The 72,089-nt window shown below is 39.7% G+C and overlaps 3 pseudogenes; all 3 read right to left on the reverse strand.

Annotated features, from left to right (window-relative positions):
* Positions 1-22,719: 22,719 nt before the first annotated feature.
* LOC147426602 (uncharacterized) lies at positions 22,720-24,250 on the reverse strand (annotated as a pseudogene).
* Positions 24,251-27,841: 3,591 nt separating this feature from the next.
* Positions 27,842-50,289, reverse strand: LOC147426603 (uncharacterized; annotated as a pseudogene).
* A 48-nt stretch (positions 50,290-50,337) lies between these two features.
* LOC147426604 (uncharacterized) lies at positions 50,338-51,466 on the reverse strand (annotated as a pseudogene).
* Between the last annotated feature and the right edge of the window lie 20,623 nt (positions 51,467-72,089).

Genomic DNA, 72,089 nt, shown 5'->3' on the forward strand with positions numbered 1-72,089 from the left:
CATGTTGGCATTTTTGCTCGTTGACAAGCATCACACCTTAGAACATATTCTTTGGCATCTGCAAAAAGTGTTGGCCACCATATGCCTGCCATCATGATTGCTCTTGTGGTGGTCTCACTAGAAAAGTGACCTCCAGCCAATCCAGCATGTGCTTGTTGTATAATCGGAATATACTCGTTTTCATTTACACAAAGACGCAAATGTTGATCTTTACCTCTTCGATACAATTGGTTCCCAATAAGAGCATAGTCTCTTGCTTTAGTTTCAATTGCTCTTTGACGGCGTTTACTCATATCCTCAGGAAATGTTCGGCTTGATAAGTAAGTAACCAGATAATTACTCCACTTAGGAACATGTGACATTTGAAACAATGTTACATGAGGAATGGGTGGTTTTTTTTTACATTGAGGGCAATCTTTTACAAAAGATCTAACATCTCTCCTCTTCGTCGGCCAAAATACTCCAAGTCGCAAGATTCGTTGCATAGTTTGGTCTTCCACAAAGTGAAGTCCTACTATGGTAACATGTGCTTAACTTAGGTATTGTTCTTTTTCTTCAGGGTTAATGCATAAAAGCAAGATCCTGTCTCAATTTCTTTTATATAGCCTTCCAGCTAGTAATTGATACATAGCCAATTGCTCGATTAAATCAATTGCGATAGGAAGTGGTATTTGTGAATCCACTTGATCTATTGTCATCAATGACACAATGTTTTCCGACCATCCAGGTATCATTTCCACGGAGAACAAATAGGCATCTAGTAGATCATCGTCTACACCTTTAGGTGATTCCCCTGAAACAATCCTTGACAAATGATCTGCTTGTTGATGTGTACTGCCTTTTTTTACAACCACAGTGAAATCAAATTCGAGAAGAATGATGAACCATGTTACGATTCTCCCTGTGCTGCATGGCTTGTTGACCAAATATAACAAAGCTTGGTGGTCCACAAAGAACACAAACTTCTTGGTTAATAGGTAATGTCTATAATTTTTAACGGCATAGATCATTCCTAGTCCTTCTCTTTCGGTGGTGGTGTAATTATTTTCTGCCATGTTCAATTGTCGGCTAGCATAAGAAATAGGAAATTCAATTTTCCCATCTCTTGGTTGGGCTAGTATGCAACCAATAGCAAAGTTTGAAGCATCTACATGTACATGGAATACCTTATCCCAATTTGATGCTTTCAATATTGGAGCTGAGGTGAGAGCTTGCTTTAGCTTCATGAAGGATTCTTCACATGCCTCGGTCCATTCAAAGTGTGTAATCAAGCTATACATGGGTTTTGCAATTATAGAATACATGTAGATGAACCGTCGGTAATATCCAGAATGTCCCATGAAGTCTTATACCCCCTTGACTGCTGTTGGTCTAGGCAAATCAGCAATGACATGAATCTTCTCAATATCAGTATCTATGCCATTTTTAGATACGATATGTCCAATAATTTTTCCTTGTCTTCCAATGAATGTGCACTTTTTCAAGATTTAAGCAAATCTTATAAAGTCTACATTTCTCGAATACCTTTTGAGGTGTTCAAAATGATCAGCCTGGATTGCCGAATGTACGCATAGATCATCCATGTATACTTCTAAGAATTTCCAAAGATACTAATTGAAAGCATGGCTCATCAATCTCTGAAATGTGGCTGGAGCATTAGTTAACCCAAATAGCATAACCCGGTAGGCAAATATACCCCATTCTGTTGCAAAAGCAGTTTTATGCTGATCTTTTGGATAAACCAAAAGTTGATCGTATCCCAAAAATCCGTCTAAGAAGCTATAAGCTTCTTTTCCTACCACTCGTTCTAACACATGCTCAGTTATCGGAAGAGGAAAGTTGTCTCTAATGGTAGCTGCATTCCCCCTTTTTGAGAATAACACACACTCGTATTTTTCCATTCTTCTTAGGTACTACCACAATTGGAGACACCCAATCTGTGTATTCAATTTCGTAAATGAATTCACCTTCCTTTAGTTTTTTAATCTCTTCTTTGATCTTCCTGGCAAATGTTTCGTTATAAGTGTATGGTCTCTGTCTACTTGGTTTCACATCATCTCTCATGGGTATAGTATGTTGACAGATTTTTGGATCAACGCCATTGAGATCCTTGTAAGACCAAGCGAAGATATCCCAGTATTCCTTTAACAAGCTCAGCAAAAGCTTTTCTTCTTCTTCTGTTAGGTCATTCACAATGTAAGCAGGTCTAGGCTCTTCTTCTAGTTCAGCCAAGTCTAACCTTTTAGCGTTTTCAGGCACTTCGTAAGATTTGCCTTGTTTTCGTAGTTTCCTAACAGGTTGTTCAGTTATGATTTTCCGATCTTGGAGAGTATACTTTTTGTAATGAGATGGAACATGCATTACATCCTTACCATCCTCTTCCGAGGTCCTTTAGAGCTTTTTTCAACTCTTGATATTTCTTTTTTTGCTCGACTCTGATCATGATTGGTTTCTTATTCTGTGATTTTTCTTGAGTTCCCTTCCTTGTTTTTCTCGATGTCTGAGATATTTCTGAATTTTTGTTTGAAGGATATCTGCTAGTTATTTTGTCCTTGACACAATCATTAGCATCTATCTGCATCAAGAATTGTGTTTTACTGGAGATTGATGGCATAGGTCGTGTTTTCACTATATTGGTGTCTCTGTTTCGTCTATACTATTTTTGTCTTCTTGATTTCTGGTTTGGAAAGTCAAAAAACTTTTCCTCCCCTCCCTTTAAGAGTAACTGAGCTCTCGTATGCTCTTTTTATGACCCCAAATCTTCTGAGGTAGCTAAGTGTTCATCTAACTCATCAGTTGCATCGTAATAGAGGTCATAAAAGACTTGTTGAGCTTTCATAAAGTCCTTGGGTTTCTCATCTTTGTTTTCAATGTTGAGGACTGACATCATTTGGATAGGAATTATGTCGTAGCCATCCTCATTGCAAAATTGAGTAGGCATAGACATATTCACACATACATCCATTGTCACTAAAATTTGAGTCCACTCGAATGGTTCAAATAAATGCTCTAGAAAGGGTTCAGGTATGTAGGCTTCGTCTGTACAGTCCCTTTCTATGATACAGTCCCTTTCTTTTCTGAAGCTCCGCACATCCATGTTTAACCAGGATGGGAGTTTAGTTTCCGCCGAAGAGACTGAATCAAACTCTTGGATGGGTGTTTTCAAGACATATCTATAAGTGTGATCTTTTAGATTGACTCTTGTTATCGATCCCACCTGCTTCAAGTACAAATAGTTGTTTCCCCAATCTTGGATAAGCTGTATCTGTCGCATGAAAGGTCTTCCCAATATGATTTCATAGTTGAGTTTTTTTCCAAAGTCTATTATGGCAAAAGTGTGTTGATATTCAATTCCACAAGAATTGACTATCACTTTTTCAAGTAGCCCTAGTGGTCTCTCAATGTGTCCGTTAGCCAACTGCAATTTCATTCGTGTTTGTCTAATGGCTGGCTGTCCCCAGGATTCCCATACTGCTTTAGTGGCTATGGCTATGCCAGCTCCACTATGCAGTATTGCCATGGTTTCAATGTCATTATATTTCACTGGGGCGGTGGTGTTTCCTTCTTTCCCTTCATGATATTCTCCGACCTTGTTCATAGGAACTGATCGAATCTCTTTGTTTTCCATATCATTTTTCAAATTTTCCAAATTCTTAGAGATTAACTCCGTTATTTTCACCTTCTCTAGGGTTTTCTATCAATCGTTCCATAAGTATGGTCTGAGTTTCAACAGTTCTCCCAAGGTAAGATTGCATTGGATGGGTGTAGACATGATTGAATGAATGACGTCTACTTTTAGGGTCTGTTTGGCTCTTTTTACTTGAGTGGTCTTGCAAACGATGGATTCATCTTTGTTATCTCCCAAGTAAGAAGGTAATGTTTTTAATGTCGATGGTTTAGATATTCCTGAAGTTTTCGATCCGCAATCCCTGTACAAGGATTATAAATCCATGTTCATATCAGATGGTAGGTTATCCAACCAGACTTCCTCTATAGGAGCTGACTTGAAAGTTAGGCTCCCATCATTGATCTCTTTTACCTTTTCCCATAAGTGTCCTGGCCAGTATTCCTCTACGAATGGAATTCCATCTAAGGCATCTTCGCTATCCGACACTATAAGCTCTAGTTCATTTGTTTCAAGGTGGGGTTCTGCCACCACATCGGATTTTTCTTTCATTTCTTCTACTGCAAGCTCTTTAGGTTTTGCAATACTTTCACGCTTGTTTTTTTGTTTATCCAGCATTTCTTGCGTGATTCTTACCAAGTTTTGATAAGCCTTCAGCTTCGCTGCTTCCATGTCTGGAGATGGATAGTTTTTCCATTTATTTTCCATGTTTTGGTCTGCTTTAAGTCCTGCTTGGTAAGCTTCCAAGGCAGCATTAATAGGCTCAAAAATTTTATCAACCAGAATGGATCCTCCAAATTTCATGGTTGTTTCCTTGAATTCACTGTCAGTTTCTTTCAACTTATCCTGGGCTAGCATTTTTGCCTTCTCTTCGTTTTCAACCTGTTGTTTTGGTTTTCTCATCTCATATCTTTTGCTTCTGCTCCTTTGATTCTTTGAGAAGAAACTTTCGTGTTCTCCGAATGATCAGAGGAGTTGTGTTTCTTTTTCTTTGCATGGGCTCTGATGATTACCTTGATTGGAACAATTGGTTCACTCTCTGATGAGCTACTAGGCATCACTTGGACTACGTTTACGATAGTTTTTCCCTTGTTCAAAGGATTCTTACGACAATCTTCCGGAAAGTTTCCTCCCTTTTTGCAACATTGTATGCAATAGGCTTCAATTGGTTTGAGATATTTGTCAGGCTCTGGACATTTGTTCTTCCAATGGTCATCAACACCACAATTATGACAATTTCCTGTCTAGGCTTTATCATGGGTAGGTATGATACCTTGATTAGCTACATAATACGTTGGTGCGAGCTCTGGTGCATAAGTCATGGTTTCTTCCATTGGTGGTAGATGTGGACTATACCAATCTCCTTCTACCATTACTGTAGATGGACTAGGCTCTGCATAGGGTGTAACAGGCACTAATGATTGTTCATCTATGACTCCTTCTGAGTGCATGTACTTTACAGGCACTGCATTATGTCTTGGATATGGAGGTTTTTGTCTCAACACAGGTTGAGGTCTTTCCATACCCATTGGTGGTCTTTGAGCTTGGGCCATATTAAGCTGATATCTGTACATGGGTTGTCCTTGTGGCCTCATGGGCACGTACTGAACATTTTCATCATACTTTGGTCTGAAGTAGCACTCATGGGTCTCATGGTTGGTCCATTTACCCTCGATTACACCTCATTTTTGTGGCCTAATTGGTTGTCCCTGTGGAGGTATCCCTTGTCCTGGTCTTCTCATAGGCGCTTTTTGCATATTGTTCATCATGTCGTTCATTCTTTTTAGTATATCTTCTATGGCTGAGAGTGGTGCCGCAGCAGCCCCGTTCCCACTTGTGTTGGTTTTATGGATGCTGTTTTCTCGCTTTGGTTATCCTTAGGGACATCCTCTTCATTGAAGATCTCACAATTATCTCCTAGGTCAATAGCATCAGACACACATGCTTCTAGGGTGGTATGCTTTTTACTATAGAGTATAGCATGAAGCTCTTTGTTTAGCAGTCCCTCCAAAAACAGAGATACAACTCGTTCTTGTGCAAATATCTCCATCTCTTGGCATCTGGCAATGTATTGTCTCATTCGAGTTGCACAATCCCTAACAGACTCACCATGTTTCTGTTTAAAGCTGTAAATTTGAGCTATTGTATTATGTTTAATCCCCGTTTTGGAACAAGCAGCTACAAATCCTTGAGCTAATGTGTTCAAGTCCATGATTGACCTTGGTGGAATGTTTTGGAACCATGTCAAAGCTTTTCCTTCTAATGTCATTCGAAACCCCTCGAATTGAGTATGGAAATCGAATATACGCTCTGCTCTTAGCAGTTGCTTAAAGCTTGCTAACTGGTCATATGGATCCTTTGACCCACTGTATTTTCTGACCCATTTTTTAAAATCAGCTGGTCTAACACGTCTATTTGGTTCAACTCCAGGGCTTCTGGGAGTTGGTCCTGTTCCGCGTCCTTCAAACCAGTCTATTGGAAATAGTGACTCATGTAGCCCTGGATTGGCCTTAGTGTCACCCGGTTTTCTACGTGATGAGGTGGTTTCTGTTTCTTCATATTACTCTCAGATGATATCTCACGATGTTTGTCTCTTGGAGTGGTTTCTGGTCCTTGACCCAAGATCCAATCTCGTATGGAATACCCTTGGTATTTGGTTTGTTCTACCTCCTCAGGAGTCTTCATAACAAAGTTGTTGTTATAACAATCCCTAAACAGGTAAGCTGGTAGATCTGCAGATCCCTTATCCTTGATCTTGAAGATATAGATGATCTTCATGGCCGTTAATTGTCTTGGTCTGGCATGAGAAGTCCACAAAAGATCTTTTATGTTTCTATCTTCCCAACAATAGACTCCGATCCTAGGATTATCCGTACTAAGCCATTTCAAAGGCTTCAAGTCTACTTGATCGTATCCTTCGAATTCTAAAGTTGGTGGTCCTTCTATTGCTGACATATCTGGGATTATAGTGTTTACTTCTAACCCCCATTTTTCTACCACATCAGGATTTTCGACTTGTACATATTGAGTTCTGTTTAGATCCATGTACATTTTTCCTTGTTTGTTTTCCCTGACCTCTTCTTCGAACTCAATACCATGGTCATCAATGCGAATAGCATACTCCTCGTTAGGGTCCAAGTAAGCCTAGGCTCCATGGTGGTTAGTCTTGTAAAAACAGAGTATATGCTTATAGCGCATTGTCGTTTCGGTTTCCGAGTAAGTCGAGTAAGAAGACATTTCGGATGTCGAATTTGAAAAAGTGTCTGAGACTTCTTCAAGGATTGTGTGCAAGGAATTGCCTTGATTCACGCTTTCTTCGGTGGATACTCTACTGGAGGTTTCTCCGAATAGGCCTTGATTTCCTAGTACACGACCAGATCTAAGGTTCATATTGACTTATGAAGCCCTGGATAGAGTACTTACCTTGGATTGACTTGTCGTCAATTTCGACTCGATTCAATTGCAACTTTCTGTCAAGCCATTGATTCCTCGTCTGCAACCTGATTCCTATACAAATTCGATCAAGTTAGCTACTCTTCTATAAAGACCGCAGAGTTCTTGAGAACTCTTGTGATTGGTCTCCGTGTATCACTTCAAATCGTGCTACGAAAGTCAAAATTTGACTTTCAGATTCGACTTTAGCAAAATCAAAGGTCTAATCTGCAACTTGTAAACTGAGTGTATCTGTACCAATTTTGATCCGATTGAACCCAAAATTGTCCTATGGCTTTATATTATGCTGGTCTAACGCTATATAAGCCCAAAAGTCAAAGTTGAAGTCTCTGGATAGCAGAAGTAAATTATCACGATTATTTACTTTTGTCAAGTTTTGGCACTCTTTGGATTGGTTTGGCAAGTATACAACTTGTTAAAGCCCTTGGACAAGTTTCAATAAGTTTGGACAAAATTTGATCAAGTTTACCAATTGTTCCGTGTCCGTAGACTCTGATTTCGAGAATCTGGCTTAAGTCTCACTTTTGGGGTCCAAATTTCACCAAAATTGATTTGTGAGGTCTACTTGATGTGCTTGACCTTGTGGTATACTCAAATTTGCAAAATCATCAAGTTTTGAAGCAGATGTAAATAATCACGATTATTTACTCTAGCTAAATTTTTGCAAGTTTTTGCCCCAACTTTGACACAGATCTTTTAAGCATCTAAAGTTAAGGTCACTAGCCAAGTTTCATAAAGTTTGGATAATTTTTGGTCAAATGGTCATCATATATCTGTCCGCAGACTAACTTTGCAGTTTTAGTCACAAATTTCACTCCAGTGGTCCAAATCTTACCAAATTTGGTTTGTGGGCTTATTACAACATGGTGAAGCTAGTGGTATGCAGACTTGATAAAAAAAAGTTGAAAAACAGGGTAGATGTAAATAATCGCGATTATTTACTTCTGACAAATTTTTACAAATTTTTGGTCAACTGGGCATATACACATGTTCATCACATCAACATAAGCTATGAATCAAATTTCAACAAGTTTGGATGATTTTTTTTCAAATTTATACTCAAGATTCAAAAAGTCGGTACAAACTTTAGTTTTTACCCTGTTTTTTGCCAGTTTAGTGATCCAAATCTCTTGGGCCTTTACACAAGTTGTTTGTACACATGCAATGAGTCCATGGTACAAACCTTGGTCAATTTAGAGCAGAAAGTGAATAATCACAATTATTAACTTGAGGCTTGAAATGAACACTTTTTTGCAATTGTCTCAAAGACAGTCTTTATATGAGCTATTTTAAGCCTATGAATCAAGTCAAAACTTAATTTGGCCTAAAATGTCAAGAAAAAGTAAATAATCTGAGTTTTGGTCAACTTCTTGAAATATTTACCTCGAAGTGTCTTTGAGCTTACCCACTGGTTCGGCCAACTCTTAGGCTTACTCTCCAATCGGATTGAGTGGATTCGAGTCTTTTCAAGCTATTTCTAGCCGTAGACTTGAAATTCTGCAACTTAATAGAACACTCAGAATTGATTCTTTTCAGAGAGAGCAACGTTTTGAAATCCACCTCGGGTCCTACTTACCCTACTCCTAGATTCTCATGCAATGGGGTTGTGGAAAGTGTCCACAAACACTCGTTTTCTTGTGTTTTTTATGTTTTTCAGAGTTTTGATCTTAAGACTTGTCTTGTCTACCAATCATTCTCCAAATCCTAATCTAAATCTACAATTGTACAATCCTAAAGATACTCAGTATGTACGATTACTTCCAAGCTACCTCTACACAACAAAAGACAACAATCTTAAGCTATGCGGTTTCTAAAAGAGAGTTTTGAACTCTAGGCGAACCTAGAGGAAGTTAAAGGACAACTACACAACACGCTCATGTTTTTCCCTAGTTTAGGTCTCTTCGATCCTCGGCAGCGGTGCCAAATGTGGGATGCATGTCTAACCTCACCATCCTATCTTATTGCAGTATTAGCGAGAACCACAATTAATTTGTCAAACCGTGGGACGAAGCTGACTCGACTAATGCATAGAGGCTACAAGAGGTTGTCAATCTCTTGGAAAACAAGTAACAACTCACATTTAACTCAAGCTACACTCAAGTGACTGAAATCACCAAAAGCCAATCGCTCATCGGCAAGCAAATCACATCCATTACAGCATCAAATGACATCCAAATGTAATGAAACTTCTAGGACAAGTTTATAAGACCTAAGCACACATGCCTATGGTCTCAAACCCCACTTTAGGTCAAGTTCCAAAATCGCAATTATTAACAACAGTGGATTTTTGACCTAGTCTTTTTCGACCCAGAATACATCTAAATGCTTAGCAATGATGCCCCAATACCCCGCCTATGCTTAGTTTTCGATTTAAAAGTGTAAATTCCTAGTTATGATGAAATTAGGCCGCGGGTCCCTGATGCCAAAAGCTACAAAATATTGTGAACTGCTTACGTCAATGTGTAGCGCTCTTACCTGCGGTTGCAATGCAACAAACACGTTCGCAATGTGACAACCGGGGAGGGAGTAGGAAGCGCGAGAAGGAGAGAAGTGAGCGTCGTTAGCTCACGCTATGTATTTCTTATCCAAAAAACTTACAAAAATTGGCTTTTATACCTTAGCCAAGGTTTTTGGGTGGTCAAAACTAATAATCTGGAGTTCTACCAAAGCTGGGAATTGACTGGTTGATACAATCTGGAAGCTTGTAGCCCCAGCTCATTAATTACAAGGTTTATCAGAGAAAATAGGAGTTACAATATTCCTGATTTATCAAAATAATAAATGTTTTACAAGGAGAACTTCGAAAAATGGTGTCCATGTTAGCTTGCTGCTAACATTGGGAGTGTGTGGTATGCCTGTGAGAGAGTAGAAGTGAAAAATATCTCAAAAGGCCTCCAGGCAGGAGAAAATTACAATTTTCTTCCACAAAGTGCCAAGAGCACGGTTGTTTTTGGCAAACTTTGGTTCCACCTCCTGAAGTGGGATTTGTAGAGCATTAGTGAATCTTGAGATTATTAAAATTGTGCATAAAACCTTGTAATTGGCTAAAGTTGTGTATACATCAATTGCCAGCTTGTCATGACTACTTCACTGCTCAAGTTTTTATTGAGTCTTGTACATGCAAGGAGATTGGTGCATGAGAAGAGTTGTACGGAAAAAAATTCAAGGGATCCAAAGAATACCAGGTAATAGGTGAGGTTTGAAATTCCTAAATTGTTCATGTTCTTGAAATCAGAAGCTTGGTACTGGTCGGGTGTCAACAGACTACCAAGAGATCAAGTGAGTCGAGGGTCTACTGAGGAGTCAATCAGATTAATCTAGAACACTTATCAATCATGCAGGAAGAAGTGGTCTTTGACACTCCTTCTAAACCAGCTTTCACTATCCCTATGGCCGAGAAATCCTAAAAAATGAGCCATCATAGTGAGGGAAATGGAGAGGGCATATCGCAAAAACCAAAAATTCCACCGATAGTGCAGTTGTACTACCATTACACAAATGGTAAGGGAACAAGAATTTATGTAGACATCCATCATAAGTGCTATGTTAGTGAAGACCTAGAAAACCTTGAGTTTTGGGAGCAAGTTGAGGCTATAAAAAATGGAGACCGATATATTGATGCGAGAGGGGTTGCCTATCTTAGGGCTAATAATCCTGGACTTGTAGATTTCATGGGAATGACTGGAACCAAAGATAAAGTCTACAAAGGAATCGAGAGACCTCCACTAAAGAATGACACAAGAGCTAGATTCATAGCCATTAAAGACTTAGAAAAAGTGCTTGTAGATAATCCTACAGTGGGATTGTACAAGTTGATGACCAAATAGGAGAAAATCTATTACATCATGGAAGACGTGAAACCAATGGAACTTATTGACATCAAGCCAAGATACATGTATGTCTACCAGTTTGAAACTAGAAAATGACCTTTTATGGTAGATAATAAGGGGCATGCGTATATGGCAGACATGGAAAGGCTTTCCTATTGAGAAGAACCATTTTTTGTCATCTACTTAAATCAGATGGCCCACAAAAGTCCAATTGAAAAAGAGGTAAGTTTTATAAACGGAGTCATTGAAATTCTACCCCATGTAGAGAGTACTCGTGAGATAGGATCGGGAAAATATGAAGCTCCATATCCTTGGATAAGAAGAGAGTCACTTTTCAGAGAGTACTCGTGAGATAGGATCGGGAAAATATGAAGTTCCATATCCTTGGATAAGAAGGGAGTCACCTGCCAAAACCAGAGCCTACCAGTGGTTGCTGTACAGTCATTACAAGGTCATCCATGCCACAACATATTGAATGGGTAAGGCCAGATGTGACTATGAGAGAAGGATGAAGAGCTACATTGAGAATGTCAACATATCCATATGAGGAAGCTTTGGTAGGAACTCTAGGAATGGTGAGATATGTCATTGAGCCAAGGCCCATGCATCCGTCCCAAGTTGCTAAATGCATGGCTTTGAAGTACAATGGATCAAGTGATCCCCATGCACATTTAACATCATTGAAATAGGCATTGAGACTTGATTACATCACAAATTTCCACATCCAGTTTGAAGGATTTGGATTGACACTAGAAGGTACAACCCTTACTTGGTTCCAACCTTTAAAGAAGGAAGAGTATGGGAAAATAAAAGCATTGCTACAGGATTTCATAGAAGAGTTTTCCATGAGGAATCAAACACAATACTATGTCACAGATTCATTCCCTTAAGTAGAAAGAGGGTGAAAATTTCCAAGAAGTTGCCTTGCGATTCAAGGAATACATTGAGAGATGTCCACCACGTGAGAAACCTTGGGAGGATCACCAAGTAGTGTTGTTCATTAAGGGACTAAAAAATGAGCACCTCAAGAAGGATTTGCACTTGAAAACATGTATGACAGTGGATAAGGTCACAAAAGAAGCCCTCTACTTAGTGGACAACTATCAAACTTATGGAGAAGTGTCACAAGATGCAAATATGATTTCAATAGATTCTCAATCTACAGGTAGTGGATCAAGTACGACAAAAACACCACCACAACAACAAGCACCCCAATGAATATTGAGCAGCTTATAGAGGAACTTATGGGGAGAATGGGATAGAAGTCCGGAATTCAAGACCAAAGAGTACCACTGTTGAGGTGATGCTTAACCTGTGGAGGGGACCATCAGACACAACAATGCACTATGTTGTGGCAGCCATATCCTAAGTAAATATGGTGTTTTGTTGAGAATAAGTGGACAAACCATACCACTAAGGAATGCTATTACAATCAAGGAAAAGTTAGGGAAAGGCCTTATCAACCTAACCCTTACTAATTAGCATAATGTGCCATTAAATCCTGAGTATCAACTAAATAGACCATCACCACCATCACTGAGGTACGACGCAGGTCCAATAAAACCATGGCTAGGAGTGGAGAGACCAAGATCAGTGTTAGGTCATTAACTGCCACTATCCAAAGAAGATCATGCAGCATTGAGATATGTGTATCCAAGTCGATACTAAGAAGAGAATTCTCTAGTACAGTACATGTGTATTACAAAGAGGAAAACCAAAGACACTACCACCCAAGTGATCCTTATCCATCAAGGGTCATGGAATCCTATGAGCTGGAGAGTGTCATTTCATCCTCTAGATATTCAGAGTCGATGTTGGGCAATGTAAATGAGAGTGAAGGGTTTACCCTAAATCAGAGAACACTAATAATGTTCATAGATCATCAAGGTGAGAATAACCAAAAAGAATATCCCCAAAGAACATACACTCAACAACCTAAACAACAGAGAACTATGGGACCTTGTTTCAAGTGCGAAGGAGACCATTTAGCTAGAGACTACCTTGAGGACCAATTGAATGATGTAGTCAACACTCCTCATGTGAAGAAAGGTGAGGGAGGATATTGTGGGGGTGTGGAATTGAACACTTATACCCAAGCTACCCTCAAAACATTGATAAAGGAGAAAAAGTGACGATAAACATTGTGGAGGTCTTACCATCTTCAACAAGGTCAGACTCATAGACAAAATACCATTGAAAGCAATGACAAGAGCACATGCAAAACAGAAAGTGAAAAACAAAAAAGAGGGGAGCAACTCTCACAAATCTATTAGTGCAAAATCAGTCAAAAAAGCCACATGAGATAGAGTGAGATCCCAGTATCATAAGAAGTTAAAGTTTGTTTACAAATGAATTGTCACAAGCTTGAGAGCAATCACAGCAACCAATAAAACCCATGTCTAGTGTCATACTAGAGAAAATATTAGAGATTGAACTAAAACCACGTGAAACAAAGCCAAAAGAAGCTAGTTTTGGAGGTTCGGTGCTAGTTGACAAGAAATTCAAGACATTGGAAGCAATTCTGAAGGCATATGAAGCCAATATAATCTTTAGGCAATGGAGCATAGATGGTTGACATATCCTAATGTGAAATGGGAAAAACTTCAGCTGGAGATGTGAAAAAACTTGATTGAGATAGCTCAAGCCCTCATGGAGACTCCACTGGGTATGCTTGTCCAAGATAGGATAATACCTCAACCATCTATAGACCTTAAAGAACCCAATGAAAGGAAGGAAGAGAGTGAACAAGAACAGGGTCATGAAAGTTTAGTTGCAAGTGAAAATCGATAGGAAACAACCAATGAACGAGGCAAGGAAAAAGAGTTGAAACACTTTCAAAGGGGAGAACAAGTAGACACATGTCAAAAACACTTGAAAATTCAAGTGGTAGAGAACACTATGGATAACTCTGTTTACCAGATAATGCCTAATGTGCCAGAGCTCAAAGACGATTGGCTAGAAAAACTTTGGGACATAGTCAAGAGGTCTAGAGACAAGAATCAAGAATGGGGGTCATCACCCATTGTTGAAGTCGACCTTGGCAAAGGCATGGTGGATGTTGACCTGCAATCCATGTATGGCGACCAAGTTAGAGAGAAATCAAAGGATAATAGGGAGGAAATATTTAGGGAGTTGCCTTCTTACTTGGGGCCTTATGAAGGAAATTTTGATGTTATGATCCTACCATCACAACGAGGAACCTTCAAGCCAATCATAGATTCTCAAGGGTTGCAAGAACTTATGTCAAAATAGTGAGATGTATGCTAATGGTGGATGCATTCCTAAAAGTCAGACCACACATGTGGAAAGATGTTGAAAAATGTCTTGAAAAAATGGGAATCAAAAACCCATTGGAAACTCTAAACTAAGAAATGGAAGATTGGAACCAACCCTAAAAGAATGCAAAGCTAGTTCCAATTAACAAAGTTGGTGATTACTACTACAAAGATGAAGAAGGGAACACCACATTTCCCATAGAGTACTAAGGAATATAAACCATTGCTATCCTAGATAGTGGACTGGGGGTTGCCATTTCTACTAAACTAATTTGGGAGAAATGGGAAAAACCTGCCATTTGAAGAACGCGAATGAAATTGTAGCTAGTTGATGGGTATATTGCAAAGCCTATTGGTATCCTAGACCAAGTGGTGATGACTTCTTGTGGAAATGAGTATGAACATATATTTGTGATAGTAGATTTTGGTACTAAGAATAACTATGATGTTATTCTAGGAAGGTTGTTCATGTGCCAATTAAAGACGGTTCAGTAATGGGGATATGATTATATCTACTTGCACCACATGGAGACTATTGCCCGCATCAATTTAAGTGACCACATCTATAGAGACATATGGAGAACACCAATAGAGGATCTTGATTTGGCAGCTATACAGATTCTGAAGTACCCGCGTGTTGAACTCTAAAGCTCACTTGTTGATGTGTGGAGCCTTAGATTGTGACAATTTTGTTAAATATGAGCACAAGCGAGAGAGACCTTTCAAAGATTTTGACTATATGCCTGAGCCTTTTCCTAAAGAAATACTGGAACCCTTGGAGTGGACTCAAATTTTGGCCACCTTAGGTGTGTGTGTCAATGAGATCACACCTACCAAGTTTTGCGATGAAAATGGCCTAGACTTGGTTCCTTTTTGCATGATCAGGATGCATCTGAAAAGAGCTAATCAAGAAACAATTGGGGATAATGAAGTGACTCAAGAATTAGAGACTCAAAGGCAATGCCTTCATATCCAAGGTGATATTTCTATTCAAAATCCTACCATGGAAAATGATTCAACCAACATTCTAAGGGATAATAGGGAGCCAAATAATGAATGTTACTATGACACCTTTAAACACTCAAGACTACTTAGAGCTTAGTGCAGATGATGAAAAATTAAAAGGTCGTCAAAGTGACTCCAAACAAAATTTGAGACATTCTTTGATTTTCCAAATCAAAAACCTAGGAGACAACAACATTACAAGAACAAGCGCGTAAAATGGGGGGTAACAAGCAAACAATGCCATGTATTGATGGGAAACAATCTTACTTGAGACTAGTAGGAGCCCTCAATTTCATAAAAGACAAAGTAGCTGGAAAACCCTCACACCTTCTCAGCCAAATAAAGTGAAACCAAGAAAAGGAGAAACAACAAAATCTTCCAAGGATGCATCGAAGCAAGTGGAAGCTCCTAGCAAGCCTAGATGGACAAAGGTTGAGCAAAAAAAAGACATATAGTGAGCTGAAATGGACGCTGAAAGAGGTGTGGAAAAAAAAAATGGAGAATGAAAATGAAAACGAGAAAGAGTCAGAAAAAGACAATTTAAGGGTACCATCTCATTACAAGTACACTATTCAAGATCGTAAAATAATTATTGAACATCCAATTAGAGAGAAGGATGAACCAAGAAAATCTTACGATGAATGTGAGGATGCTATAAAAATAGATCTAGCAAAGCTACAAGAAGAACCTAAGCGTGCTTATATTGCTATCAATCTATCTCCATATGAGGAGGAATTATTGATTCAAATGCTCAAAGAGTATAAATGATGTGTTCTCTTGGTCTTATCACGACTTCAAGGGGGTTGATCCTACCCTCTTCCATTTGAATTATTAATTCAGATGCTCAAAGAGTATAAGGATGTGTTTGCTTGGTCTTATAAGGACTTGAAGGGGGTTGATCCTACCAGCTGTCCATCGTAAAATTCCTTAAGGCCAGATGCTAAGCCAAGTAGACAATGCCCTTACACTTACAATAAAACTTTTGAAAAGAAAATCAAAGAGGAAATCGATAAGCTAAAAGATGGTGAATCAATTTACAAAATTGAACACACAAATTGGGTGTCCCCAATTGTGGTGGTACCTAAAAATAATGGCAAGTTAAGAGTGTGTATCAATCTCAAAAAAAGTGAATGCAGCTACCATCCGTGACAATTATCCTCTTCCTATAATTGACCATGTCTTGGAAAGAGTAGGGGGAAGCGTGCATATAGCTTTTTGGATGGATTTTTAGGTTATAATCAATTGGATATTAAATCAAAAGATCAACACAAAACAACCTTTGCTACTAAGTGGAGTATTTTTACATATTGAGTGATGTCTTTTGGATTGACAAAGGCACCGGCCACCTTCCAAAGACTCATGGCTCATGCTTTCAGAGAATAATTGAAAATCTATATGGAGGATCTATGTGTGCACTCAATGTTACGTAAACACTATATCTAGAGCATCTAAAAAATATGTTTGGAAAATGCCACACCTACCGGATTTGCTTTAATCCAAAAAAAGTGTTTTCATGATTAGACAAGGCAAAATCATAGGTCATATTGTCTCTTCCAATAGAATATCCACGCATATGGATAAAATCAAAGTGATTGTGGGCATGCCATGCCCAAAGACAGTGAGAGAGGTTCAATTATTCATGGGACATTGTGGATACTACAAAAATTTTATCTACATGTATGTTATCATTATTAACCTCTTTATGGTTTAATTGCGACCTTTAACTGGATGGATATTGTGAGCAATTATTTCAAAAATTAAAGCAAGCATTGGTATCATCCCCAATACTTAAAGTACCAAATTGCAGCGACATCTTTTATGTCCATATGGATGCCTCTGCTTTTGCCATTGGATGTATCATGTCACAATCTAACAAAGGGACTATGGACTTTCCCATTTTCTATGCTAGCCATCAACTAAACAACACTGAACGACATTACACAATTGTAAAAAGGGAAGGAATGGGAATGGTTTATGCTGTGAAGAAATTCAGGCATTATCCCCTAGCCACTCAATTTATTTTCTTTGTGGATCATCAAGCATTGTTGTATCTGGTCAACAAGCCATACAACATGGGCCGAAGAGTGAGACGGTTCATCATTTTACTTGAATTTGATTTCAAAGTTGTGGTAGAGAAGGGAACAAGCCATCAACGGACTAATCACCTTTTTAGGCTACTAAAGGGAGAGAACCCAGAAGGATTTGAAGATGACTCACTAGATGTATATCTCTTCAACTAGAAATGATACCTAGATGGAGCGAGTATAATTCCACTTTTGAATATAGGACAATTGTCAATAGACCAAGAGAGAATAGCTGACAGATGATTGATTGAGCAAAGTAGTCCTTTTGGACTGCTCAATGAACAACTATATCATAGGGTTTCAAATGGCATCCTACAATTGTGTGTCAAAGTCTCTGATATTCCTTTGTACCTAAGAGAAGCACATGTCACGATGGACTTTATCCATTGCAATCAATAATCAAAACCTACTAAAATTTGATGAGAATGGGAGTTTTCTGGCCTAGTATGAAATTTGATACACACGTGTATGTTAAGAATTGAAAATCACGCACAGTCAAAATCCCTAAGGAGTATGCTACAAAACTTCAGCTGAACATAGCACCACATTGGATTAAGTATATTGTAAATTGTTTGAACCACGTTCCTTTTCCTTTTCCTACAAACATGTCCAAAGCCAGGATAAAAGTAATCAAAATTGAATCACAATCATATGAAGTGATTGGCAACCATCTGTACAAGCATTACAAAGATAAACAACTCAAACTTTGTGAATCAAAAAGTGACTACTTGAAAGAAGCACATTCAGGGCAAGTGGGAGGTCATTTTTTTGCTGAAAAAATGGCTAAGGCTATAATGTTTGCTAGAATTTGGTGGCCAACACTCTTCATGGATGCTAAAGCATTTGTGAATCGGTGTGATGAATTCCAAAGAAAAAAATTTCCACTTAAAAAGGATGAAATGCCTATGACATCAATTATAGGAGCACGTGTGTTTGCCAAGTGGGGTCTAGATTTTGTAGGTCCCATAGCACCACTAGCTTATAGAACTCATGCACAATATATTATAGTTGCTAAAAACTATTTGACCAAGTGGATCGGGCCAAAGCTACACAAAAAATTGATGCATGTAGTACCTCACAATTCTTGAAAATGTTTGACACGGTATGGTTTGCCTATTGAGATTGTAAGTGATCGAGGGACACATTTTGTTAATGAAGTTATATGGAATTTACTTGATGAATTCATGGTCATATAGAGAAAATCAACTCTGTATCACCCATGGGCTAATGGTCAAGCTGAGAGTACCAACAAAGATGTGTGCATGGTTCTAACCAAAATTGTGAATGAGAATAGATCAGATTGGGATCAAAAGTTGCACTTTGTTGTTTGGGCATATAGAATTGCATACAAGAATGTTTTAGGGACTACACCTTATAACATGGTGTTTGGACTTAATGCAATTTCACCCATAGAGTTTTTGATTCCAACCTTGCGTATAACAAATAAACTTGAATGGACTGGACATGAATGGTTTGGCCAATTTTAAGACCTAGAGAAGTTGGATGAAATTACGTTAAAGACAGTAGTCGCAATATACACCCAAAAATGACGCATGAAAGAGTTTCATGACAAGCATGTGAAGTCCAAGGACTTTGCACCAAGAGATTATGTGCTTCTTTACACTCTTAAGCAAAAAACCAAGAAATTGAAAAGGCGAGAAATGGGGCCATTCTTGATTCATTGTATATCACCGAGTGGGGCCATTAAGCTTGCTACACTGGATGGATAGGGAATACCAAATTTGCTTAGTGGATGCACACCAGAAAAATATCATTTGCCTCTAACTCAAGAGATTCTTGAAAGGGCACATGCAGCTAGAAACAAAAAACAAAAATAGGATCTTGAAATTCCACAAGCACAACAAGAAGCGAGAGTGTGTATAACAAAGAGAAAACAGAGAAAAGGACGTTTTGATACGCATAAGACAATGCGGATTCATTAAATTACAAGCATTGAGGAATAAAAGAAAATGTGGACCCATACATTTTAGCAAAACTACAAGCCAACATATTACCTATTCACACGTTGGTCGATCCGCTGTGCATTTGAATACAATCAGTTAGGATCTGTACTAGAAGATACCAGAGTTGGTCCTACAATCATTGAAAAGAACATTTACATGATTTAATGGGACTATCAGTATTGCTACGGGTTATGTGGAGCTCATGATACACATCAATGGATACACATGTCCCCATAACTTCTTTGTACTACCAATTGATGCCTCTAAACATTAGCTAATAGTTGGTGCACCATGGCAATGGAAATCCAAAGCTTATATACATTGGTTTGACAACCAAGTGTATTTTACAACTGATCATCACGTAACATATGTTTATTTTTCTTCTATGGAAGATAACATATATCTTTTCAAGAAGCCAACATAGTCCCAACACAACAGAGACTCAACAACAAGTACCATTGATAATATCAAAAGTAGCAGCTACAAGGTATATTGATAACCTAGAAGTTGCAACTACCAGTAATCCGCTCCCTTCAGTACAAGTCATGAATGACCCATCACCTATTTTGGAAGCACAACCACCTATCACCAAGCGGGACTCAAAAATTGTCCAAACAATTTAGAACAAAAACATGAAGCAAATGTGGATACCAAAAGAGACGGGTGCTCAAGTAAAGCCAAAGCAATCCAAAATCCCCTCTACACAACAAATTTGGATACCTAAAGGAACTCCCCAAATTCAAGGAAACTTCATGGGATTCCCAAAGGTCGACTAAAAGGCTTATCTCCGTAAAACCGCAACAGTTTTACTCCAATAACTATTGCAACTCATAATGTCAGGCGACCGACTCAAATTCCAACTTAACCACCACAAACACTTAGATACACAAAAATGTGGTGGATACTAAAGCCCAAATCCTAAAGGAACTCCCCAAATTCAAGGAAACTTCATGTGGATTCCCAAAGGTCGACTAAAAGGCTTATCTCCATAAAACCACAACAATTTTACTCCAATAACTACTGCAACTCAGAATGTCAGGCGGCCGACTCAAATTCTAGCTTAACCACCACAAACACTTAGATACACAAAAAATGTGGTGGATACTAAAGCCCAAATCCATGCCACAGTCGAAAAAACAATAGTGCATTCCAAAGCAATGAAAATTTCCGAAAGCCGCAACCGAACAAGATATTTTGCAACCACCACAATACGCTACCAAGTCAATACCTGCTACCCGCTACAATGGTATGTCATCCTAAACCTCAATAGCAAATACAGCCAACTAAAGGACACATTTTTTGGACAATTTATCAATGAGCTATTGAACTACAATGCCTACTACATGGTAAATGCTCATAAAAATAAAAAAAATGAACCTCGCCATTGAATTCCCTTAAGCAATTTACTTAAGACCCACCTCTCGCATGTCATTACTTTTTTCATGCACTCATTGAGTATGCATATGTAGGGCCCCATATATGCCTTGCATAAGGCACCGATTTAATGCCCATGCACAACACAACCTTGGTGACACATTGTCATCCAGGAGTACTCCGTCTAGGAGGGGGAAGGCCTTCTGAATGCAAACTTAAAAATCAAAGAGAAAAGGGCATTGTTTTATTGACTTTTGTGTTGAAATTCGCGTTTGATTTCTCTTTTTTGACACAATTTTTTATTGTGTGGCTTGGAAATGAGGAAATTCAAGAGTAAGAGACAAATGCCAAAGATGAGCCCTTACGTGTGTGTAAATATGTATATAATAAGGCCTTTTACTAAAATTAATAATAAAAGTGGAGCAATCCACCTAAAATTTGTAAATAAATACTTTTCTTCAAAAGTCAACTTTCTCTAATTATCTAGCTATTTTTTGAAATTCTTAAGTCAATTTTGCTATATTTTAATTTATTTTTTACTTTCCAAGCAATAAATATCGAAAAAAGAAAGAATATTTATGAAAAACCATATACAAGTACATGGACTCCATGAAGAGACAAGAACTTTTAGAAGTCAAATTGGAGCAAGAATAACCAATTTATAGCCAAATTTGGATAAGTTGTGGAAACTGCCTATCAAGCTCAAAAGGCTTGATACTTCAAAGTGCGGGAGAGGGGGTGACCTCTAAACACCAAGAGAAATGAGCCTACCAAGTCTGATGCAGTTCAAAAGCCAAATGTGGAAAAAGGGGGGGAAATCACAATTTTCCTCCACAAAATGTAGCCAGTAGTCCAAAAGTGGAATTGACCCTAGGCAAATATTGGTATGAGTTCATGAATCACTCCTATGTGGTCAAAGTGGAAAAAAATTCACACCTACATCACATAGGATGCTAAGAGCCTGAAGGAGATGCCACAAACCTCGACCACGACCAAACCCCCTACCCAAATCTCATCAAACCAAAGCCAGAGCCTAAAATTGTTGCATTCATCAAGCCCATGCATTCATTATTTCAAAAAATTCTCTTGATCTAAGTCTAAGAAAAAAACATGATTTTTTCTTTGTTTTGCATGAAACGGGGATTTAACATTTGAGAACTTTTCATTTCAAGTTTTTTTGACAATTTGATCAAATTTTTGAGTTTTTTAAAACAAACATGTGTCATAGCATAAAGTATCTATTGAATGTAATTTTCAATTATCATTTTTACCTGTGGAACCTTAAGCATCTATTTTGTTCTTTTTGGGGGACTTCTTGGGCTTCGTGGATTTCACAAATTCCAATCGTTTCTTTATAGAGGAGATTGTACTAGTGTCTACTCTTTTTGAAGAGGTGGCTTTCTTGGAAGCCGAGCCAATCTCCTCAATAACCTCTTCATTTCTTTCAAGAACGTGCTCTAAAGTAAACAAGAATATGTTTCTCTAACAAACTTAGTCTAAATAATATGAGCACTTTAACAATTTTGTGCTTTTTTTAAATGCAAAAAAATGACCTTTATATAAGTTTCCTTCGTCGCGTGGGTAGGTGCTTCAAGCGTAATATAGCCACCAAAAGCAATACTCAAGTTCCTAAGCAAGCAACCCATGATCTCTCATCCATAGAGGATATGTACTCTCCTTAGAAGAGAGGTCCCTCCAACTTTCAACAAAATCTGGCAGCTTTTCCAACAAAGTTTGATCATAAAATTGAATTAGCCATCTACATAAAATGCATTTAACTTTCTTTGAGCTCCTTTACCTATAAGTGAATTATTTATTATACAAACTCTAAGTGCAAAACAAAATATCAACCATAAAGATATCAATTCTATTACCTGAATAAAACTCTCCTTGAAGATTCCATGAGCTCTGGGATTTTTTCATCTGACTCTTTTGTGTTGAGCTTCCTCGAAAGCCCCATAAAAGCTTTATCAATGTGCTCCCTCAATCAATGATGAAACCATGCTTCAAAACCCTTTGGCAGTTCATCAATAATTTTCCCTTTGATCCTTAAGCATTGCTTCAAGATACTTTTCCAATACCATTCTTTACGCAGATACATTCTAAATTTCATGGCACTAATATAATGCTCAGAAGTAACATCATTACATGGCAATGCATCAAAGAGTGCACTATTTCCTCTTTCCTATAAAGAAGACAATAAGCAACCCATAAATGCATTGATTCATTTGATGATTTCATGCGCATTTTTGGGCCAAGGATTATTACCTCTCCGGATATTTTAGAAGTTGCCAAATAGTGGACCTTGTCTCTTGTAAGGCCCACTTGGTCCTTTTCTCTTACCCACTTGAAGGTAAGTAACAAAGAGAAGAAGCCTTGGCCATTGGTGGGGTTGGCAATGGCCATGCATTTGCACCAAACGAAATCCAATCCTTGTCAACTTACAGTTTTGTAGAAATTCAAACATGAATGGTAAGAAGAGAAAGTGTTTACCTTATAAGCACTTTCTTTGAATATTTTTCAACTCTTCCTTGAGAAACCATTTCCTTTTCTGGCATTGAAATAGATGGATCATTGATCTCTTGCATTTCTTTGTTAAGAGACATGTCAAACTCTTCCTTTTGAAGAGCAAGTAGAAAAAAAAGTAAGATTTTACAAATTTATACCTAGCATTAGAAATTACATAAAAAGTATACTTTGCGGTTAAAAAGTATACCTTCCATATGAGCATTGCCAATAAAAGAGCAGGAGTATTGTACCAACTTCCTTTAAATGTCTTCTTCTCGCAAGCAAGCTCTACCTCTATCCATTGAATACAATCTTGGAAAAAGTCTTTCATTAGAGAATCCTTGCTTGCCACAACTAGTTTTTTAAACAAGAAGATCTCCTGACAAATTTTGTGCTCATAGTGGTTCTACTAATCCTAACCCCCAAAGTGACAAACACCATAAGGATTTGGCAAAGGAAAGAGAAAGAACATGACATACATAAATAGTAATATCTTTAAAAACAATGACATATAATAGTAAGTAATATCTTTAAAAAAAAGAAATGAGCCTACTCATTTTGAGAGCGCAGAGCTAGCATAATCTCTCCCTTGGCACTTCTATCAACATTGACAAATTGACACTTGACAGAATAATGTCTCCACCTGATCATTGAAAATTCTACAACAACAAAAGGGAAAATAAGATAGCACAGTGTGAGACAATACAGCCTTATATTAAACGGGAAAAAATCACTTAAACACATTTTTATCAAGCGCACCCAAGTTTTTAAGCGGTAGTTGCCATCCCAAACAATAATTTTTTTTTCTCCTTAAGTATTCCCACTCAAGCAGAAGGTAATTATCAAAATTATCACTAATTTCTTGCCAAATAGGCCCCCATTCTTCTTTGTCTAACTCGGAAACATAATCTTGATCATGGCCAAGCTTCTTAAATGACACAAGAAATGGAGCTCAAGCACACTTTATCTGAGACATCTCAAACCTTTTCACTAAGCCCTCAGTGCCCGGACCCACCACTCTAATGCCTTCTCCCGCTCAAAGAGGAATGCAAGGAGGTTCCCTACCTCTCTTTACATTAAAACCCTCTAAAATCTCCTCCAGTATGCAACCATGAACATCCTTTCCATACATTGTAGGATGATCGATAGGTTTAGCAACAATTGTCGTTTCTTCAGATACGCTTTGGGCCACCTCTCCACCTTGTGTAGCATGAATATATATGAGCTCCTCTTCTTCATGCACATCACCCAATATATCCTCCTTTTGATGGACATTGGAGAAGCAATGGAAGATTGTACATGGGACGTATGTCCTGTATTGCCAGACCTTAATGTGTATCCTACTCCTTATAAGAAAAAAACAATAAACCACAACTTGCTTAGTATATTGGTTGACAAATAAAAAACAAGACCAACAAACAGCTTAGTATAGTTGAACTTACTTTGAGAGATACTTGCCTTGCCACACCTCCTTTTGATGGACATTGGAGAAGCAATGGAAGATTGTACATGGGACGTATGTCCTGTATTGCCAGACCTTAATGTGTATCCTACTCCTATAAGAAAAAAACAATAATACCACAACTAGCTTAGTATATTGAGTTGACAAATAAAAAACAAGGACCACAAACAGCTTAGTATAGTTGAACTTACTTTGAAAAAACAACCTGGTGTAAGGAAAGTACAAGAAGATGCTAGAGGGCAAAGGAGTGACCAAGGACCGCGCAGATCTAATAGAGTCAGAAATCCAGTTCAGAATTGACTTATGATGGGTATCTAGCGCATCACCAAGCCTACATGGCTAAGGTGATACAGGATGTGGAGCCCACATCTTTTGAGGATGCAGTTGGAATGTTCATTGATGATGCAAGAATAAAGGATGGCTGCATTTGAATCAAATGACACATTGGAGTTGGTGCCATGTGCCAAAAGCTATTGGCTGTAAATGGGTGTATAAAAACCAAGCATAAAACCAAGCATAAGGCTGATGGTAACATTGAGCGTCACAAGGCAAGGCTGGTCGCAAAGGGTTATGCAGAGACGTATGGCATAGACTATGAGGAGACCTTTGCTCCAGTGGCAAAGATGACGACTGTGAGAGCTGTCATAGCAGTGGCTGCATCTAGAGGATGGATTATGCATCAAATGGATGTAAAGAATGCCTTCTTGAATGGTGAGTTGCAAGAGGAAGTGTATATGGATCAGCCACCTGGTTATGTCGATCCAGGTTACCCAGATTATGTATGCAGACTTCTCAAAGCTTTGTATGGTTTGAAGCAAGGCTCTAGAGCAGGGTATGACAGGATTGCCAAGTATCTTGTTAGTATTGGTTTTAGGAGAGCTCATGTTGATCATTCACTCTATGTACGTGAGAGTGATGTGGGGATTGTGGTCATTACCATATATGTAGATGACCTTATTATTGTTGGTGACAATGCTATGGAGATTGACCATGTGAAGGGTCTTCTCAAACAGGAGTTTGAAATGAAAGATTTGGGCGAGTTGCGCTACTTTCTTGGCATTGAGGTGAAGACAATATGCTGGACAATTGTCAAATGTATGGACTGGCTGATTGTAAGCCGATTTCCATTCCCTTGGATGTGAATGCAAAGCTGAGTGCAAAGAAGTGATGTTGTTGAGATGTCAATATGTACAGGAAGATGGTGGGTAGTCTAATCTACTTGACTATCACAAGGCCAGACTTGAGCTACACAGTAGGCTTGGAGAGTCAGTTCATGCAGCTTCCGAGGAAGCCACATTTGGATGGAGTACGATGCACACTTAGTATGTGCAAGGGACTCTTGACTACGCATTGTTCTATGCAGCAGATGCACCATTAGCATTGTATGGGTATACAGATGCAGATTGGGCACGTAGCATTATTGATAGGAGATCTACGAGTGGCTTCATGTTCTCTTTTGGGAGTGCTGTTGTTACTTGGAGCAGCAAAAAGCAGCCTACGGTTGCTTTATCGAGCACAGAGGCTGAGTTGCAGCATTACTTGGCCCACATTACTTGGGACATGCAGGTGGACCAGCAATTGTCATTCATTGTGACAACCTCAGCAGCATGCAGTTGGCTAGGAACCCAGTGTTCCATGCTAGGACCAAACACATAGAGGTCCATTACCACTACGTTCGAGAGCGAGTGTTGGCAAGCGACATCGACTTGGTCTACGTCAACACAGAGGAGCAGATAGCGGATATCTTTACCAAGGCCCTCGGAGCTGAGAAGCTTCGACGTTTCCGGACTATGCTTGGACTCTGCGACATGCAGAGCTCGAGGGGGAGTGTTGAGATGTTGAGCTCTACACCTTGAGCTGGCATCCACTACGGGTCTTGGCCGCTTACTGCATTTACTCACTGGCGCGTTAGGTGACCGACACGGAGGATCTCTGCCAGTGATTCTACAGCTGGACTACACTTATAGTGCCAGCCTAGTACGCTTCTAGCGAGTTCACACTTAGTGACAGCATGTACATATGTGCTACTTTTCAGCTTTAGCACTTAGTCATTTTGTACTCTCTTTTCTGTGAAGAAGAAGAAGAAGCTTTCCATCTCTGTGTGCTTTGTGCTTGCCTTGTGTAGCTCTCTTGCATCCTCATTCTTTACAAACCCCCTACCCAAATCTCATCAAACCAAAGCCAGAGCCTAAAATTGTTGCATTCATCAAGCCCATGCATTCATTATTTCAAAAAATTCTCTTGATCTAAGTCTAAGAAAAAAACATGATTTTTTCTTTGTTTTGCATGAAACGAGGATTTAACATTTGAGAACTTTTCATTTCAAGTTTTTTTGACAATTTGATCAAATTTTTGAGTTTTTTAAAACAAACATGTGTCATAGCATAAAGTATCTATTGAATGTAATTTTCAATTATCATTTTTACCTGTGGAACCTTAAGCATCTATTTTGTTCTTTTTGGGGGACTTCTTGGGCTTCGTGGATTTCACAAATTCCAATCGTTTCTTTATAGAGGAGATTGTACTAGTGTCTACTCTTTTTGAAGAGGTGGCTTTCTTGGAAGCCGAGCCAATCTCCTCAATAACCTCTTCATTTCTTTCAAGAACGTGCTCTAAAGTAAACAAGAATATGTTTCTCTAACAAACTTAGTCTAAATAATATGAGCACTTTAACAATTTTGTGCTTTTTTTAAATGCAAAAAAATGACCTTTACATAAGTTTCCTTCGTCGCGTGGGTAGGTGCTTCAAGCGTAATATAGCCACCAAAAGCAATACTCAAGTTCCCAAGCAAGCAACCCATGATCTCTCATCCATAGAGGATATATACACTCCTTAGAAGAGAGGTCCCTCCAACTTTCAACAAAATCTGGCAGCTTTTCCAACAAAGTTTGATCATAAAATTGAATTAGCCATCTATATAAAATGCATTTAACTTTCTTTGAGCTCCTTTACCTAGTGAATTATTTATTATACAAACTCTAAGTGCAAAACAAAATATCAACCATAAAGATATCAATTCTATTACCTGAATAAAACTCTCCTTGAAGATTCCATGAGCTCTGGGATTTTTTCATCTGACTCTTTTGTGTTGAGCTTCCTCGAAAGCCCCATAAAAGCTTTATCAATGTGCTCCCTCAATCAATGATGAAACCATGCTTCAAAACCCTTTGGCAGTTCATCAATAATTCTCCCTTTGATCCTTAAGCATTGCTTCAAGATACTTCCCCAATACCATTCTTTACGCAGATACATTCTAAATTTCATGGCACTAATATAATGCTCAGAAGTAACATCATTACATGGCAATGCATCAAAGAGTGCACTATTTCCTCTTTCCTATAAAGAAGACAATAAGCAACCCATAAATGCATTGATTCATTTGATGATTTCATGCGCATTTTTGGGCCAAGGATTATTACCTCTCCGGATATTTTATAAGTTGCCAAATAGTGGACCTTGTCTCTTGTAAGGCCCACTTGGTCCTTTTCTCTTACCCACTTGAAGGTAAGTAACAAAGAGAAGAATCCTTGGCCATTGGTGGGGTTGGCAATGGCCATGCATTTGCACCAAACGAAATCCAATCCTTGTCAACTTACAGTTTTGTAGAAATTCAAACATGAATGGTAAGAAGATAAAGTGTTTACCTTATAAGCACTTTCTTTGAATATTTTTCAACTCTTCCTTGAGAAACCATTTCCTTTTCTGGCATTGAAATAGATGGATCATTGATCTCTTGCATTTCTTTGTTAAGAGACATGTCAAACTCTTCCTTTTGAAGAGCAAGTAGAAAAAAAAGTAAGATTTTACAAATTTATACCTAGCATTAGAAATTACACAAAAAGTATACTTTGCGGTTAAAAAGTATACCTTCCATATGAGCATTGCCAATAAAAGAGCAGGAGTATTGTACCAACTTCCTTTAAATGTCTTCTTCTCACAAGCAAGCTCTACCTCTATCCATTGAATACAATCTTGGAAAAAGTCTTTCATTAGAGAATCCTTGCTTGCCACAACTAGTTTTTTAAACAAGAAGATCTCCTGACAAAATTTGTGCTCATAGTGGTTCTACTAATCCTAACCCACAAAGTGACAAACACATAAGGATTTGGCAAGGAAAAGAGAAAGAAAATGACATGTACATAGTAATAGTAATATCTTTAAAGAAAATGACATGTACATAGTAATAGTAATATCTTTAAAAAAAAGAAATGAGCCTACTCATTTTGAGAGCGCAGAGCTAGCATAATCTCTCCCTTGGCACTTCTATCAACATTGACAAATTGACACTTGATAGAATAATGTCTCCACTTGATCATTGAAAATTCTACAACAACAAAAGGGAAAATAAGATAGCCCAGTGTGAGACAATACAGCCTTATATTAAACGGGAAAAAATCACTTAAACACATTTTTATCAAGCGCACCCAAGTTTTTAAGCGGTGATTGCCATCCCAAACAATAATTTTTTTTTCTCCTTAAGTATTCCCACTCAAGCAGAAGGTAATTATCAAAATTATCACTAATTTCTTGCCAAATAGGCCCCCATTCTTCTTTGTCTAACTCGGAAACATAATCTTGATCATGGCCAAGCTTCTTAAATGACACAAGAAATGGAGCTCCAAGCACACTTTATCTGAGACATCTCAAACCTTTTCACTAAGCCCTCAGTGCTCGGACCCACCACTCTAATGCCTTCTCCCGCTCAAAGAGGAATGCAAGGAGGTTCCCTACCTCTCTTTACATTAAAACCCTCTAAAATCTCCTCCAGTATGCAACCATGAACATCCTTTCCATACATTGTAGGATGATCGATAGGTTTAGCAACAATTGTCGTTTCTTCAGATACGCTTTGGGCCACCTCTCCACCTTGTGTAGCATGAATATATATGAGCTCCTCTTCTTCATGCACATCACCCAATATATCCTCCTTTTGATGGACATTGGAGGAGCAATGGAAGATTGTACATGGGACGTATGTCCTGTATTGCCAGACCTTAATGTGTATCCTACTCCTATAAGAAAAAAACAATAAGACCACAACTAGCTTAGTATATTGAGTGACAAATAAAAAACAAGACCACAAATAGCTTAGTATAGTTGAACTTACTTTGAGAGATACTTGCCTTGCCACACTTAGATGGTGTACGAACCATAATCTCTATCATCTGTAATCAATAAACAACAAAAGTATTCTTAGCAACAAAATTCGAATAGAAACACCAAAATTTTTGTAACATAACGGCGTAAAATGCAAAAAAAAAATCCCATTCCATACTTGCTTCCGTGCAGCACCACAATGCTCATGGAAAGGGAAAAATACAAGACCACTTCGACATATGTATATCTATAGCTTTGCACTTCTATGTGTTTGTGTATGTCAATGTGTGTGTGTATTACAACAAGTGTATTTGTGTTTATGTGTGTGTATGCAAATGCATGATTGTAATTGTGTTTGTGTGTGAGTATGCATGATTATATTTGAGTCATGTATTTTGTGTTTATGTGTGTGTATACAAGTATATTTGTGTGTGTACTACAACAAGTGTATTAGTGTCTGTGTGTGTATGCAAATGCATGATTGTATTTGGGTCATGTGTTACTGTGTGACTGTGTGTGTATGTGTGTGTGTGTGTGTGTGTGTGTGTGTGTGTGTGTGTGTGTGTGTGTGTGTGTGTGTGAGAGAGAGAGAGAGAGAGAGAATGCATGATTGTATGTGTGTCATGTGTTGATGTGTTTGTGTGTATGTGCATGAAAGTGTGTGTGTATGCAAGCTTCCAATGGAGCTCCTCCATGCCTTGGAAGGCATGGGGGAGCTTGAAATGGAGCTACTCCATGCCTTGAAAGGCATGGTGAGAAGGCATTGTTAAAATCATGAAGGAGCTCCATTGGGGCTCCATTGGAGCTCCTATGGTGGGCATACACGCGCACACACTCACACACACACACACACACACACACACACACACATGAGTACCTTCTCTTCTTCTCCTTCTTATTCATTGCTTCACTTCACTTCACTTTCATTTCACTTAACATGTATTATATTTATAGACATATACATTAACTAATTAAACATGTATTACATTTATAAAATATATACAATAAACACTTACAAAAAATATATATAAACACTTATAAAAAAAGATATATTAAACACTTACAAAAAAAGATATATATTAAATACATAGAATATATATAATAAACACTTATAAGATATAAACTAAAACTGATTATGCACTTTGAGATTTTACTCATAAATAATTATATACAAGCTAGAATAAATATATATTTTCTAATCCTTAAATAAATAATTCTAGAATAAATATATAGTAAACACATAAACACTTAAAATATATTTAGCAAAATAATTGCAATTCATATTTTGCACATAAAAATTGTAGTTTATATATTCTCTTAAAAAATGCTACATTGTATATGTAACTTAAACATATACACTTGTGTTCACACACACACACACACACACACACACACACACACACACACACACACACACACACACACACACATATATATATATATATATATATATATATATATACACACACACACACACACACACATATATATATATATATGTGTGTGTGTGTGTGTGTGTGTGTGTGTGTGTGTGTGTGTGTGTGTGTGTGTGTGTGTGTGTGTGTGTGTATTGGAGGCACTTTTAAAGGTTTGGACCTAGTACACTGCATTAATTGTAGTCATTGAACCACCCTCTAGAAATCAAAAGTCCCGCCAAATTCAAATTTGATGCAGCACCTGTCCACTTGCAGGCATACAATTATAGTTTGTATATATTTAGAAATTATAATTTACCAATCGGAATGCACATACATGCACAACCGTCATGTATTAAATGACATACTAGCCAGTTTGAATGCACAACTTCTTCAATAACAGTTTTCATTATTCTTTGAGTCATGTGAGTTAATGCACAATATCTTATACACAAAATCCATGGGTCTTTTTGTTTACCTACCAATCTGTTTAAGCAATGATTAAAAGTAAACTCCACCTTTCACCACCTTCACCACCATGACCAACTTCATTAACCTTCACCACGTTGACTTAACCTCTTGCTCTAAGTTGATCTTATATTCACAAACCTTGTCTTGAAGCCCCTGACTTCAACAGCCCACCACAGCTTTTTTGTGTCTCCATCATTCTACCCTAAAATCTTATGTTTAAAATAATATGTCCAACATGAAAGCGATAATAACTTGGAAGGTTGGTGATCAGATAGTCAACCACGACATTCAGTTGAGGGGAAACTCCTTGCTGCTTAGTGCTTACTATTTTGTTATGATTGCCTCCATCTTGCCATTTTCAATCACTATCTGCTCTTACTATCTGATATTATGGCCTAACAAAAGTCTTATTGCAACCACACTGGGATGTTGAAGGTCATCAACATTTCTTAATAGATGGGTCTTTGTTGAGCTTGTTTGAGTTGGTTCATTCAGACACATTTATATGTATTTGACAGTGAGAAAGCAAATGATAAAGAAAATCTGAAGTGGTTTTAAGCATAGTGCATCTTGAAAGTAGTGGTGAAGAGATAGGACAACTCAAAACTCAGTCAATCATCACTTGGATTCAACAAAATTCAAGGGGAAAAAAGTTAAAGTATCTATTAGCATTATGTGGAGCTCCTTTGCAAGTTATTGTACATGCAACGCATGATAAAACAAAACAAATTTCAGGGATGGAACAACGTCTTGATGGTCATTTGTGGACTCTCCCATCTGTTACAACCATGGTGGTAGCATGCACAGTTTGTCTACGCCATTGTTTGGGGTGCATGCAATGCAATTATTCAACATGTCCTCATTATATTAATGAAGAAAAATTTAATGGTAGATATTTCATGGCTATTTGGACAGACAGGTCAAGATGGACTATCTTGCAATGGAAGAGAAGAAAATAATAACTTGTCATTATTGTCAAAAGGTTGTTACTTGTGTTGTTGCTTGTCTTGCAAAATCTATTATGTTTTGCCTCAAGACAATACAATGTCTCGACTAGTAATACATGTTGGTAGACATGGGCATAATGTTAAGGCAAGAACCTCCAGGGCTGTTATTTCTAGAGTACAAAAATTGGTAGGTGCAATACTAAAAATTGAAAAGGGTGGTCCAAGAAAAATTCAAATATTGGTGGCGCAACAACTTTTGGTGAACTCCTTGATTGGTAAGGAAGCTAAAGTTACATGTGATGGACAGTTCAATGATTTTTTTGAAAATGATGCCACTTGTTTAAACCAAAGGGTATGAGAAACTAAGTTTTGTTCCTTGAATTTGTTAATTTTTTAGTTGTTATTGATTTAACTTTCTTGCACTGCATCGTGTAGGTTTTCTGCAAATGTTTCCAAGGAGAGGAAGAGTCAAGGTGTTGTGGTTGGAGATGGATATGATAATATTTTATTACTTTAAAAAAAGTGCATGTTTCCTTTTTTCCATGGGAGTAGATTTCATGGATAGGGCAAAGAGGATGACAAGTGCTTCCTATTTAAAATGTGCACAAAGGGACCAGGTTCTGGGATTGATCTAGTAAATCGAATGAAACGAATGGGAATGGGTAACTTAAGAAATATTGGGTGCATTTTGATTTTACCCATAGAATAGATAGTTGGGCAACAATATCATTGCTCAGTTTATGATCCAAGGTAACCATCAAGTATTTAAGATATCTCATATTTCTTTTGCTTCATTAAATATGAGATAATATGAGTGAAAATATTTATGTTGAATATCTTGTAGCATACGATCACTACAGATGATTGCTATATGTGAAACTCAAGAGGACGATGCAAAGACTCAAGTTATTTTTGGGAGAATCTTAATTCAACAATGGAAAAGTATGGACATGGTGCAATTGATTTTGCAGGTTTTATGTCTGATGAGACTAGTGCAAACTAAAATGTTATTTGAATAGTCTTCAATGGCAGACCGGATAATATTATGGAGGGACGTGAACAATCATGTCTATTTCATTGGGAGCAGAGTCTGCACAAATATGCTAAACAGTGGATACCTCAAAATATAACAAATCACCACACTGACATGTGTGAGGAATGGAGAGCTTGTAAGACCATTGATCTTGCATCTCAAAATGTGCATTCCATTCAAAATTATTGGAGACGACATCTAATTATAGAGAGCATCACTGGAGTGAGTAGATGGTTTAAATGGTGGGAGAATCAAATTTCTCAATGGGGAGGAATTGGTACAGATGTAAGTACCTTTATGAAAAATTATAATGCTAGCAAAATGTTTAAATTTTGCATACATGAAATTTACATTTTTTTATGCATGTTTTAATGAGTTTCATAGTTTGATTTAAGTCCATGGGAACAGGCACAAATTCCCAATATGAATTTATCAGAAAGTGTGAATGCTAGTTGGTTAGCGGATGAAGGTGGAAAGAGAAAAATTTCCATGTATGATGCCCATGTAACAGATGTTATAAATTCATATACTCAATGTGAAAAGCATTTGCGATATAATGGAGACCTTACTTTCTCGAGTTGAATCTCAACACACTCGAACTCCTACCAACATGGCCCATCTGCTACATGAGGCTGTTGTTGGAGGGACTCCAATATATATGCATCCAATTTTGTATGGAGACAAAGAAATAATACAATGCAAAAAGAAGGGTAGAACAGGAACAAGTAGCTCTTATCGCCCGAAATATGTCATGGAATCTAGGTAGCAAAACCATTGCGGTCGGCCCAAAAAAAATCAGGTTTGATAACCAAGGACAAGGAATTTCTAACATTCCACTACAAATTAGTGATAATGATGATGATATTGGATCTCAAAAAAAAAGAACCACACCTTTGTCCTATCAAAGAGACAGTGTGTTGGAGAGTGATGTGCTACGCAATCAGTGGGCCCTGAGAAGAATGGCCATTCAAAGTCAAAGAAAGTGTTTTGGAATGGTGGGCAGTCTCTTGTATACTCGCTCTATTGGTCTCGTTGCTCCATGTATATGGTCCAAAAGGATGTTCAAGGGTAAAACAATTGAGCAGTGGTTATGGTTTTGTAATCATGACATTTTTCATACTCAGCCAATCAAAAAACAAGTCAAATATTTGCCTCCTGATCCGAATATTTGGCTAGTAGCAAGAGGGAAACATATCTCCACACACAAACTTGCAGCACTACAATAGACTGGATTCAGGATAGAGAAGGAAATGGTAAATGCTCAACCTCCAGTTGGTGATTGCCCAGAAGGTGGTAGCAGCTCACAGAAAATGAAAAGTGGAGGCATGGAATTTCTAAAGAGGCCATGAAGAAATTTTAAGCAGGTAAAAGTATGACGGCTTTAGTTTTGGAGAAAGTGAAAAAGTCTCAAGAGAATGTAGTTTTTCGAGTGTTCATTGAAAACATTTATGAGATTCATATAAGAGGGAGTCCAGCATGTACGTGTCCGGATTTCAAAAGAGAGAGAAGACAAACAAATCCTTTCTGGCATGCAAACATATGTACTATGTGTACATGAAAGTGCTCAGACTTGAATCTAAGGAGCACATGATTATTCATTAGCCAACCCTCTCACCAATGGATATCGCCTTTATTCTCGGACAACCAACTTAGGAGGATTTCTCCTTCTATTTAATTATTGTTGGTTTGGTATGCATTTTTCACTAAACTAGATAATTGCTCTATGATACTCAAGTTTTTTTAGCATTTATTTTAATTTATTCCACTTGCAATCATCTATCTCAAAAAAACATTGTTTATGCAGCACAGGATTTCAAATTTCAAACAAAACACAGAAGCAACTTGCAAGGTGTTTAAACACTTGGGAACAAATTACTTACCTTTTAGAGTGACCATTATGTTTATGGAATTTATGTCTTTTTGTAGTCTAATTTTGGTCCTATCTTGTGGTAGATTAGTGAATGTACTTACATCCACAAACTTACGTTGATTCAAAAAGCTCAAGCTTGGGAAAAATGGTATTATCTCTATTTGGCATGATTTTTGACTCTTCTTTATGTATATGTTGTGGACTTATTTGACTCTGATGGCCTACGCTACGAACGTATTTGACTCTGATGGCATGAGCTGTGGCCTTATTTTCTTTAAAAGGTCTATATGATTTTTGGCTCTAATGTGTGTGCTGCAAAAAAATTGCTTTACAATGTCAGTCTAAGAATATATATATATATATATATATATATACATACATACCTTTATATATTTATTTATTTATTTAGATGTGTGTGTTTGTGCACATAAGCAGTTCTTCAACTCAACCAAGTGTTTTTAAGTACTGGTTTATGTGCATGTCCCACCCCTAATTCTTTCAAAATAAATATTGAAACATAAAGCAAGAGATTTAAATTAATACATCCACAAAAATATATAAGCTTGTTTAGTGCATCGTATAATTAAAATAAGTTGTTTACAACATTAGGCGTACCTTTATTGAAAATTGCTAGTACATAATTATTTAAATATATTAGTTAAGAATAAATCTCGCCTCAATCTTGCATTAGGCAAAATTTGGACTCACAAAGGGGCCCTTTAAGGAGTTTGACTTTACCTCTCTCTACCAAAATGGGTGCATGGATAAATTTTTGCAAATAAACTCCAAAGTTGGCGGAGGTTTGACAGTTAGAATATCCTCTTCAAGCTCTATCTACTGATATATAGCACGCCATGAGATTCCTCATATTTTAGAAGATTCTTTTTTTGATTCACTTAGATTCCGACAGAGTTGTCACATCATAGGTGAATCAAAAAAAGAATCTTCTAAAATATGAGGAATCTCATGGCGTGCTATATATCAATAGATAGAGCTTGAAGAGAACATTCTTACTGTGAGACCTCCACCAACTTTGGAGTTTATTTGCAAAAATTTATCAATGCGCCTGTTTTGGTAGAGAGAGGTAAAGTCAAACTCCTTAAAGGGCCCCTTTGTGAGTCCAAAAAATATCCACCATATTGATAGTACGTTTCAGGCGAGCAGATGGTCAATCTCAAAGAAAGAAATCTCTCTTGACCGACACAATAGAGTCACTTGTGTTGTATATGTTGCCTGACTCTATACCGTTTATATAGGCTAAAGCAATATGGTCTCAAAAAGCATCTGTCTGCTAGTGCCATGAGGGGTCCCAATTATCAACAAGCATCTGCTAGTGTCATGAGTAGTCCCAAATCTCACAAAGCATCTACTAGTGCCAGAAATGACCACCACTAACTACTTTAGTAGAGCGTGCAAGAATATATGCTTGATATATGCGCTATGAATATTATGCCCCTATCATTGCACAAATGACCTTTTGACTACTGTGCAAATGATTTTCGCTCTCGGCTGACGCTTCCACTTTGGCATTCTCTCTCTCTCTCTCTCTCTCTCTCTCTCTCTCTCTCTCTCTCTCTCTCTCTCTCTCTCTCTCTCTCTCTCTCTCTGTTTCTCCCGTTGTCGGTACTCTCACACCCCTATCCTATCTCTATTCCACAAATATGGTTTTCTCTCTCTGTCTAATCTCTCTTCTCTCTCCTTCCCTCGGCACTTATCTCACCTACCTCAATTCCGCCATAGAGAGCTCCATGCTTATATAAACTCAAAAAAGCATCACCTTTGGCCAAAAAACACAAATTGATTAACTCGCAAATAAAATTAACCCGCATGAAACATACGTTTTTCAAGTGTTGAGATTTTGCATGGTCTATACAAGTGTTTGAAAAATATTATCCACTAAAAAGCTCATTGGATGCCTGGAAATGGGAAAACATTACTTTTGGCTCTAACAAATCTCTCAAATTCGACAATTGTTCACATGAGCTATGAAGTGTGATGCCAAGGGAAACAAGAAGAAATGGAGGTGCAAAAAGAGGCTGGAACAAATCCCAGAGTTCACCATCCTCAAGGTTTCTCTAAAGAAGCATCCACATAAATTGAAAAAGGAATATTGGAGCTTGAAGGAGCCACGCTTTACAAAGCAGTCTATAGAGATGTTGAAAACAACATGGTTATGTTGCCCATGATACCTCAAGAGGCCTATAATCTGGCAAGGAAGCTGGAGGGAAGCTACCCATAGAAGAAGCACTAAAAAAGATAAACCTTCTGAACCACTTCTAGCTACCTCCATGCGGGATTGACATTCAGAGAGCTCAAGAGCTCTACACGAATATTACAAAAGAGGGTACAACAAAGATTTCAACACTAGACAATGACAAGCTTCAAGTGAAGATCACTTCAGAGTTGATTGGTGAAGCATTACAGCTATCAGATAGAGGTGCTACAATGAAAGGGAAAAAATAAATGGAAATAAGAGTATTCACAAAAAAGGGTGCAACGGTGACATTTGCTAATAAGACAAGCCAGGAAGTAGAATTTACCACATGCATATTCATGCAGTTCTTCCACGTCGATGATAAAAGACTAGGTTTCTACACCACACCACACGGTAGCTACATATTAAACATGGGCCTACCAACAAAGCACACCAGTGACAATCGACCAGGCCCAATATATCCTCGATCTACTCACAAAGAAGAAAAAGCACACCAATCTAACTTACTTATCATCTCTGGTGGTACTAACAAGGATACCTTATCAGGCTATCGGTGCTGCCCAAGATTTGCATGAGGCTCCCTCTCAAAACGATTGGATCCAACTCCAAGAAGAGGAAAGTGATGAAGAAATCAAAATTAGGCTCCATTCAGACTATTGCCCACACCAGATCAAAGAGAAAACTACAAGAGTCAGAGTCCACAAAACAAGAGCTGACAGATAGAAAAATTAAAAGACCAATGACCATGCCCAAACCTGGCAAAGAAGAGAAAGCAAAAAAGCAAGACAAAGAGGAAAGATTGGTCGAGGAGTTCAAAAAGAAAAGAGTGGACAAGGGAGATTCTGCTGAGAAATGGATTCCACACAAGATTTTCAAAAAAAAACCAATGGCCACGCCCATTATTGTCAAGCAATTGAAAGAAATGTGGGCTCGGATGGAGCGGGCCAAACTAGTAGAAGAAGTCAAAGCAACTGAAGAAGCTGAATTTTTTGAGGAGAGACTAAAAGTTCTCACTCCCAGTTTGGTGGAAAGTCCTATGGGAAATTTGAATGTAAGATTACACAGGGAGAAGAATCCCAACCAACATCCCAAGTTCAAGAGACTCAAGAAGAACCAAGGGACCATGCTAGTTTCCCTATCCGAGAAATCCGCTTATAATGCCAAAATATATTAGGTGACTTGTCCCCCACATCTGCTCCACAATGGAGCATGATACACCCCTACTACCCAGCCTCGCAAAGAGTGGATGTAGATATGTATAATGTTGCTATGCAAGAGCACACTCATGATATGAATACCATCCTAGAACTACAGGTGAGCTAATTGAAGCCTATGTTGAGCTGCTTACACTCAATATTATAGAGGCTCAGATAGAAAGACAAGAAGCACAATAGTCAAGGAGTCAAGTGTTGCCCCAGCAATAGAAATTGACCGATGCGGTGATGCAAGGAGTATTCACAAATGTCATCGGTAATACACTAGAGAATCAACTAACTATAACAAAAATCTAATTGGTAAGTGAAAAGGAGGAACTAAATGGCCCAATGATGCATAGTTAAAAAAATCAAGGCTAATCCTCAACTAACACGACTAGCAGCAGATACCAGTGCTACACCTTCTGATGAGAGCGCGAAATTTTAGAGCTAGAGAGGGCACTCAGAATTCCAGAACAACTGCAAACAAGATGCCATAGCTTCGGTGCTAGCTCGAGAAGAGACTCTCCAAGCAGAGAATGTTGTGAAAGAAAAACGAAGAATTAAAAGCTTTGGTAGCTGCATTACAAGCCAAGCTCGACTGCAGGCACCGGAGTTTACCCACAAGGACAATCACGATGATGATGACCAAGGCAAGCAATGAGATACACATAGAGAGCTTGATGCTTATCAAGGACAACAACAGACCCAACAAACAAAGTCGTCTTCTGAAGTGACTCAAACTGCATTTGATAAAGGTCAAGACAAAGGGAAACAGCAAGCTACCCAATAAATTCATGAAACAAGTACAGCTCAAGAGACAAGAGAAGAGGGTAGCAACGAGCCTAAAACTTGAGCCAAAAGAGAATACCTCTTATCAAAATAAGCCATAGCTAAAATGAAAGAAAAGATGGCAGGGAGCATTGGAATGAAAGATCAAAATCCTTCATTTAGTCAATCTACAGCTCCTCAAACCAAAAACAGTCAATAAGGATTTGTATACTCTCTCACTCCCTCTTCCTATAATAAGGTATGAATGTCTTTGCAGGAAAGTCTCCCTTAAACAAGATATGGTAGAAGCTCAACCAATTGAGCGACAACCCAAGTGGAGAATGCCCTAGCTTGAGAAGCACTCGGAATGGAGGATTCGCATGATGAGGGCACCCACTTCCCTTGAGAAGGATGTCACTTTTTGCCCATTCCACAAGTACGGGCATGGATTCAGCATGAAACACTGCAGAATTGACATCACAACTGGCTAAACTACCCAATGTTGCAAGGGCCCAAAGATAAAGAAAGATTAGCTGAAAATACATGCTCAATATCCTCACATCAGCAGTCAAGCAGTACGAAGGACTTCCTAATTTATCTTGTCAAATGATAAGGAGAATATGTAGAATGATGGTTGCATGCATCATGATGTATCACCTCAGTAAGCATCCAGATGAACAAATTACACATGGGTTCTTTCCACGTTGTCGAGAAATTTGCGGTCTTGCCAGGAAAGCACCGCGCTTATGGCTGTGAGAGTTTGAGAGAGAACTCAACAAAAACTATATGAAGGAGTTAAACCATAGATGCCATGAAGACTAGGGTTTGGAAAGAAGTGCAATCAAAGGAGATTCACTCTTTCTCTCTTGCACTCACACACACACAAAGAAAGAACGCAAAAGAGAATGTCAAAACAATATGAAGATGAAAACATCAAGGCTATGGTCATATCGTATCATGGGTAATATGAAAGGGTTAATGGATGAGTTAATGGCATTCAATCTTGGCTGACCAAATAGGCTACGAATTGTTCTTTGGAATTGTAGTTTTGTGCTTACCATAATATAGATATTTTGTCTAGTGATTGGGATTAATTGTGTGTACAAATCCTCTTGGTTCATAGCAAGATAACTACGCTTACATCAAAAGAAAAATTATAGTCTATGAGAGGTAGTATGATGGGATCCGGTGATAGAAGTATTTCATTGAGCCTTTCAGGGCCGAAGAGAAACACTATACGTTGTTGAAAGTGTATTTTACTGCTAATCCATACGTTAATTCTAATAGATCATACAGAGTGAAAGCGATAGAAATGATCATCATGTGGGTTATTCATCTAGGATAGTATGTGAGAAATGTAGATATGAGAGAAGTGAAGAGATGAGAAGTTTCCCTCCCAAGCCCTATTCTTGCCCGTAGGCAATAAGGATACTGCGGGGAGAGATGTACCTGTAGCAAAGAGAACCTAGAGAGGATGAATTACTAAGAATGAGAGAGATATGTTTGGTTAAGGAGATGAGATTAGATACATATATATGTATATGTTGGATTAGAGATGAAAATGAAAACAACAAGAAATCAAGAAAACATCAATGTAGAACACATCTTACTTGAAACCCTTCGGCACCATTATTGATGGGAGAGAGAAGAAGAGTGGATAATTCCACTTTGATTGATACACCAAGTGCAAGACCTTCTTTGATTAGAGTTGATCTTCCAAGGTTAGCTTGTTGCAAGAATGGCTAGTCTCCCTCTAGGAAAAAGTGTAAGCTTGGGCATATGTTAATGGCTAAGTACAATTAGGCGTTACTACTCACTCCCTCATGAATTCCTCTCATCAATGGCTTAAATGCTTGAGTTCCTTCCAAGGAAGAAGAGGTCCCCTTTTATAGGTGAAGGGAACCCCCAAGGGTTTACACAAGAAGAGAGGAGCCAGTGTGAACAGGAATTGGAAAAGTTGGAAATGAGCTGTCCCTGCATGATGTGGGCAGACTGGGGTCTAGTATTTTGATCATATCTCCTCAACCGTGGCTCCAAATAAAAAAGTAAAAATATAGACAGAAACTTCAGCTCATTAGCTACGATTTTCATTTTAAAATCATTCTCCAATTCGGATTGGAACCTTGTGTAAAAAATTCATCAAAATAGGGTCCATTTCTGGCAGCAAAAGTCTTCCCGTGGTCCCCTTAGCCTAGACTTTCATTTAATTCCAAAGGACACCTCATGCCATATGAAAGCATGACATTGCTCCTTGAAAAATTTTTGTAATCATGCTTGCAATAATGCATTAAAATAAGTGTATCTTTGAAATCATGCCACCTAGTGTCCCACTAGGATTTGATTCTCTCCTAGTAGATATTTAAAAAGAAATATAAGAAAAGTATAAAAAATACATAGAATATATATATATTAGAGTTTACCCTAGATATAGGATCTAGCTAGGGTGTGAGATGATAATGAAATAGTAGAAATAAAGAATCAATGCTTTTTGCCCCAAGTTAAAGAGGCGGAGCTATTGATGTTTTTCCCATAGTATTTTTTGATGGTAAAGTAAGGATATGTTACCCTTGAGAAAAATAATAGGATGAGATAGAAGGCTTATTATTATACTTAAATATGCATATGTACACTATAGGAAATATAATTATGTATCTAAAAAAAATACAAGATAGATCTTGTAGCATGCGTTCCCACTATGTACGTGTCACAGCATGACAACGTCTCATGTTCTTGCCATCCTACTTCATGAACATTTTTGAAGAAGCTTTTTATATAGGATTTTCCCATTGAACACCACTCTCTTTGGGCTCTAAGTAATGACTCGTGAAAGATTTGTGAGCTATCATGCAATGGAACTTCACCAACTCGATACTATTAGACCCGTTGCCCCTGAAGACAGAGAGCTAGCAAGAGCATATCAAGAAGGATTATAAGAGCAGGCAAAGTGCTACTCACAAAGACAACCTTTCATTCACCAACAACCTCACTTTTTGACTCATGAGGAAGGGTGGAGTATTGGAGATTCCAACAAAAATGAATACCAAGTGTGTACCAAGTGCACTTTCATCATCTCTATAATCTCGATTGATTGTAATATTTTTTCCAAACCCCATATCCGCTATCATGATGTACTTCTGAAGACTGAGATGTATCATTTCTACTATTATTGTAGCAACATCTAGCATTTGTACCATAAACCCAGGAGCCGATGTATAAAAAACAACTTTGTAAAGTTTTTGACATAAGCATTATTATGAAACGAGTGAGGAGATAAGGTTCTTATGTACGTCGTGTGCCATCTTCTCTCTATTGTGAATTCATTTCTTTGTACTATATTGTACATTTGTCGAGTGAAAATTACAAGGGCACCATTTTGTTCTTCTCATTGAGCTCTCCGTGTGGATACCTACATTGAAAGTGCTTTGCAAGAATTGAGCAACGAATTTTTGCAACATTCCAAGTGACATATCTCACTATTCAAGTGTCATATTGTGATTCCATCAATTGTACAAGGTTCTCGGCACGTAAAAGAACTTAGTAGGCGAGTCTAAAATTTGAAATGACAACTTGTACAAGGTTCTCGTCACGTAGGAGAACTTAGTAGGCGAGTCTAAAATTTGAAATGACAACTTGCATCTAGCCGACTTGATAATTTCATGTTCCCTCCCATGTTGGATTGCAAATCTGATTATCTAGTTCTATCCCATACAGTCTTGGGGAGTTGTCTATTGAGTTTGGAGTCAATTGAAGTTGATTTGCTTGTAGATTTGCATGTGGTTGTGTAAGAAGATTAGAGGATTGCATTGACAAGAGATTGACAACCTCTTGGCGTGTCTCCATGCCCTAGTCAAGTCACTTTCTTCCCAACATTGACATTTTAGTCTTGGTTCCATCTCTTTCTGAGATGTGATAGGTGTTGACTGTTATGATCCTGAGACGGTAGTCCATGAGATGGAAAATACTCAAAGTGGATACACCTAATCATGTACCCACCCCTCAATATCCTCCCAAAAATTAGAAGACAAGATTCTCCTCTCTATTTGTCATCATCACGTGTTACAATAATCTTCCTCTCAATGTAGATATGATGCAGTTGGAGAAGGCTTGGAGCTAGTTCCAAATAGCACAAACATGATGACTTTTATCTACGTTTATATGGATGCTCTTTGCTTTCATTGTTGTTAAAATGAATATGAGTGTGGCTCTTTGTATTTCGTGCAAACCCACTCTAATGACAAGATATCTTCGATATACTTGTATTTTAAATCCCTTCTTCTGATAGAATCAATGAAATAAACCAAAGGAGAACTTGACCTTAAGAGGACACTTACACGGTCCAAAAATGATCGCTTTGCGGGACACAATTGAAGAAAAAACAATAGCTCACGATGGTAAAAACTTCCTCTCGCATCAACACCTGCAGAGGAAAGTTTCTCTTGTTTGCGATCATATCGAGAGAAAAATTCACAAAGTTTCATGGCTCTCTATATGTTGTGTAGAGAATATTTGCTACTCTTTGTAAAAGTTTTTTTCTCTCTTTGGTTTAGCAACATTGTGGAATTCAGATAAGAGGTCCCTTTTTTTAATATACAGGTTTGAAGTTCAAACCCCACTAAAGGTCCACATTCAATTTTTAAGTTGGTCTTTGTTGACCTCTTTTTAAACAACCAGTGTGTTGTTTGAACTCCACGTTTTTCACCAAAACAAATATGGCATTTCAAAAGTGTTTAAAACGCATGTCCAAGCCAAAAATTGTAAAAACTTATTGTCAACTTACCAAAAACCTAAGCCATTGCGCTGAGCCCTCTCGATGGAGCCTTGCTCCTCTGCGCACTCTGTTTGTCCACAGCCACATCATCTCCACACCGGGTTGGGGGGGGGGGGGGGGCTTTTGGTGGAATGTCTAGGGGTTGCAAATGGGTGCGCGTTGTGTTACCATATACATGTGGTAGTGATGTGTGGTGAACATAGTTAGGACCGTTGGGCCATTTTTTCCCTCACTAGGAGGTTTTTTCCACCGTGCATTGTATATATGACCATCACTCTAGGACTAATTTATCTTTCCATTGCACACTAAGTAATACACTCTCTTCTGTGTGCCTTGAGCGTCCTTCGTCTTCTCCAAGATGTGTGTGGTTTCTTGCAACCCTAATTCCAACAATTGGTATCAGAGCAAATTGCATCCTCTCGGGCGTAGTCGCAAACAGCTCCAGCACACGCCTGCTCACTTCTCTAATTTTTGAGAGTTTTGGTGAGCGTTCAGAGGTCAAAAAATATTTTGGGTAAGCTCAAAGAGCTTTGTCTGCTCTGATTTCTAATTCGGGCTCATTTCGGCCTCCGTTTTCACTACATGTAGTAATGCGCAGGCTATTTTTTCATTTTGTGTAGAAATTCTTTCAGTGTCGTTTTTTGCATAACATATCCTTACAGCCTTCTACGGTTTGTGATATATAGCACATGTTGCTCCCGCTTGGTTTCTCCTCTTTTCGGGCAGTTTTTACATCCGATGCAACATTTACCATGGCTGACAACAACACAAATATGTTCAAGATGTTTGTTGCAGAGGACAGATTGGATGGGGACAATTACCATATGTGGGCTTATATGATGCAACATGTTGTTGTGTCAAAGCGTGTTTGGAACATTGTGTAGTGCATTGATGTACGGCCTGGTTTTGAAGATATAGGCGATGTTGAGGACGTAGGTCTTGCTGCAAGGATTGTTGCTGTTAGAGTTGTTTTACCTATGGCTAAGCAAGCTCGTTGGGATGTAAAATATGCACAGGCTCATGTGTTGATTATGTTGTCTATGAAGCACACTATTACTCCCCACATTTGTTCAACAAAATCTACAAAATAGGCTTGGAAAATTTTGGCTGGTCTTTATGTAAGTCGCAATGAGGCAAAAATTACATTGTTGCAGAAAGAGCTGGAGTCGAAGATTATGCATGAGGAAGATGACATGGACACTTTCCTTTCTAGTGTCAAGGATATCAACGAGCAATTTAACCTTCCAGGTGAAGTCATTTTTGATAGTTTCCTTGTGCAAACTGTTCTTGATGCCTTGCCAGATTCTTATCAAACTTTCGCTAGTACTTGGAGACTTATGACCCCAGGAAATCCTGAAGTTGTCAAATTTGATGCATTGTGCACATTGTTGTTGCAAGAGTCACTTTCCAAAAAAACAGAACTAGACAGCGTGCATTGAACATGCCTTTATTGTTGCTCAAAGAAAAGGTGGTAACAACAATGTAGCCACTTCTCATGGTTCTTCTACAAGTGGTACATGACCTGTTCCTAATGCTTCTACTGGCATCAATTTATCTAGGAATGGTGATAAGCATAAAAACAAGATGCGTTGCCATTATTGTAAAGCTAATGATCACTTGATCAAGCAATGTCCTAAGTTGAAGGCCAAAGAGGATAAGAAGAAAGAGGGTGGTTCCATTGCAAATGCTGGTTCCACTACAAATGTAGCTATTGTTTATTCTTATGTGAAGGAGACTGTGATGCTGATGTTGATGCAGAATGGGTTTTTAGTGCAGAGTGTACCTATAATCTTGTTGTCCATGATGCATACATGTCAGTTGCTACAAATTCACATATGTGGTATTTTGACAGTGGTGCTAACACCATATTAGTGATTTTGGGGATTTCCCAATTCCCACTTTCAAATCAAGCTTAAGATTTGACCACATGGCCAAATCTTAGCCAAAGTTTTGAGAGCATGTCTCTAAAGACCATTTCAAGTACTACCTTGTGGATGTCTTTGATCTTAAAAATTAATTTGAGATTTGTCCATATGGTCAAATCTTCAAGCCTTTGGTGATCCCTAAATTGGCTCTAAAGTCTCAAACTCTCTAATATGGTGTTCGCTACAAAGCCCATTACCTCACATCGTGATTTTTTCACCTCTCTTGAGTTTGTCCCTCATGGGAATTCAGTTACTTGTGCCAACAATGCCTCTTATCCGGTTCACGGAGTTGGAAAGATTGTGCTTACTACTGCAAATGGCAGTTCTTTTACACTTGTTGATGTACCTGGGATCAAGAAGGATCTTTTGTCTGCATCTGCACTTGCTAGGTTTGGACTTGTAGTCAAATTTGTGGATGACATGTGTATAGTACATGATCTCAGTTTCAAAGATGAAATTGTTGCATCTGGCATTTTATGTTGTGGGATGTATAAGCTCACTTTATATGACAAGTGTGGGTAAAATTCTATAAATGCAATTGTGGACTCAAAGGCTATTTCAGATGCAAAACTTTGGCATGCACGTTTTGGACATCTGAATTTTGCCATTTTGTTGCGTTTGCAAAAATTTGATATGGTTCCTTCTTTGCCGCCTCTAAAAGCACTATCAAACGTGTTTGTGAAGGTTGTATTTTGGATAAGATGCAGCGTTCTAAGTTTCCAAAGGATGGTTCAGTTAGGGCCACATGCAGGTTGTATCTTGTGCATAGTGATGTTTGTGGGCCCATGCAAACTCCGTCTTGGGCAATTACTTGTACTTCATGACTTTCATTGATGATTACTCTAGGCATGCATGGGTATATTTTCTTAAAGCTAAGTCCGAAGTGTTTTTGTGCTTCAAGAAATTTCTGGCTATGAGTGAAAACGTCTCGAAATGTACTATGGACACCCTCTGTTTCGATTGAGGGGGGGAGTATATGTCTCATGAATTTAATGCATTTCTGTCTAGTCATGGGATAAAACACCAATGTACATTGCCTTATACGCCTAAATTGGATGACTACCATTCAATCTGAATATGATACACTTATAGAAAATGACACATGGATTTTATGTGATTTGCCTCCTGGAAAAATGGCCATTGGTACAAAGTGGGTTTACAAGTTGAAACGCAAGCCTGATGGTGAGATTGATTGCTATAAGGCGCGACTTGTTGCAAAAGGCTATGCACAGCAGAAAGGCATAGATAATGAAGAGACTTATGCTCCCATTTGTCGTATGACTACTGTGCATTTTCTATGTGCATTGGCAGCTCATTTTGGTTGAAACGTACATCAATCAAACATTGTTACTGCTTTCTTGAATGGTGACATATTTGAGGAAATTTATGTAACACAGACCTGCAGTTTTGTCAGGAAAGGACAAGAGGAGAAGGTGTGCAAATGTAAGAAATCTTTGTATGGGTTGAAGCAATGTCCTCATGCTTGGTATGAGAAGGCTTGTGCTCATTTGGTCAAACGAGGCTTTCGTAACAGTCCAACAGAAAGCACATTGTATGTAAAGCATGAGGATGATGTACTTCTCATTGTGGTTCTCGATGTAGATGATTTGTTGATCACTAGACCAAATAAGAGACATATTGCTGAATTTAAGGCTGATTTGAATGGTACTTTCAAGATGAAAGTTTTGGGGTTGTTGCATCATTACTTGGGTGCACAATATAAGCAATGTGACGGTGATATTGCCTTGTGTCAGAAAAGTTACATAGAGACATTTCTATGTAAGTTCGGATTGCAAACCTATTTCCACTCCCATGGAAACAGGTTTGAAGTTAAGCCGCATGATCGTGGTGATCCTACCAATGTCACTCTTTACCAAACTGTTGTTGAGTGCCTCATTTATGTATGCAACACGAGACCGGATATTCAGTTTGCAGTCTCACAGGTCAACAGATTTATGCATAGCCCGAGTCTAAGTATTAGCAGGCTATCAAGAGGATTTTTTGCTATTTGAGTGCAACTTTACATTTTGTCTTGTTTTATCCCAAGGGGGGATCATTGTGACCAGATATACATGTTTTTTCAGACTCAGATTGGGCTGGTTGTTTTGACACACAAGCGTGCACAAGTGGTTTTTGTTTCATGCTTGGTAGCTCATGCATATCATGGTTAAGCAAGAAGCAACCTACTGTGGCCACTTCCATTTGTAAGCTTGAGTACAGGGCAGTCTTCATAGCTACGGTTGAGTGTGTATGGCTCAGATGCCTTATGGTTGATTTGGTTATTAACAAGGACATTGCCAACACTATCTACACTGTTGTCAGAGCACATTGGAAGTTGCGAAGAACCCAGTTTTTCATGCTCGCACAAAGAACATTGAGGTGCATTACCACTATGCTAGGGAGAGGCTCTTAGCAAGAGATCATCTTAGCTTATGTGCCAACACATGACAATATTTCATATCTTTTCACAAAGGCATTGTCTCGTGAGAAGTTCTGAAGCTTTCCACAAAGCTTTGGTTTTACTCCCCTTTGTGAACTGATTATGTCCTCACAGAGCATGGAACTTCCCTCTACTCTAAGTGCCAGCTCTCATTCACCGCATCAATCCCAGGGGGGATTTCTTACCATATACGTGAACAAAGTTAGGACCGCCTGGGCATTTTTTCCCTCACTAGGAGGTTTTTTCCCTTGTGCATTGTATATGCGCCCATCACTCTAGGGCTAACTTATCTTTCCATTGCACACTAAGTAATAGACTCTCTGTTGTGTGCCTTGAGCTTCCTTCGTCTTCTCCAAGCTGTGTGTGTTTTCCTGCAACCCTAATTCCAACATGTTGGGCGCTTGGCACACTACGGGTGCAGGGACTACTGGGAGGGTGCCGATTATGTGTCCGCGGCAAGGGAGCTCGGAGGATGGGGCTTCCGACTGCCTCGCCCCTCTTTAGTGGTGAGCAGGGCTCAGCACGGCAAATTTTTGCAGCTCGAGCTTGGCGGTTGCCCCCCTCTCTTGCAGAGGAAACATGCGTGCTCGGCTTTTCTACGTTCTGGTTTTGTGCGTCTCGGATGTGTCTCTTCGCGTCAGATGTGGATGGTGGTTCTGGTTGCAGTCGATTCAACAAGGCCCGGACGATGCTGATTTGGTGGATATGTAGCGTATGGTTCATGGAGGCTCATTCCATGTGGGCCTGGGGTACTGCATGTTGATGGATGCGGCTCTGGTGGTGCTGTCTTGTCAGCCTTGGATGTTTTTTAGCTCGTCGCCTCTTGGGTCTTCCAACATGGAGGGTGTCTTGTGATAGAGGCTCGTCCCATGGTGGCATCAAGAGTCTTTCTCCGATGGGGTGGGCTCCCCTACTAGCCTGTGTATATGGGGATGGTGGTTCCGCTTGTCCTCTTGATGGTTCTCTTTGTTGGCTTCTGTGCTATTATATCGAGGTGATGGAGGTATCGAGTTCATCCTTATGCAGCTTATGGTTGGTTGGTCTGTATGTACATGTTGTTTTTTTGGCTTTATATTGGGGTCGGGTCCCTGTAAGACCTGGTAGTTTGTTGGTGTGTGCCCCTTGTATTACTTTTGAATCCATGGCTTGGTGTGAGCATGGTACAATTTTACTATGTTTTTTTTTGTGATTAATTCAATCTACTCACTTTGTTGAGTGAGTTTTGAAAAAAAAAACTTATTGCCAACTCCTCAAGCAACGTTCTTGCAAAACAAAAATTGACTATATCCAACGGTTTTTGAACCAGACTTAGTACGTTTTTACTAGAATAAGGCGGGCATTATATTAGAAAAGACAAAAGGTTACATCAACATGCTCAAGGAGGAGCATGCAGATAGAAAGCTGAGGGATAACTATAAGCCAACATTAAAGGGGTTAGTTCTTGAGAGCATCTAGCTCATATTTAATTTTTACAAGTATGTTTTTGGCATAGTTCCAATTTTCCAGCTGAAGGTCCCAATCCATCTGTATGTCCTCCTCAGTGAAGTCTCTATTATAGAACATCTCATCTACTCATGTGTGCTCGCAGAGACTTCTCACAGTGTCCAGCAACTATTGCTTCTTCTGGTAGATCCTGCACTTAGAAAGGGAGATTCTTTCACCTTGCAAAACAATTTCATCAAAGAAAACTCTTAGGTTTGAGGCTTGATAAGCCTCCTCATACATGAAGCAATTCCTCTGCCTCCAAATAGCCCACATGAATTCAGCCCTTATGTGATTCCAGATAATGGAAGTCATGCCCACATTTTCACCTAACAATACATGTTTCTAAGAAAGGGACCATCCAAGACAATTGCAGACTAGTTTCCAAAAGGGATAGTTGAAGGCGCAGTTCATGAAGAGGTGCAGGAGATCTTCAGGACTATTCTTGCATCTAGGGCAGTTTCCTAGCGAAAGACTAGCATCCTTGAGTTTCTATCCTATCCAGACAGCTTTGTAAAGAATCAGCCAGAGGAGGGCAGAATTTTTGGGGGAAGACGCCTTTGACCATAGGGACCTGAATTTGAAGTTTCATTGCCTCTTGTCGAAGGAGAGACCCCATCTCTGATTCAAGATGATGTGGATAGGGGGGGAAATGGGCTTTGGTTTGACCTGAGGATGGGAGAGAAGGTATTCACCTGACCATACAATCCCTTCAAGCGAGAGGGTAGGGGAGCAATTGAGCAGCCCACTGACAGGAAATTGGGAGGAGGGCTAGCCGCCGGCGAAGATAGGAAAGTTCCCAAGGCCTCAACAGCAATTTGAGTGATATTTCCAGGTCAAAGAGCCAATCAAAGGCTGACGGAGACCATACATTAGTCCAAACGCGGACCCCCTTATTATGGATGATCAGGACAAGTCTGGAGATATCAAACTGTGGATCTTTGATGGTGACTAAGGGCAGCCAGATGGAGTCATTTAGCAACAACGAATGGCTATGACTAGATTTCCATTCGTTTAGCAACAATGAATGGCTATGACTAGATTTCCAGTTTAGTGAGAATCTGAGCCTTTGCATATTCCATGCTCCCCATATGGACCTCATTAGGTTAGATCCTGCAGCAAAGAAGAGGGTGAGATAAGGAATATTCACCCATCCTTTCGCCTGCGAAAGTCTGAATTTGCTTGTGTTCCTGAGAAGCAACACCGACCATTCTTCGCAGGGGTGGTGGATCACTTTGACCACCAACTTGACAGCCATCTTGTCCGCAAGAGTAGGGATATGAATGATGCCAAGCCCACCCTTGTCTTTAGGCAGACAACAAATGTCCCATTTAACCTTAGCTTGGGGGCCGCCAGATCAGCAGGTGAGAAAGAAGACAACATAAGCTATGAGGAAGTGGTTGATAACCACTACTCTACCCATTAGAGAACCTTGGAATCATTTCCACCTTTTGAGTTTGGACTGAAATCGTTATCTGTCTTTCAAGGTAATCCCGAAGCCCACTTGGATTCCTAGCAAACAAAATGGCTGGTGGGAGAGAAGCAACTTACATCCTGAGACCAAGAGCCATTGGGGAAGAGGGGCTGCACCTTGTTTCACCCCTGTTTTAGAATGGTTGATTTTTGAGCCCGAAGTTGTGCAAAAGACCTGGAGACATTGCCAAAATTCCCAAATCGATTCTTCTTCTTTTTCCGACAAACCATTAGTGCCATCCACGAATTGAGAGAGACATGGTTGACCTTCTGAGTTGGGAAGTTGTATGCCTTTAATTTTTCCTTCTAGCATTCTAGACTTGACTAAACAATTGAGGCTATCAGCAGCTGTTGCAAACAATAGGGGCGCTAGGGGGGCAGCCCTGTCTTACTGAGCGATTTAGTGAGAAAAAGTTGGATAGCACTCCATTGAATGTGATCCTTGCCCGAACATGTCCAAATACAGTTTTTACAAACCTGGCCAATAGGGACCCAAAGCTCATATTATCCAAACTTATGAGAATGAAAGACCATTAGAGTCTATCATATGCCTTATCAAAGTCCACTTTTACAGAAACAAAGTCTTGGTTGGAATCTTGAGCATATTCGATGCCCTCCCATAAAGAAATAACTGCTTCAATTATATTATGGCCCTTAATGAATCCTTTCTGCTCTGAAGATATCCATTGCATCAAAACCGGGGTGATTGTGTTTGCTGCAGCCCGGGCAAAGATCTTATACACTGCGTTGAGCATGGTGAGAGGACGCCAGTTCGACAGGGAGACCCTAGGACCCCTCTTGTGGAGTAGCTTGATTACGCATGTTTAAGGGCCAAGTCTTCTTCTGCTCTAACCTTAGCTCTGAGAACTGAGATGAGAGATTGTTGATGTAGATCAGGCGAAGAGTTGTCTAAGAGGATGAGCTCGGCATACATGGCTTCTTTTCGTCTTTTCCGAATAGAGGTGACTTCCTTCCTGGTTTGAATCAGCAAACACTGAGTCCTTTGAACAGCAGTGGACCAAGCTTTGGCCGGGGAAGGGGAGGAAGAGAAGCAATTTGTCCAGATTTGGGAGACTTGATCTTGTACTGCTTGGAGTTTGAACAGCTCCGGGTCGGTGTGAAACCAGTGATTCATTATCTTTTTGGCCTTATCATCAAGAGATATGCTAACAAGGTAATGATTAGAGAGGCAGCTGGTGAGAATGGGCTTGACCTTGATGCGATCAAACAGATTCGCAAGAGGGAGACTCAAGTAACAGCGATCTAGGCGAGCCTTCCTGACTAACTCTCCTGAACTATAATTTTGCCAGGTGAACTCTCCGGGGGTGCCAGCATCCCATAGTTGAAGAGTGTCCTTAAGCGAGGTCCAGGACTCTTTTTCCCTCCCTAAAATTCACACGCCTTTGAGAATGATTGTGTTTGTTATCCTTAAGGATTTCAATGGGGGTAGGGTTGGAAACCGAAACCAAAGTTGAGGAAGAGGGCTCACTGGTGGAGTTCTCTTTGTTGGGATCAATCTTCCTAATGTTGTCAAGGGCATTCACTTGTTGTTCAAGAGCAGGGGGGGGGGGGGGGGGGGGGGATGAGGAGGTTGGAAGGACACACTCATCGTTGTTAGAGTTAGAGGAGTCAACAAAATCTGTGATCGAGGCAAGGACATCAAATCTGTTGGGTTTAGGCAAGGGCCTCCTATCAGGTTTGCGAGCCAGGGCGGGGGAGGGCTATGGGGCGTTGGCCTATTGTTGGGGGGAGCATTGGAGGGTGGTTGAGAAGGAGCACCAGGGGGAGCAGACGAAGCGGGTGTCGGAACAAAGTTTGGATTAGAAGCAGGAGCAGGGTTCTTGACTGGTTAGTACGTTTTTACACCTCTTAATTTGAACTTGAAAGTAAATGCAAATATGTACATATGAGCACAAAAGATTGTGCTACTTTTTGCATCATCCTAGACTTATAAGGTTGGTGTCACACTAGGACGCTGGACATAATGCAATTCCTAGTTGGACCAATTAGAAAGGGGCGTGTATCCAATACCCTGTCACACTGGGACAACGGCCATCTTTCAAACGGCTGAGTTGGACGTCCACCTAATGGCGAAGATTTTCACAAAGTGTACCGGCCTCCCCCCCACGGCCAACTTTTGGGCTCGAGTGCTGATTGGAGGAGCAAGAGTAGATTGCAGCTTTTCGTCAGACTGTTGCAGCTTTTCGTGAGCGTGCTGGCCATCCAGTGTGACACCCATGTCTCAGGCCAAGGACTTTTACAGTGGGACGTGGTGGCCATGAGCTGCCAGCTAAGCATGGCTGCCTGTCCCAGTGTGACAGGGGCCTAAGTAGAGCAAGTTTTAGAAGCGAATACACCTCCGAGCCCTCGTGAGTACGAAGAGAGAGACTTGCACGCATAAATCCCCATCTGCCTCCCCCCTCCACTTCCAACAGTAGCCACCTACAACGCCAAGAAGGGGGGGGGGGGGGGGGGGGGGGGGGGGAGAGAGAGAGAGAGAGAGAGAGAGAGAGAGAGAGAGAGAGAGAGAGAGAGCGGACTACTTTGACCGTATCTTCCCCACATTCGACTCGATTCAACTTCTTTTCAAAATCCAGCACACATACAAGCTACCTACCACAGAGGGGGACCGGAAATGATGAAGTTTGCTTCCTAAATAGTGTGTTTAGGAGTAGCATAAAATATACCCATGGTCCCCTAGATAAATAGCAAGGGCACACGGGGTGTCCATATATTCCAAAGGCAAATGGTGTTAGCAATGGGAGGGGACGGGGGGTTAGGCAAAGGCAAAGACTTTTCTATGTCAAAGAACTTTATGTAAGAAGCTAATGAGGGAGGTTGGTAGCTTGTCAACTGAAAGTGCATCGTCTCAGACTCAATTGGACAACTTTTACAACTTCTTCGCTGAACCGGGCAAGGCATGTGCGCAAGTTGGTTTGCCAGGGAGCACGTGCAATGGAGGGAGAGAGAGAGAGAGAGCGTCGAGAGTCGAGAGGGAGCGGGAGCAGACCCAAGTGAGGAGCTTGAGTCATGTGCTTTGTCAGAGAGAGAGAGAGAGAGAGAGAGAGAGAGAGCTGCTCACGAGTCGTGTGCTTTGTCCATGAAGAAGGGGGAGAGAGAGGCCCTCGAGAAAGAGAGAGAGGGATGCCTCGAGGATCCATTCAACACAGGAGGCGGGAGAGAGAGAGAGAGAGAGAGAGAGAGAGCCCAACAAGCTGCATGAATGAGAGAGAGAGAGAGAGCCCACGCTGCCCCACGTGGGCGCTCGTCATATCCTGCCACGTTGGCTAGCCCATTGCCAGCTCAGCATGCCGCACTGGCATCCAGCGTGGGCTTCCGAGGCTTGCCTGTTACATCACCCAAAGCAGCTGACACCAAGTACTAGGCCTACTCAAGTCTCTATCAAGTTGCAGTGCAGTTGTAATTGCGAGGGTAGCATTTCTTGGTGTTGCAGACTTTTGGGGTAGGCCTAGCCTTCCATTAAACCAAAAGTCCAACGCTTTAGGTACACCACGGTTGCGATTGTACCCCCCTTTCTTTGTCGACCCTTCCAATTTCTAATAAGCTCTAATTTCTTCCACCTTTCAAGCTCTCGAATCTCAAGTTTTCATTCCTCACAAAGCAGCTTTTGCAGCTTGTATATTTGCTCTCTATCTCCACCTTTTTAGACACACACCTTGTAATGGGAGTCCTTTTTGCTTTCTATAACTTTAGTAGACAACAACTCAGTCCCCTCCATCTATGGAATGGATCCAAATCCACCCACATTGTTGTAGCCTATACTATCTATAGTGGGGGGTGGGATTCCGGGGCCCCTTCCTTGCCACGCGTCAGAACGTCCTTCATCCAACGAGTGTGGCCTGCACTCCGGGCACACATCGATGAGAGAGAGAGAGAGAGAGAGAGAGAGAGAGAGAGAGAGAGGGGGGGGGCAACATGTGCGAAATCCAAGAGAGAGCCAAGCGGAGCCCGCCGGCCACACTAGTTTTGCTCCCTTCAAAAAATATACTAAATTACCCAAAATATGTTAAATTTTTCATATTTGAAGGGAATAGGTGCCCTTCTCAAATTAACCCTGATTCCAACAACAACTCTTTCCAACCCATCAAATTCAACATGCACGTGCGGCTAGCTTTTTGACAGTTGTCCAAAAACATCGTCCCTGTCGGACAACTTTTTGGGGATAAATTCTCAAATGCTCTTAGTGGGTTATGCACAAATCAATTGTATGCACTTCCCTTTCAAAGCACTTAAGCAAAATTAGTGTCATAGGGAGACTCATAAGCCAACTTTTTGTGGATAAACTCTCAAATGCTCTTAGTGGGCATGCATAAATTCATTGTATCCACTTCCCTTTCAAAGAAATTGTGGGGAGTTTGCCTCATAGCGAGACTTATAAAGTTTTGTTATTTTGTGACTACACCTTTATATTTGGCCTCATAATAACTAATGGAAGCCATCTAAAAAGGGATGATTTGCCATATAAGCATGCTTTACTCATCAAAACCTAGAGGAAGCAACACATGGTATGAAGCATGAGAAAGATCCACTTAGTGGGTGTTTTGCACATGTCTTTACTTTCAAACTTATGGCGTTCAAATTAAGCTAGAATCTTCACAGCATTGTTTCTTCTAGATAGTTCTAAGCTAGGTATAGTTTCACAAGGTGATAAATGTCCAAATGCATAATTGAGACGCATAAGGAGTTTGAAAATATTGCACTCCAATGCATGCAAATTTTATCGTTCCCAAATTTGGTCAAACTCAACAAAAGTCATGAAAATTTTCCACTTCAATGGAGGAAATATGCCTTTTCCTAAAGCAATCAACACTTGAGTCTTGCATTCTCTCTCTCTCTCTCTCTCTCTCTCTCTCTCTCTCTCTCTCTCTCTCTCTCTCTACTGTTATTTATTTATTCATTCAGGTGCCAGCTCTTAGACTTAAATATCTTTCCATATAAAATCTTAGCATTATCTTCAAGTGATTATTTAGCCATTGCAAAGAGAGAAGATGAAAAAGCATGCGGCATTGTAGAATGTTAAGGTAAAAGAGGAGCATCATCAAATAATCTCATACCGAAACTTGAAGTAGATAAAGTATGAGACAGCAAGCACAAAGAAAAACCTCTTCTACTGCATTATAAAGAAGAAGATGGGAAACATTTGATGTACAAATGTGGAATAAGTGGTGAGGAAGGGACACCATGAAAACTGCTAAGTTCACAGGGATAATTCAAGAAAACCAAGGGGAGATCATCACCATTGGAAAACAGAGTATCTCTAAAGAGTGGAAGAGGGCCTTGTGCGCCATGATGAATGACTGACAAGAATAAAGGAGTGGGCTCTTCCCTCGTCATTGGGTAGCTCCACATTGACTAGTCTATTCAGGTAAAGGTGTGGGCTCATCTCTTGTCATGGGGTGGCTCCCCAATCAACTGATGTAACTAGGGCCACTGGAAGCTGGCATGAGCATGGCAGGAAGTTGTTAATTGTTTGGTTATGATAATATAAACTACTCACAATTGTGAGATTTGTAAAAAAAAAAAGTGGTGAGGAAGGGACATTCTTTTCTTCCAATAGTAATACATGTGACCATTGGCTTTAAACATTTGACTATTGTGCTTGTAGCTACATTGTAATGTTGGCCCCAACTTGTGCATCCACTCTCAACTGAGGACCACATTTTTCCTATACATGTTCATGACTTATAAATCCAAGTCCATTTTGCACCCTCGCAGCGCAAGTAGAGCATGCTTAATTGAGTATCCTAAACCTTATCATTGTGCCATAAATCATTGCTGCCCTTGTGGCACTAGAAACTTTGGGACACAATATTGGTAGATGTAAAATTTTTAATAGTTAAGAAAGTTGTGAAAGGCTTTCAATTGTGCCCTTTGATAGTGCCATCCATTCTCACTAAGTCATGCAGCCCAAAAGGAAGCTGCTACATAGAAGCATCTAGACGACATTGATGAATCTCCTTTGTATGTGTAACTTCCACATGGGCAAAATTTGGAGAAATATTTAAGAGAACAGTGACACTATATGCACAACTCTTTCCTTTCATGTTCCCATTGACTTCCCTTTGGGACAATCCTTTTTATCATGACTACCCACTTCATATGTCATCTAATGCTTGCAAGCCTTGCCTTCAAGGGCAAAACTCATTTGTAGTGCCTTGGGAACATCATGAGTGTTATATAGATTATGCTTACCTTCCCTTTTAATGAGGAATGTATCCATTGCATCTTTGTATCCTCACCACAAAAATTTGGGCGATTCATACTCTTGAGTAATTACACCCTCTCTGTCTGGTACAAGGATAACAACACATCAACCTTCTGTGAGGCACCAGCCCCTTGATTTGGTTGTCTTGAGGGAGCTGTACATTGGGCATGTGCTCCAAATTGTAGCCTCTTGACTCATGAAATTGAAAACTACATCAATAAGATGTGTCATATTTTCATTAAGTGCACCAATTCTCTTTTTTTTTTTTTTTTGAAGGGTAGATGCCAAAATCATCTACTTGTAGCAGTTCTTGACACAAATTGGATAGAAATAATGATAGACTTCATGTGATTGGCTCTTGACCCGGACAAAATCTAGAATTTTCTTTCCAAATCAAAAACCTTAAATCTCTTTAGCGATGGCTGAAGTAGGGAACTTTAAAGAAAATAAGAAGATCGTTATGCTTAGCATACAGTAAGGCTATGAACTTGTAGATGATTAAACACAAGTTATATTATGATTCAAGAAGGTTAAAAGACTTCCTCCCTAATTATTTGCCTTCTAGGTTACCACCTAAATGAGCTATGCAGCATGGCCAAAATGCCATTCTATGTAGGAGATCTATAATCAAACTACGATAACCTTGAAGCAGCCAAGGTAGAACAATGTCTTGTTGACTACTTCAATCGACGTTTTATCCAACCAAGCCCTTCACCATGGGAGTATTCACTCTATTAGTGAAGAGAAAATAAATTATCGTGTAATGGAATTGGCCCATTTAACTTGAGAGTAGCAGAAATTAATGAGAGTACTTTTGAGAAATTTGCAATGAAGATGGAAAGCTTCATGCATCATAAGCATAACATAAACTTTGAAGAAAGCTTTAACTATCCCAAGACCTCAAACACCTTCCAAGATGGAGAGAGCTAGGAGAGAACTTGACAAGTGTCCCTTTTGCTTTCTTTGTACCAAGCATGCCTTGTGTGAGTGTGTGGGTGTTCTCTCTCATCCCCCCTCTTGTAGGGATTGAATCTTGACTTTTTTACACCTCAAACCCCTCAAGCTTAGACCCAATTCCCACCACAAGCTTGGCCCTTAAGCACTTCAAGCTTGGGCTGGGTTCTCACTTGAAATACAGCCCTAGCATCTCAATCATGACAAGCACCTCAAGCATCTCAATCATCAAGCACCTCAAGCACCTTAAGCTTGGGCTGGGTTCCCTCAGGCTCAGCCCTAGCTTACCTAAGGTCAAAGGACTTTTACAGTTACTATTAGAGGTCTTCAATGAAGCTAACACTAAGGTCTTATGCTCCATCGGTTAGCCTTGCTCTTTGATAGACCATCTCTCATTTGGGCCCCTTTACAATTGGCCCCATGTTGAGATAGATCTATAAGCACATGTCTATATCTTAACCCCTGTTTCCATTTATTCTCCCACATTAAATGATCAGTTTAATTTGAGAAAATAATTTGGGTTGGTTAGATATTAGATTTTATGACATTACCTCTCTCTTGAAATCATAGTCGTCCTCGACTAAGAGGTAGAAGAGATAAAGCCTTAGTCATTAGTCAATCTTACTTAGCGGGTAGAGGATCCCTTTTTACCCTACGACACCTTTCCAAGATGGATGACTAATCCACTTGGTGCTTGGGAGACATAGCTGCCGCAAGCATGTATGCTCTTTAGTCCATTTCATTCTCCCAAAGCAGAGTGATAAATTCTACTTGGTGTTTGAGATACGTCGTCATCACAAACATGATTCTAAGCATGCATACTATTTAAATTTGTGCACAATAAAAAGAGAACTAGTCTTATAAGATAAAAACATTGGTCATTTAAAAGAAATTTTTACATTTGCTTACTCTAATGTAGCATTATAAGCATTGACAAGGTTCATACTATCCTTAAGTTGTATTCCTTGCATCCATCTAGCATCTTCAAAAGGATAAATTTTTGAACTTAATAAGATACCGTCGGATAATCTTACCATGTCGTAGTACCTTGTCTTCATGCCGAAAAATAGCTTTAGGTTGTAGCACCTCTTCTTGGTCTTCACCTTCGGGAGGGTCTTCAATAATTGGTTCACTTTGTGGATCTCATTTATAGGGCTTAAGTAGGCTCACACGAAAGGCATTGTGTATGAGCCAATGGTTGGGAAACTAGAGTTAGTAAGCCGTCTCATTGATGGGCTTCAAGATTTGGAAAGGACCATAGTATCTTTTTGCTAACTTAGCATAATACTTTTGATGGCCCGTAGGATTTTTGCCCGTCGTTCGCCTTAATCGAGCCTTATGAAACTTAAGTAAGACCCAATCATTTTGTTTAAACATCAATGCCCTTGTGTGCTTGTCAGCAGTAGCTTTTTGCCTTTGTAAACTCCCTTCTCCTTGGACCGATTGTTGTTGTTGATGTTGAAAGTGCCTTAATGTAGATTTAGCATTGGCACCCAAACTACCTATAATCGAACCACTTAAACCATTTGCTCAAAACAATGTTGCTAGGGCTAGCGCTATTGATGAAATTCTACATCAAGATGATAAACTAGTGGATTTTGACATAAGAAACTCCATCAAGCCAAGAAAAAGTATTCTTCTTACACATGTGAAATTATGCTATATTATTTGTATGGAAACCAATTTGAAATTGTTCTTGAGCAGGAAAATATTAAGTGATTTATACACAAGGCATACTTTAAGGTGTGAAGCCATGTAAAATGAGGGATCCTTCCAACTCCAATGTTGGAGGTGAATCAAGTATTCCCACACATTGTTCTTCTCTATTAAATGATGAAGTGAATCTATTGATGAATTTTCCCATGGAAGATGGGTGCCTACTCCACAATGGAATAGTATGTCTTACTGATGGGAAAAATCTCTCGTCATCAATTTTTTTATGAATGTCATGATAGTCCAAGTGCAAGGAACTTAGGCTTAGGAAAGGAATGCACTTGTAAGACAATAGTTTTATCGGCCCAAATTACATTGACATCTTCAAGAGGATGTCTTGCATTATTAAAAATTTCAATTTAACAAAGCGTACTGCTTCAAAGCAAGAGGAATCTTGCATCTTCTTGAGATTCCCAATGGAAAATGGGAACCTATTTGTATGGACTTTCTAGTAGACCTTCTACTACTTTCAGAGAACATGAGTATGGGTGATGTAGACAGCCTAGCAAAATACATTGTAAGTACATACCCACAACATATGCCCAAATTAGCATTGGTTTTTGTAGAACAGGGCTCTATGATTTATGGTTTGCATAGTAATATAGCAAATGATCTCAATACAACAAGAGAACAATGTTTTTTATCAAGGTATCTTGGTAGACTTCATTGAGCCTCTTGGTATTTTCCATGAATCCAAATGCATCATGCATCTTCAGGAATTGCAATTAAGGCATCATGATTTTTATTAAGCATTAGTAGGTTGGAAAGGCATTGCTAAAGAAGGAGCCACTTGGGAAACTATCACATTCTTAAGAAGAGATTTCCTCCTTTTTTTCAAGGACAAGAGCTCTTCCTTATGAGTAGAGTAGTGTCAATACAAGGTTCCTAGGGAGCACAACTCCAAAACTAAGAGTGTTGATGGAACACATGAGGGCCGTATGTATAGAAGGCCCTATATATAGGTATTGATCAAGAGAAGCGTTGGGATCCGTAGGACATGACTGCATGTATCCAAGGTGCGCTCTCTTTTCCATAGCCTCTACACATGAGATGCCTAAAAGGTGACAGAGAACCACCTTGTTATAATGATTTCAAAGTAGAAATAGGGTTCTAGTCTCATCTTACCTTGAGAGCATGCAATAGATTCACACTTCTCAATCATCACAATATCATGTTGCATTTTATGAGTAAATGAGACAGTGAAATTTAGCTAAGTATTCATGCATTATCTCATCCAATAGAATGGAACCCTTATGAACCATGAGTTCATCACACAAATGGGTATATATATGAGCAACTTACAAAAAACACATGGTTTTAGTGTCTAAGAATCAACATTGGAACATTAAAAAAATAGGATAAGTTATTAGAGAAAGGACACGCATGCCACGGGCAAACTAGAAGATCGCAAGATATCCATCAATGCTATGAGATAGATAAATTCTATCTAATATTGCCAAAGAATGTGCAAACTACACAGTCAAATCCATATCTCCTTTTTTTTCATGAGACCAAGGACCCAATGATCACATATCGAGTAGGGGCTACCCAATGATAAAAAATAAAAAAATGGGGTCATTAAGTTTATAAGAGGGAAAGGGAAGGGTGAGAGATTGAGAGGGAAGAGGGAAGTAGGCCACATGCAGGCCACGTCTCTCTCTCTCTCTCTCTCTCTCTCTCTCTCTCTCTCTCTCTCTCTCTCTCTCTCTCTCTCTCTCTCTCTCTCTATTATGGGAGGTCGACATCTGCAGGGATTCTTCTCTCTCTCTTCCCGCTCTACAAGTGTCTCTTCGATGACACCTCTTGGGAGCAATCTACAAGAGCGAGGGCAGGCCTTCTTCCTCCCGGGACATCTCACAGCTCTCCCTCCCTCTCCCTTTCCCTCTGTCTCGCAGTGCACCAAGTGTGTCTGGCCATTTTGCTGCAGAGCCATAAGTTAGCTCGGGCAGAGGCGAGAAGGGGTATGTCAAGTCTTTTTTGCTGCAAAGCCATAAGTTAGCTCGGGCAGAGGAAAGAAGGGGTAGAGGCTTCTCTTATGGCATAGGTGCAGGGGCCACGAAGCAAGGTGCTTCTCTTGTGGCGCTGGCGTAGAGGCCACGAGGAGAGGGCAGCAGGGAACAGTCGCCGAGAATAAAAGGGGGAATCTTAAAAGAAATAGAATTTATTTTGAGTCCTCCTAGTAGGTGTAGCTCACAAAGACCATTTCACACCAAAAATATACTAAAGGAGTTTGCACGGACATAGTAAAGAACTATATCAAAATCTAGATCAACATAATGTACATGAGCCCTCAAAAGTTTAATGCATGAATTTTGGAACCGCTTTGCATTTTCACTAGAGGGGAGATTCCATGGAGAGTCCTAACAGGAGAGCACCGGCCTTTGCACATTGCATTTGCTAGTCTAACTTTGCATGCAAGTAGGCATGATCAATAAGTCATAATTGACTGAGGTGGCAATAATCTTAAAGAAAGAAAGGGACAAGATGTCCAAAAGGCGATGGAAATTTTGTATACAAGAGGTCCTGGCAATCAAATGCAATCCTTGAAGCTAATTGCTACAGAAAATAGGAGCATTGATGGAGGGAATTTATCAATATTTCTTCCTCATGTAGTAAAATGATTGCAACTCATGTAGTAAAATGATTGATATGCAAGTAAAGCCAAGATGGCATAAAAAGAGGCTTGAGATTATTTTGATTTATTACTCAAATATATCGCATGCCAATAGCTAATGGGTATTGAAACTGGGTGTCATAATAATCAATATCTAATTCTCCTAAATGATTTTCTCATATTAAACTGATCATTTAATGTGGGGAAGGCTAGGGGAGAAAAAGCTAGAATATTGGTTAAGCTAGCAGACCGGCCACAGTAGGGATCCAAAGGAGGGAAAATAGGGATCCAAAGGGGGGGCCATCTGTAAAAGATCCATGTGCAACAATGGGCTAAAAAGACCCTAAGGTTCAGCCCATTAAGACTTCCAAAATGCTAAGGTTCCAAAATTCAAAGGTTGTGTCCAAAAGGTCAACCCTAGGGAAAATTGGATGCTTACTGTGTGTACAAAAGTCTTATTCAAAGCCTACAAAGGAGGGGGCGAGCCCATTTAGTAGGGGATGAGAGACAAAGCCACACACACACACACACAGGCTCCCTTTACACAAAGGGAATTAGGGACACATGTCAGCTCCCTAGGCCAGATGCCCAATTCCTATTGGAAGACCCTTGAAGTGGACCAATGAGAATTAAGCTAGAGTAAATCTAGTTTAATTAATTTAAAAACATTTAATAAAAGAAACCAATGAGAATTAAGTCTCCTAGAAGACTATTGGGCAGTCTCCCAAGGGGTCCAATGAGCATTCAGGAGCCCAATGGCTTGCCTGATTCCTATTGGCCAGGAGGCAAAGGGGTCCAATGAGAGTTTAGTTTAATTAATTAATTACCTAAAGCTCTCACAAAAGGGGAAAGGGGGACACATGTCAGAAGGCTATCACTTATGCTGCTTAACACCCATTGGCTTGACTTGGGGAGGTCCAATGAGGCAAAAGCCAGACCAATTTAGCAGGAAGGGCTCACCCAAGAGAGAGGGGGGGCTGATTTTTGCTTGGTATTCACACACACACACTCACACTTGACCATGTGTGAAGAAAGAATACTCTATCTCCTCCCAAGCTTTAATGGAGAGCTCATCACCTACTCCAAGCTTGTGAGATAGAAGCCTACATCAACACTCTCTTGGCATGTGGATGCAAATCCAACCAAGATCCAAGCTTCAATGCATGCTCATCTTCTCTACCAAGCTAATTACTAAGCTAAGCTATGCTAATATGAGTGATTATGTGAGGAGATGTACATCTTTCTCGTAAGATACTCCTTCTTCCTCTCAATCTACTCTCATACCCTGCTAGCTCTCACCATCTTCGAAGGTGTGTGAGGTCTTGGGTCTGAGAACGGGGATAATTCAAGTTGTGTTTGATTAAGTGTTTTGCTTAGTGCATGAAGATTCCATCTTCATTGCACTAGCTAGTCTTGAAGGAACACAAAGAATTGTATTGTACAATGTCTCTCTTGATGGGAGAAACCATAATACAAAGCCTTTTGGAGGGGGGACTGGCTCCATGCAAATCCGGTCCTCAACTGTTTTCAATAGCTTAATTTATCTCTCTTTTGAAATTATTGTTGATGCTATCTAACTAGGTGTTATGCTTTTTGTTGCTCTCTCCACCCAAGCACTCTTGTAATTCTCATTAGGAATCTATTCTAATGAAATGCCCACTATGTTCATGCTAATTTCCGCTACACATAAGTTATTAGGCCATTAAATGGTACATTGTTATCAGAGCTCAAGGTTTCTCTTTTCTTGCTCAAGAAGGGAGGTCCTCAAGCTAGCTACAAATGGTTGGTATTATTAATTGCCTGTGAGTAAGTAGAATAGGGATTTTTCAGCCTTGCAGTGCACCTGCCTTCGTGCAGTTAACGGGGCATCACCGTCAAGAGCTATGGTCTTAATAGTGGAGTCCTACGGGGCTTGCCTACGGCTTAACCACTATTGAGCTATTAGAAGCTTGAGAGGAGCCGGTGCTGTTTTGGTGTCGAAAGACCCTCTCTTCTATTCCTTGCAATTAAAGGTATTCGAGCCGCGGGTGCAGTAGCTTGAGTGCTTTTTCTAAAGGGTTAAAGAGGAGTAGCAACTAGGGCTTGAAGTGCCAAAGTACACCTAAAACGTTTACACCTAGAAGTTGTTAGAATGGCTGACAATAGTAAAGAGAGTGAAATTAATGTTGATAACTTTGATTTTGCTCATGAGCAAGCTACTAATGATGCTTCAATGCTTGTTAACTATCTTGTTTCTAGGCTTCAACAAGCCATGGGCAATCCATCTCTCCAAAGTGAAGTGCAACGGCAGCTCCGTGCTCACGGGATTCTCCAAGCTAATCACCATGACGAGAGAACACCTAGGAAACCTCCTTGTGAGACTACCAAAAGAGGTCTCTCTCTGATTCGGGAAGAAGAAGAGAATCCTTATGAAGGGCTCAAGAATTTACTTCTTGATGATGTATCTCCTTCCCAAAGGAGAACTCAAGAGCCTCCACTGAAGGAACGAGAAAGAAGCGAATCTCCCGCCACCTCGGTGGAGATGGCTCCACGAAGACGGCGGGCTAAACGCTCACCATCATCACCAAAGCGGAGAAGACCATCATATTCTTCTCCCCACCACAATTCAAAGAGGGATGATAAAAAGCAAGAGAAGAAAAAGGCGAGAAAGAGGACACCCTCTTCTCCATCTTCTTCATCCTCTTCCTCTTATGAAAACTATGGTGAAGATGACAAAGATCAAGACAAGAAAAAGGCGAGAAAGAGGTCACCCTCTTCTCCACCTTCTTCAAATTCTTCACCCTCTGAAGAAAGTGATGGTGCAACCTTTGAACCATCAAAAAGAAGAGGCCATAGGAAATCCTATGCCGCATGGAGGAGGTCGTCCAAGTTGAAGAAATTCAAAGAGGGAGGGAAGAGCATCTCTTTCCTTACCTATGATGGTACCTTTGGTGCTACGGACAAAGTCTTGGCCTTTATCTAGCAATTCGATGCGGCGTTTGGAGATGAGGGCTTCACGGAGTTCTCTAAGCTACGCCATGTAGCTATGCACTTTCAAAAGTCCGCCAGACAATGGTGGTCTAGCCTACGAGCCAATGGTGAAGCTCCACGAACATGGAAGGCTTTAAGAGCTTCCATTATGAAGCAATTTTTGGCCACCGATGCCAAAGACAAAGTACTCACCGAATGGCGAAGCTTAAAGCTCTCTCCCAATGAATCCATCCACAAATATGTAGACAAGTTTTGGGACCTACAACTCAAAGACAAAGTCTTCAAAAGGTTGGATTTTGGAGAGCAAAAGCAACAATTTTGTGCGGGCTTAACCGAAGAAATGGCGGAGTATGTCAACTCCCAAAGACCACATACCATATCGGCGGTAATACACCACACTATGGTCGCCTCTCGAATCAATTTCCAAACGGGGGCAAAAAGAAATAATAAGCCCCCAAAAAACAAGGGTTCCAATGAGCCTAAGGGGAAGGACAATGTCCAAAAGTCTCCTAAGGGCAACTCCAACAAAGCTAAAGAGAAGGGAGTTTACAAAGGTAAGAATAAACTCTCTCCTGAAGAGCTTGAGCGTTATCGTAAGGATAACCGGTGTTTCAAGTGCAGCGAACAAGGGCATGCGTACCATGCTTGTCCCCAAAAGAACAACCGCCAAGATCCTCCTGGAGCTTCCTTGGTTGAAATCCAAGAGGAGGAGACTCACCAAACTCACCACAAAGGATCTCCTCTATGCCATGCTTGGGGAAAGGTAAGAGAACATGATGCTTTTATTCTCTTTGACCCTGGTTCTACTCACAATTTTATATCTATGGAGTTAGCCACCAAGCTAGGCATACAATCCTACGAGATGGGAGATGTCCTACCCGCAGACAGTGCCTTCAAGGGGCAAGAAGCTTTAGTCACTCCCTTAATTGGGAAATTGAGGCTTCATGTCCAAGGCTATGTGGACAAAGAGGACTTCTTTATCTCTCCTCTCAAGCATGAGGATGTAATCCTAGGGGCACCATGGTTTGACCGCCTGGCTGCCGATGTTAAATTTCCTGAAAGAAGAATCTCCTTTAAGTTCAGGGAAAAAGACATGTATATAGATGCTAAGGAAATGGGTAACACCATCCCCATTGTACATACACCAGCTTTCAACAAGTCAATAAAGAGCTCTATTTCCGTGTACATGATTTTTGTTAAAGATTCTCAAAATGAACCTAATTCTTTAACAAACGAAAATAAAAGCAACCAAAAGGAATTAGAGTTATCCAATTTTCTCAAGGGGTTTCAAGATGTTTTTATTGACGACGTCCCTTGTGAGCTACCTCCTAAACGAGGTAATGATGACCATGCAATTGAACTTCTTCCAGGAAGTTCACCGCCTAATAAACCTTCTTATAGAGTTTCTCAAGCTCAACAAGAGAAGATTATGCGGCAAGTGCATGAGTTAGTTGAGAAGGGCATGGTTAGGCCTAGCTCTTCTCCATTTTGCTCACCTGTGCTATTAGTGCAAAATAAAGACGGCACATATCGTATGTGTCTCGACTATAGAGCACTAAATAGGATCACTATCAAGAATAGGTTTCCCATTCCACGGGTAGAAGACCTATTTGATAAGCTACAAGGATCGACCTACTTTAGTAGGGTTGACCTAAAGAGTGGCTATCATCAAATAAGGATAGTTGATCAAGACATTGTAAAGACCGCGTTTCGCACTACATTTGGTCTTTACAAATACATTGTCATGCCTTTTGGCTTGACCAATGCACCAGCCACATTCAACCGCTTGATGGAGAAGCTGTTCAGGCCTCATCGAACCTTCACTAGAGTGTTCTTTGATGATATTATCATCTACTCTAATTCATTGGAGGAACACAAGCAACACCTCCAGGTAATATTTCAAGTTTTAAGAGAGAATAAACTTTATGTTAATCGAAAGAAAAGTGAATTTTTCTTGCAAGAGATTCAATATTTAGGTCACATTATCTCTCAAGATGGCATCCAAATGGATCCATCCAAGTTAGAGGTAATAAAAGGATGGCCTAAGCCAAGGAATCTTCATGAACTAAAAAGCTTTATAGGTATGTGCGCATACTATAGACGCTTCATAGAAAAGTTCTCACAAATTGCGGGACCATTACATGACCTAACAAAGAAAAGCGTTAGGTATACATGGTCTGCTAAGGAGAACAATGTTTTTGAAAAGCTTAAAGAAAAGCTTTTCTCTCAACCTGTGCTTACACTACCGGATCTCTCAAAACCATTTGAGGTCCAATGTGATGCTTGTGGTGATTGCCTTGGAGCTGTTTTCCTCCAAGAAGGGCACGCCATAGGCTATGAGAGCCGAAAGCTCGACTCTGTTGAGCAAGCTCTAGGCATATACGAAAAGGAACTCCTTGCAGTTCTACATGCCTTAGACTCATGGAAGCACTATTTATTGGGACTCCTTTCATTTTGCGAACGGATCACCAAAGTCTTAAGTACTTCATGATGCAGACCAAGCTCTCCGACAAACAAATGAGGTGGGCAAATTTCCTTTCGCAATTTCATTTTCATATTGCTCACATTGCTGGCAAGCATAATCAAGTAGCCAATGCACTCTCAAGACGGCCGAGAGTGAATGCGGTTTCCATAGCAACTCACAATGATCTATCTTCAATGATAGATGAGTATGCTATTGATCCCGATTTTAGAGATGTGATTTCAGCCCTTACATTAGGGAAGAAAGAAGAACCATTTACTTTACAAGATGGTTATCTTATCTATGGCAATAGACTATGCGTTACTAACTCCCTGCGTGAGAAAGTAATGTATGAATCTCATGCTCCCCCGTATGCGGGGCATAGAGGGATTCAGTCTACCTTAAAGGTAATTGAAACATATTTCTATTGGCCTACCATGAAAGTGAACATACAAGAGTATGTTTCCAAATGTGTGGTATGTGAAAAGACAAAATTTGATAGAGGGAAGAAACCTGGATTGCTTCAACCCTTGCCAATCCCTAATTCACCATGGGAGAGCATATCCATGGATTTTATCTTTGGATTGCCTAAGTCTAACCATGGGAATACGGGAATATGGACGATAGTAGACAGGTTAAGTAAACAAGCTCATTTTATACCTGTCAAAAAGACTATCAAAGCCCATCAAATGGCAACCCTCTTCATTTCACAAATTTTCAAATACCATGGCTTGCCAATGTCCATAGTGTCGGATAGAGATCCTAGAATGACCAGTAATTTTTGGAAGGGTCTCTTTGAGAATTTAGGGACAAGGCTAAATTTCTCTTCGGCCTATCATCCACAAACGGATGGCCAAAGTGAAATAGCCAACCTAAAAATTCTCGATCTACTAAAAGCCTATGTAACGGAAGTAGATCAAAGATCCCAATGGGAGAAGTACTTACCCTTAGTGGAGTATGCTTACAATAACACTGTACATACTTCCACGGGAAAAGCACCTTTCGAGGTAATTGAGGGAAGATCAAAAAGTCCCTTGCTACTTAAGGTACATGGGAAGATCTTCGCTGCAGATGAGTATAGCCGAGACCTAAAAGAATCTTTTCAAAAGATTAAAGATGCTATCTCTATCTCACAGCAAAGGCAAAAGGCTGCTGCTGACAAGCACAGAAGAGCCCAAGCCTTTAAAGAAAACGATTGGGTCTTGTTAAAGTTTCCCAAGGCTCGATTAAGGCACACGACGGGCAAGAATCCTACGGGCCACCAAAAGTACTATGCTAAACTAGCAAAAAGGTACTATGGTCCCTTCCAGATTCTTAGTCCAATCAATGACATGGCCTATCAACTTAAGTTGCCCAATCATTGGCTCATACACAATGCTTTTCATGTGAGCCTATTAAAGCCTTACAAAGGAGAGTCACCTCAAGAACCAACTATTGAAGACCCACCGGAGATCGAGGACCAAGAGGAGGTGCTGCAGCCCGAGTCCATTCTCCGACATGAAGATAAGGTATTAAGAGGTGGTAAGACTATCCGACGATATCTTATTAAATTTAAGAATTATCCTTTTGAAGATGCTAGATGGATGCAAGCCATACAATTAAAGGATAACCTAAACCTTGTCAATGCTTACAATGCTTCCCAAGAGTAAGCAAATGTACAAAATGTTAAAAATGAACAAAATTTTTGTCTTATAAGACTCTCTTTTTCTTTATTTGTGCACAAAAATGAAGTAGTATGCATGCTTAGATCAAGTTTGTGGAGACGACGTCTCCCAAACACCAAGTAGAGCTTGTCACTCTACTATAGAAGACTGATAGGACTGATGTGCAGACATGCTTGCGGCACCCTCAGGCTCTCAAGCGCCAAATGGACTAGTCATCCATTATGGAATGATGTCGTAGGGTAACATAGGGATCCTCTACCCACTAAGAAAAGGACTCATGAACATGCTTTGTCTTCTCTACACCATAGTCGAGGACGACTATGATTTCAAGAGAGAGGTAATGTCATAATAATCAATATCTAATTCTCCTAAATGATTTTCTCATATTAAACTGATCATTTAATGTGGGGAAGGCCAGGGGAGAAAAAGCTAGAATATTGGTTAAGCTAGCAGACCGGCCACAGTAGGGATCCAAAGGGGGGGCCATCTGCAAAAGATGCATGTGCAACAATGGGCTAAAAGGACCCTAAGGTTCAGCCCATTAAGACTTCCAAAATTCAAAGGTTGTGTCCAAAAGGTCAACCCTAGGGAAAATTGGATGCTTAGTGTGTGTACAAAAGTCTTCTTCAAAGCCTACAAAGGAGGGGGCGAGCCCATTTAGTAGGGGATGAGAGACAAAGCCACACACACACACACACAGGCTCCCTTTACACAAAGGGAATTAGGGACACATGTCAGCTCCCTAGGCCAGATGCCCACAAGGGGTGCCCAATTCCTATTGGAAGACCCTTGAAGTGGACCAATGAGAATTAAGCTAGAGTAAATCTAGTTTAATTAATTTAAAAACATTTAATAAAAGAAACCAATGAGAATTAAGTCTCCTAGAAGACTATTGGGCAGTCTCCCAAGGGGTCCAATGAGCATTCAGTAGCCCAATGGCTTGCCTGATTCCTATTGGCCAGGAGGCAAAGGGGTCCAATGAGAGTTTAGTTTAATTATTTAATTACCTAAAGCTCTCACAAAAGCGGAAAGGGGGACACATGTCAGAAGGCTATCACTTATGCTGCTTAACACCCATTGGCTTGACTTGGGGAGGTCCAATGAGGCAAAAGCCAGACCAATTTAGCAGGAAGGGCTCGCCCAAGAGAGAGGGGGGGCTGATTTTTGCTTGGTATTGACACACACACACTCACACTTGACCATGTGTGAAGAAAGAATACTCTATCTCCTCCCAAGCTTTAATGGAGAGCTCATCACCTACTCTAAGCTTGTGAGATAGAAGCCTACATCTCTCTTGGCATGTGGATGCAAATCCAACCAAGATCCAAGCTTCAATGCATGCTCATCTTCTCTACCAAGCTAATTACTAAGCTAAGCTATGCTAATATGAGTGATTATGTGAGGAGATGTACATCTTTCTCGTAAGATACTCCTTCTTCCTCTCAATCTACTCTCATACCCTGCTAGCTCTCACCATCTTCAAAGGTGTGTGAGGTCTTGGGTCTGAGAACGGGGATAATTCAAGTTGTGTTTGATTAAGTGTTTTGCTTAGTGCATGAAGCTTCCATCTTCATTGCACTAGCTAGTCTTGAAGGAACACAAAGAATTGTATTGTACAATGTCTCTCTTGATGGGAGAAACCATAATACAAAGCCTTTTGGAGGTGGGACCGGCTCCATGCAAATCCGGTCCTCAACTATTGTCAATAGCTTAATTTCTCTCTCTTCTGAAAGTATTGTTGATGCTATCTAACTAGGTGTTATGCTTTTTGTTGCTCTCTCCACCCAAGCACTCTTGTAATTCTCA

The sequence above is a fragment of the Adiantum capillus-veneris genome, chromosome 24 (genome assembly GCF_014529385.1).
Source record: "Adiantum capillus-veneris isolate H3 chromosome 24, ASM1452938v2, whole genome shotgun sequence".
Lineage (NCBI taxonomy): Eukaryota > Viridiplantae > Streptophyta > Polypodiopsida > Polypodiales > Pteridaceae > Adiantum > Adiantum capillus-veneris.